The sequence below is a fragment of the Hemicordylus capensis genome, chromosome 1 (assembly GCF_027244095.1).
Source record: "Hemicordylus capensis ecotype Gifberg chromosome 1, rHemCap1.1.pri, whole genome shotgun sequence".
NCBI classification, from domain to species: Eukaryota; Metazoa; Chordata; class Lepidosauria; order Squamata; family Cordylidae; genus Hemicordylus; species Hemicordylus capensis.
The window spans coordinates 395,309,315-395,381,403 of record NC_069657.1 but is presented as its reverse complement, the minus strand read 5'-3'; the positions used below and the strand labels follow the sequence as shown (position 1 = coordinate 395,381,403).

Below are 72,089 nucleotides of genomic sequence, written 5' to 3'. Positions count from 1 at the left end.
GCAAAAACGAGCATGCCAGCAAGCAGAACTCATGGTAAAACTCTCTTGAAACACCTTGTAACAATGCACAGGCAGCTATGTTACACTGCTTGAGTCAACTCACACTGCTGTACTACCCAGGCTGTGGGAATTGACTCTCAGTTCCATATACATGCATGCATTTAAGATTGAGTGCCAAAGAATCTTTATGATTGTTTTTCTTTCTTTGGGGGCTGAGAGAGGAGCGTATAATGCAAACATTAACACTTGTTAGGCACCTGAAACCATAGTTGGGCAGCTAAATAAAAGCCTGATTCTTTAATATGTTTTTTCCCCCACATGTGGCTTCTGTAGTTTTTGCAACTCATTCAGTTTCTCACCCTGACACTTGGTCTGCTGCTTCCACCCGCCTGCCGCCGAATCCTTTCTTCCATGCGGGTGTCCGTGTGTGTCCTCGTCGTCCTGCCTGCACCTGCTGCAGTGCAGCCCCAGCCCCAGCAACCACGCTTTCCTCCGTGACAGCGACCGCGCCACCACGTGCAGGTGAACAGAGTAGGGTGGACGCACCGCACACATGCGCAGTGCGACACGGCACGCCAGCTGAGTCGCACATGCGTGCGTCACTGACTAGAGACCCTCTACCTGGCAAGCTACTAGAGGGCTTCTTTCTGGCTGTTCCAGACTAAGCGAGCGACGGAGCGAGCGAGCCTCAGCCAAGGGCAGGTGCAGTGAGCAGCATGAAAGGCGCCCGCCGCCGCCAAGCCAGGCCACTGACTGGCCGCCAGCAAAGCAATGGGGGGGGGCGCGGGTGGTGTGGAAGGGACCGCTTGTGGGGGAGGGGGCGCCGATGCGCTCCCTTTACTGCTGCAGCGCTGCTGCACTGAACAGGAGAAATTTGTATTAAATTTTTTAAAAAAAAAATTGGTCATGGCAGCGCCCCCCATGTGACCTGAAAATATGGTGCCCGGGGCACGTGCCCCCCCTGCCCCCCCCTATAGTTACACCTCTGAATAGTATGCACCTTCCCTTTGACCACACAGTAAAGCTTTGACCTGGCAATACTGTAGCTGAAGGGCAGAAAACGAGCTGCAGTTGCTTCAGTACCAGCATTGACTCTCTCACTCCCGTCTGGCCCCACCCTGGCTGTAGCTGAGCCGTGCAGGCTAGATATTCATTCAGTAGGGGAGGGAAATCCCCAACCAGGTGAATGACCAGGGCTGGGGATTTAGCTCCCTTATCAAGTGAATGACTGGTCCACATGACTCAGTTAGAGCTGGGAGGGAGGGAGAGGGTGGTTGCTGGTACCAAAACAGCTGCATTTCATTTTCCACCCTTCCAGGTTGTTAGCATGGAAAACTACTGTAGCTGAACTCCCCCCCAAAAAACCCCCTTTCTGATATGTATGGTTGCTATATCTTTTTTTCTTGCAGGGCTCAAAATAACCCTGCCCCTGGGAAGCTTTCAATCTCAAATTCAACACAGGCAATAGAGGAAAGTGAGTGAAATAAAGGAAGGGGTAAGTGAGGGGAACACATGCATTCCTTTCAGTAGCACATACTTAAAGGTAAAGTGTGTTGTCGAGTTGGTGTCAACTCCTGGTGACCACAAAGCCCTGTAGTTGTCTTTGGTAGAATACAGAAGGGGTTTACCATTGCCTCCTCCTGCACAGTATGAGATTATGCCTTTCAGCATCTTCCTATATCGTTCTACATTGCTGCTGCCCGATATAGTACAAGCGAGGATTCAATCTGGCAACGTTCTGCTTGTTAGTCAAGCAATTCCCCGCTGCGCCACTTAAGGTGACTTACACTTAGGGTTTTTGGTGCAGCCTTAGGCAAAGTTTGACTTTGGCATCCCCCCATCTGAGAAGTGCAGAGCCCTGTCTTTAACTTGAGTGATGCAGGCTGCTCATCTGCAAGGTTGAGTGACCAGCCCATGGATGACCAGAGAATGACTAGCCTGCACTGGTATGGTGATATAATGGGAAAGAGTTCCCAGGTCATTATGGAGGTAAAACTCTGACACTCCAGAGATGAAGAGATGTTGCTGTTAATTTGGAAATCCTGTCTGCGACATTTTCTTTTTGGAAAAGAGTACTGAGGCAGGCAACTCGCATTCAAGAGAGGGAGTGAAGCTTAGGAGACTAGCTATTTATTGGGGATTGAGATACAATGAGTTAAAAAGACTGTGTTTCTTTAGGTACAGGATGTACAGGCCCTTTGGGGTGTAGGGTACATTATTACATACTATATTACATTATTACACCCCTGGGAGAGCAATACAAGTGGGAGAGAAAGTAAAAATGGTAGTGCTAGATTCTGGCCCTGTTTATGCTTCATCACCCCAAGTATCCGTGCCCTAGGTGACCACCTAGGTCTGCCTAGTAGACAATTACAGGGAATAAAGAGGGGTGTTGGCCCCGTAATTGGGGGTGGGCAATGCATAGTCTGTGAGGAGGCATATAAGGAGCCGCCGGGGATGAGAGGCTGGCTGGTGGTGAGTGTCAGGGGCCCCCGTAGAGGGGCAGACACAAGGAACAAGCAGCCTGGGATGGAGGAGGCACAGGGTGACGCTCAACCCCCTCCCGCTCCCTGCTCTGAGGCTAGCCCCGGTAAGCCCAGCCAGGCTTGGTAAAGGGGCACGGACATGTAGCCAGACAGCCCTTAACACACAGTACAAGCATGTTTTAAAAGTTGCACTGTGGGGAGTGTTGAAAATGGCACTGGAGGATACTCTAGCATTTTTGTTGAGCAGTATGGTGAGACCCCACAGATAGAGTGGATAAAGTGAGAGGTGGATGTGTGACTACCATAACCTTTGGCGACCAGTGAGATAAAGAAGGTCCCTTTTATGCTGAGTCCCAGCAGCCTCAATGTGCAGTTTTCTAATAAATTTCATAAAGTGAAGCTCCACTCTCTGAACCAACCTGCCACATGCTGGTAGGGGGCTGCGGACAGGCAGGGGAAGCCTGAGTGGGCTTTTCCTGTACAAAATCTGCTGCTGCTGCTGCTCCCAGGGGTGATGGAGGCATATTATTAATTATTTATTATTATTTCTTGTATACACAGTCAGACAGGTGTTATTGACTGGTTTGTTTTATCCAGACATTGAGTCCTTCCCAAGGACCTGGGATGCCAGAATTTTATTGTCAGTTGTTATAGATATCGTCGCTGAATATAGGCTGTTCCCAGTAAAGATGCTATTGGTAATTGGCTGATGGTGATTTCTGTGGCCCCTATGGTGTTGAAGTGCTCTTCAAGGTCTTTTGGAACTGCACCCAGGGTGCCAATTACCTCTGGGATTATTTGGGTCTTTTTCTGCCACAGCCTGTCAATTTCAATTTGTAGATCTTTGTATTTGGTGATTTTCTCTATTTCTTTTTCTTCTGTTCTGCTATCCCCTGGTATTGCTATGTCGATTATTTTCACTTGTTTTTCTTTCTTCTCGACTACAGTTATATCTGGTGTATTGTGTGGCAGATGTTTGTCTGTTTGTAGTCGGAAGTCCCATAATATTTTTACATCTCCATTTTCTACAACTTTTTCAATTTTATGGTCCCACCAATGTTTGGCTACAGGTAGCTTGTATTTTTTGCAGATGTTCCAGTGTCTCATCCCTGCTACTTTGTCATGCCTTTGTTTGTAGTCAGTCTGTGCGATCTTTTGACAACAGCTGATTAGGTGGTCCACTGTTTCATCTGCTTCTTTACAAAGGCGGCACTTGCTGTTTGTGGTGGATTTTTCGACTTTTGCTCTTATTGCATTTGTTCTTAGTGCCTGTTCTTGTGCAGCCAGTATTAAATCCTCTGTTTCTTTCTTCAAGTAACCATTCTTAAGCCATTGCCAGGTCTTGGTGATGTTTGATTTTCCACTTACATTGTGCAAATATTGACCATGCAGGGGCTTATTTCTCCATTTTTCTGCTCGGTTCTTGACTTGTTCTTTCTTGTAGGCCTGCTTTGTTTCATTGGTGTTGAATAGTTTTGCGTTATTGACCATTTTAAGTGCATCTTCTTCACTGTCCTTGATATATTCTTCGAGGCTTCATTTCTCCTCCTCTTCTGTTTGATGGACTTGCAGCATTCCTCTTCCACCTGATTTGCAAGGGAGGTATAAGAATATACATAAACAATAAGAAAATGTCTACATCACTGCACATCTACATCACTGCGGGGGTGCAGAGCATGATTGACGGTCATGATTTTCCTGGTCTTATGATCCAGTGTCTCTAGCTCTGCCTGGGTCCAGTATATTATTCCTGCAGTGTATCTGATAACAGGTATAGCCCAGGTGTTTATGGCTTGTATGGTGTTCCCGCCATTGAGTTGGGACTTGAGGATTTTTCTCCTGATGTATTCACTTCCAATTTTTCTTTTAACTTCAGTGTGTGCGATGTTATCAGCCTGGAGAATGCCCAAGTATTTGTAATGTTCTTTCTCTTCCAGGTTCTTGATCTTGCTTCCATTGGGCAGTTCTATTCCTTCTGTTTTTGTTATTTTCCCTCTGTTCATTATTAATGCAGCACACTTGTCTAGTCCAAGCTCCATTGCTATATCGCTACTGAATATACGGACAGTGTTTAGCAGTGATTCAATTTCTGACTGGGACTTTCCATACAACTTCAAATTGTCCATGTACAGCAGATGGTTGATTTTACTGGATGTTTTAGATGTTTGGTATCCGAGGCCTGTTTTGTTTAGTATTTGTCAAAGTGGGGTCATGGCGATTACAAACAACAGAGGGGATAGTGAGTCCCCTTGGAAAATACCTCTTCTAATGCTAACCTGTCCAAGTGTCTCACTATTGATTGTTAACTGTGTACTCCACATGCTCATTGCTTTTTTAATAAATATCTGAATGTTTTTGATGACACCAGTTGTTTCTAAACATTTTAGTATCCATGTGTGAGGCAATGAATCAAAGGCTTTCTTGTAGTCAATCCATGCAACACTTAGATTGGTTTTTCTTCTCTTGCAGTTTTCTAAAATCATTTTGTCAATCAGCAGCTGGTCTTTTGTGCCTCTGGTGTTTGGGCAATTTCCTTTCTGTTCAACTGGAAGCTATTTGTTAGTTAATAAGTGTTGCATCACTTCATCTGCTATTATTCCAGTTAATAATTTGAACACGGTTGGCAGGCAGGTTATCAGTCTATAATTACTTGGAACTGCACCTTTTGCTGGGTCTTTCATGATGAGATGAGTTTTCCCAGTTGTTAGCCATTGTTCAATATCACCTCCTTGCAAAATGTGATTGAACTGTTTTGATAGTTGTTTATGAAGGCTTGTTAGGTGTTTAAGCCAAAAGCCATGCAGTCCATCGTCGCCTGGCTCAGTCCAATTTTTAATTTTCTTTGCTCTTTCACTTATTAATTCTGGTGTTATTATTAGATCTTGCATTTGTTGGTTACATTTTTCGACCTCTTTCATCCAGCCTGCTTTTTTATTATAATCTATTGGATTGTCCCATAATTTCCCCCAGAATTGCACTGTTTCTTCTTTATTTGGTGTTTCTAGCTTTCTTGCAGTTTCTCCTTCTATGCTTTGGTAGAAACGTCTCTGATTCGACTGGAATTGGAGATTCTGCCTATGTTGTGTAATTCTGGCTTCATAACTGCTAATCTTCTTTGACACTGCTGTTATTTGCTGCTTTATTTCCAGGACTTCTCTAATTTTCCTTGAATCTAGGTGGTATTTTTGGATCAGATACTGTTTGGTGTTTTCATTCTTCAGCTTCTTGTCTTTCATACCTTTCAATTTACTAGCATCTGATCTAAGCCTGGAGATTTTATTTTCTAATCTAATCTTCCATTTAGATGATGTACTGCTTTCTTTTTTTACAGGTCCACTGATCTTATATCCGAGCTCTTGTGTTGTTATTGTTGCTGCACTGTACATTAGTTGGTTTGTTTCTTGCAAATTATTGGTTGTTATTTCTGCAAGTGCAGCATTGACATCTTTTAATACCTGAGCAAGTTGTTTTTTGGCAACTGTTTTTAGAGCTGGAAGTCGAACCCTGGTGGTTGTTTGGTTCATGTGCTCAGTTATTTTTTGCTTTAGTTTTTGTTGCTTTTCTGTTAAATGGCATTTGGGGTTTTGAGGTGAAGGCAAAGGGGAGGTTGCCTGGTTTTGATTTTGAAATGATTCAGTAACAGTGGCATCCTCGATTTCCAACACCTCCTCCACCTGCGTCTGAGCAACTGCTTCAGTTGGTGGTAATTCTTCTTCCATATCTTGAGCCTGTGTTGCTCTTTGCAGTTCTTCCAGCTCAACTCCTGTGAATACTTTATTTCTTATTATGTATCTTCTCTGGTCTGCTAGCCTTTGTTCTGTTATTTCTGTATCTGGATGCTTCTCTTTCCAAATTTGGTACATTCTTTTTAAATAACCTCTTCTAGTTGGACTGGACTTGTAATAGCAGATCATTATTTCCTTGTTGGCATTTTTCGTATATTTTTTTCGGTTAAGCGACGTTTCTTCAAGTAACCTTGCAGTCTCCAGCCGTGGTTGCTCAACTGAAGATCCTGAGTCCTGTTGCCCACTTGCCACCAGATGTCCAGGGATTATAGCACCTGGCGCGGTCCTTGTTGACCCAGGCGACGATTATTTTACACAGTCAGAGAGGTGTTATTGACTGGTTTGTTTTATCCAGACATCGAGTCCTTCCCAAGGACCTGGGATGCCAGAATTTTATTGTCAATGTTGTTGCTGTTGTTATAGAAATCGTCACAGAATATAGGCTGTTCCCAGTAAAGCTGCTTTTTGTAATTGGCTGATGGTGATTTCTGTGGCCCCTATGGTGTTGAGGTGCTCTTCAAGGTCTTTTGGAACTGCACCCAGGGCGCCAATTACCACAGGGATTATTTTGGTCTTTTTCTGCCACATCCTTTCCATTTCAATTTGTAGATCTTTGTATTTGGTGATTTTCTCTATTTCTTTTTCTTCTATTCTGCTATCCCCTGGAATTGCTATGTTGATTATTTTCACTTGTTTTTCTTTCTTCTCGACTACAGTTATATCTGGTGTATTGTGTGGCAGATGTTTGTCTGTTTGTAGTCGGAAGTCCCATAATATTTTTACATCTTCATTTTCTTCAACTTTTTCAATTTTATGGTCCCACCAATGTTTGGCTACAGGTAGCTTGTATTTTTTGCGGATGTTCCAGTGTATCATCCCTGCTACTTTGTCATGCCTTTGTTTGTAGTCAGTCTGTGCGATCTTTTGACAACAGCTGATTAGGTGGTCCACGGTTTCATCTGCTTCTTTACAAAGGCGGCACTTGCTGTTTGTGGTGGATTTTTCTACTTTTGCTCTTATTGCATTTGTTCTTAGTGCCTGTTCTTGCGCAGCCAGTATTAAACCCTCTGTTTCTTTCTTCAAGTTGCCATTAATTATTGTTATTATTATTATTATTATTTATTAACTTTGTTATATCTGGCTCTTCCTCCAAGGAGCACAGAGCGGTGTACTACATACTTAAGTTTCTCCTCACAACAACCCTGTGAGGTAGGTTAGTCTGAGAGAGAAGTGACTGGCCCAGAGTCACCCAGCAAGTACCATGGCTGAATGGGGATTTGAACACGGGTCTCCCCGGTCCTAGTCTAGCACTAACCACTACACCACGCTGGCTAAATAAAATAAAATAATAATACTTGAAGGCTTTGCATATGCACATGGTTGCTCCTTGCCCACCTGGTGACAGGTGAATGCACCAATAGGAAGCAGGAGATGGGGCACCCCACCTCCTCTTCAACCGTAAAAAGCAGAAATGTGCACAGGTTTGCTCTTTTTGCACATAAGCACTTCAAGGCACTTTATATACTCTTATCCTAACTTGTCCTAACTTAAGCCAGTTCTTCTCCCACAGTAAAGCTGGCAGTCTGGGAAACCTCCAGGGTAAAGCTTTCCCCAGAAAGAGTTTCGCAAGATTTATGGCTGTCAAGGAAGTGTTGTTCAATGCCTATTCCATCCACTCACACTCCCCGCCAATGAAGGCTCCAGCACTATACCTAAAATTATCTGAGAAACTCTGAGGAAGGAGTGCAATGGCCACCAAACTGAGTGGTGAGGCTACAAGGTGGAGGTTACTCTCAAGCCAGCAAATGGGTTGTTGTCACTGACTACACAATGCCAGCCTGAAAGCTGAAGCGTTCCTGCCAACTGGCAGCTTCCAGGTCCCAGGGCAATTTAGTCAAATGACAGCCCTCTACATGAGACTGGGAAAGATTTTGTAATTGCACACGGTGGCACTCCCTATGCATGCTCCAGGCTGAAGAGATTGTTTTACAAGCAGTACCACACCCCTCTTCTGAGGCAAAGGTATCCAATACCTTCCCTGAGCTTCACAGGTCACCCCTTTCCTTCCACCCACCACAGCCTCTCTTTTCTGTGCTCATTTCTGCCACATATTTTACTCAGAACTGAATGGGCACCCATTCCCTTCACTCATCTCCAGACACCCCCAGGTGGGGCCTGCCATTCTCTCTAATACAGAAATGAGGGTGTAGCTTTCAACCATCAGGTTTATAAACATGACACATGTCATACCACCTTCCCATTCCTACCTCTAAGGCTGGAATCCTCCTAATACAAGTACACTGGAAGTCAGCCCTCCGGGAGGGGGTGTATGTTCTTCTAAGTAAAAAATGCCTAGGATCTGACTGCATGAGACACCAATGGGAGATTTTATTTAATTCATTTATTTATCATATTTCTATACCACCTGATATGTACATCTCTAGGCAGTGTACAAAATTTAAAATATTTAAAAGTTACAAATTAAAATGTGTAATAAAAACAATAGAATAAAATAGATATTGAAACAAGTATTAAAATTATTAAAATTAATTTAATTGAAAGCCTGAAAAAAGAGGAGAGTCTTGAGGTTCTTCCTGAAAACAAACAGAGAAGGAAATGATCTTATTTCAGTAGGGAACATATTCCAAAGACCTGGGGCAGCCACCGAGAAAGCCCCGTCATGGGTTACCACCAAATGAGCCGGTGGCATTGGTAACCAGACCTCTCCAGAGCCTCTCTATTTTGTAGAATAAATGCCCTAGTGGATCAAAACTATGGTGGGCATTAGGGTTAAAGCCCTCCATCTCTTCCCTTGCATTGGCTCATCAAGCTCAGTATTGTCTACTACACTGTCAGGCAGGGCTCTCTAAGGTTCCAGGCAGGGGTCTCTCCCAGTCTGAGCTGCCTCTCATGCTTTAAGAGGAATAACTGACAGCAGACAGTGGTCACATGTAATCAACCAACCAAATGCAAACCAAAGCATACTCTGCTTAGCAAAAGGGACAGGTCATGCTTGCTACTACAACCACAGTAGGAGAACCCCAGAACCCCAGAAACTGTGGATTTCTGCTGCTAAGGTTGCTCAGGGGCTGTAAATCCTGGGTTTGCCACAGTCCTTAGAAAGAGCCTTTCTATGAGGAGTCATTGTGGGTCATCTGCAGGCACTGTGTTTCCTCCTCCAGTTCATCCACAGTTCCTCACGCACACTGTGCATGTCCATCATGAAATATTGAAGGTGTTAGTACTCCAAGGTTTCCCTCCCCTGCAGCAACCTGCCTACTGTCTCCCTCCCCTTCCTGATATCCCACTCATTCTCCCTTTCAATTACCACTCACTGAAGCTATTCCCACAATTACTAGAAACCAGGCTAAGTGAATGCTCCATTAACCCCATTATTTTGATTGTGTGTCGACTGCGGCTGACACACTCGGGAGGGGAGGGGGACCCCAGGAAGGCACCATGCACTCATGTGATGCCTTCTTGGAGCTCCGGAGGCTGGAGCGCATCAGCGGTGCTCCCCTTCCCCCGACCCCCGGAGCTCTCCAGCAAGCAACCAAAACCGCTGCTCGTCTGGATGGCCGATCCGTCCACCCAGCAATGAAAAACTGCTTGTGTGTGAGGAGAGCAGGCTAAGCCCACTCTCCCCATCAGAACTCTTGAGGCTCTACACCTTGATCACGTGTACAGCCTCACTATCTCTGCTGATTTGTAACTGGCTTGGCAAAAAAAAAAAAAAAAGACAAAACTATAGACAAAACTAGTGGAAATAATGGAAATTGAAAGTTGTCAAACCAGCCATTCAAACACACAATTTGTTTGTTTGTTTGCTATTAATATTATTGTGGCAGCACTAGTACCCATCTAAGGACAGGAGAGGGCAAATTTTTCTCAGCTATGCCCCCCAAATCTTGCCTTTGTTTCACATTTTTATTGTAATGTTTATAGTTTTAAATTGTTTTATAAAACTCGGTGAGCTGCCTTGAGTGCCAATACTGGTAGAAAGGTGGGGTATAATTTTTGAATGAATGAATGAATGAATGTTTTAAAACAAAACATGGGGCTCTTAGGAGTTGCCCCTCTTGAGGTTCATGAAAACTGAAGCACTTGAAGAATTTCATTGGCTTCATCATTCATTTGTTGAGTGCATATTACCATGATGTTTTCCAAGACGAACAGCAACTGCAAGAGCTAGAAATGTGCTTTTAAAAAACAATTAAAAAGTGAAAGTGGTATCTGACAGTTTGTTTTAACTCTTACATTGTGGTTTCCATCTCTGTGTTGCAATGTATGCTGTGTAATGTTATGTAATAAATTAACAGAAAGTTCTTGGTCTGGCAGGCAGTATTACTAAATACGTGTTCAGTAAAAGTTTATAATAAATAAATTAGCCTTGAGACTGTCAGAAGGGATGAGAGATTTTTCTACTGAACATGCTTCAGCTGTTGGGAGGACACACACAGGAGGACTCTGGGCCTTAACTATTTGGTATTTCATAGATAATTTTGAGTTTACAGGTTTGAGGCTGCAATCTTATGCACACTTACTTGTGAGTAAGCGCTGTTAAACTCCATGGAATAAATAAATATGGATAGGATCAAGTTGCCAAGTGGTAAAAGTACACCAGAATTCCATGACTGGGTGCACAGGCTGGCATGGATGGCATAGACTAATCTATTAATCTGTTGACTAATCTCTTTTTGTCCAATAAATTAGATGAGATTAACTAGATTTAAGGATCCTTTAACATCTGCGTTTTGTATCTTTATCCCACCTTCTTCCCAGGAGCACAGGATGTCATACCTTATTCTCACCACCTGCCATCATATCTGCCTTACAACCCTGTGAGGTAGTTTAGGTAGAGAGATAAGCCCTGTGCAGCCATTGAGGTCATTCTCATGACCAGGTCTACCTTGGCTAGCACAACCCATCCCAGGTAGAGTGCTTGTGAGAACCACTGGGATCAGCCTCGATCCCTGCTCACCTAGATGTCCTGATCTATCCTACCCTCCCCACCACTGCCATCCCCAGCCCCAGTGGTTGTGTGAATGACCCATGTTGTATGTCCATTCAGGTGTTGTGTGAATGACTACATGTGTTCATTATAAAAGTGGAACTCAGTACAGGTGCCCTGAAATGCAGAATACAGATAGGAAGTGTACTGCTGTGCTGTACAGAGGTGTAACTATAATTGAATAAGGGGGCAGAGAGACAAATATCCCCGTGGGAGGGGTGGCATTGTCTGGGGGACAGTTCACTCCTCACTCTTGAAGTTGCATGAATAAATGAGATGATTGTAGTAGATGTATATGTTTTTTAAAAATCAACATATGACAGCCAGGGGAATACAGAAGAGTGAGGGGGGGGCGAGAGATTATTTGGATAGGAATGAGACAAAGGGTGTGCTTGCAATTCTGCAGCAAAGATCTGGAGAGGAGAAGAAAGCGGAGGGCCCAGGAACCCATCTTCGCTTCATGTTCCAGGGCCCACTCAACCTTGCTACGCCCCTACTGCTGCATGTGTGTTCAACATAACATGTGAATAACTGTATACGTATATAGATCTGTACATGCATGAACTGTAGAATGTCTGTGCATGCATGGAACATAACATATGAGCATAATGCAAAGTGACCAGCCCAAAGGCATCCAGAAGGTTTCAAAGCTGAGGGGGTGGGGTCTAAACCCAATGCCTAGTCTGATGCTCTGACCATTACATTGCACTGATCTTACATTCCAGCCATACCATTCTGGGGATTTAGCAGGTGGGGAGGGAAGGAAACCACACAGAATCACCAACAGTGTGAGGTGCAATAGAACAGGCCAGAGCAGCACAGCAAGATTTTAGTTCTGCATGACCTGGGGAAAGAGTGCTCCTTCCTGAGTCCTGCCCCAACAAGATTAGAAGCATGTCGGTCCCTCTGGCCACTGGAGCACAACTGGAAGGAAGTGCTAGAACACTAACAAGGACAAAGGATTGAAGAGAGAATGCAGATGAATATGGACACAAAATGCAGTGCACTCCTTTTACACTACACATGCTTAAAACAGTCTCCCTTCATTCTCCTGCACATTGCTCCATCCATCCCCTCTTCCCTCCACTTGGGTCAAACGAAATGCTGCTTTAAATGAGTTGCTTGAGCCTTCTGTGTTTGTTTATTTTCAAACAAAAATAGCACGCACAAGGGAACAATCTGGATCAGGACCACAGCACAGTCGGAAAGGATGCTGAGGAGCAACTCCCACTGTCCTGGCCCTGGGAAGAATTTCCGCCACTATGGCCTGCTCCTATGCACACAACAACAGCTTCCTATGCAGATATCTGCAGGTGAAGCTTTTCACAGCATAGAAATAACCATTATCACCTACTGATGCTTGCACATCAAACAGCTCTTAAAGGTGCTACAGTGACGGATTGAAGAGTTGGCAACTAAAGAGTGAACGAGGAGTACAGTTTTTATCAATGAGAAAATTCCTTATAAGGGATAAATGTTGAAGGACCTGAGGTGGAAGTGAGAAGTTCTCCGATAATGAGTTTGCAATTTCTGCAAAATATGATCAAGGCTGTTGCAATGTTTCTGTGGTTCCGGCCTAACCACAGTTAGAAAAGACTGTGGTCAAATGACAACACATTGTTACTACAACGGGTACTAAATGAAAATAGGTTTCCAAGAAGACCAATAAATATTATTAGGTAACTAGATCCAGGGGGGGGGAGGGGAGGAAAGATTGAAGTTATGTAGTAATTATAAATAGTATCTTAAAAAAAAAAAAGATGCTTAACAGTTACAAGTGGTCCGAGATGCCAATACCAGTAATGGAGGGTTCCTACATAAAATGAACAGTTCCTACAACAGGAATACACACACACAGTATATATACACTCTCTCTCTCTCTCTCTCTCTCTCTCTCTGTGTGTGTGTGTGTGTGTGTGTGTGTGTGTGTGTGCGCGTGTATACACACTTTATCTTTACTGTATGTATGTGTATATATATATGAGGAAGTACAGAAGGGGCAATGTGCATGTCTGGGGTGAATTTTGTCTCATGTGCTAGATTTCTGAAAGAGAAATAATGGTGTATTTCACATAATCACTCCCATTCTAAGCACATTTCCTCTGAAGTAATTCCTATTGATTTTGATAGAGTTGGAAACCTCTTCCCCATCTTGGTTCTGATAATGATGGATGGATGTGAGCCCACAGGGAACTGATCTTGACAAAAGAAAAGCACTGTTGTGGAGACTGTTTTTCCTTCAAGTAACCACAGGGATCCAGAAATGTGGGGGGACTCGTCCCTCTTTTGCACCACACAGGGGTGTAGCTATAATTGAGCAGATGGGTTCAAAGAACCCAGGGGGCCCCCAGCTCCTAAGGGGCCCCCAGCTCCACCCCTCCCTATTCTCTTCATTATCTCCCTCACTCCTAGAGTCTGCTGGGGAGAAGGGCAAACACGGGCCCCCTGTCCCCTAGCTACACCCCTGGCACCACATTTGCACAAATAGGGGCAATGTGATAATGGGACCATGAAAATCAGAAAGAAGAATTTTAAAAGAGCATTTTTCCCTAGTGAGGCACGTTGTGGGTGAGATCTCTTCCTTAGAAGTAGTCAGGAGGACCAAATTAGATGTGATAGTGAGGGATTCATTAGCAATGAAGCTCTAGGGGGATGTGATTTGGATAAGGGCTGCAGTGGTGCAAATGGAGGTCACACACACCTCCCTGCAGGCAGGAAGGGTCATTGCTAACACTGCAGAGGCATATCTAGGGAAAATAGCGCCTAGGGCAAGCACTGAAATTGCGCCCCTTGTCCAAACATCCAACACCCATCTTTCAGATAACTTTACCATAATATTAGCTTAAAAATACAACTCAAGCTCGTTAATCTTTTAATTTTTCAAAAACAATTTAGAAAACTACAAATTTCAGTATGCTGGGGCTCATGAAATACCCAAATACTATGTGGAGGTATACATGGAAAACTAATGTCTAATTCTCTACTATGCATTGTAGCATCACTATTACATAAGTTTTAAAAAGAAATGGAGAATTTGACTTTTCCCTATTTACTCTGAAAATAATTAAAAGATATGCAGAGTAAACTGTGTCACTGCTTGGAATATATTCTAGTATTTCAGAAAGACAGTTAAAATGAGAGAAAGAGAGCAAAAAACTCCCAGTGGGCCTTGATCCTAAGGCTAATTAATACTAATTTCACACTGATTGAAAGACAAACTCACCATTAATAGCCATATTACTAAGACATCACATTTAACTCACTTATAACAAGAAGCAAAGAGCAAATGAATACAATCCTAGCTCATAAACTTCAGCTCATTATTCACAAGCCCTGATTCTCTGTACATAGTGCCAAACTGAATATGTGTACAGTGACTTATATTATATTAATTTTTTTTAAAAAAAATACCTGTAGCCCCTAAAGGCTGTGGGGTGGGTCTGCAAAGGTTCCTGCTCCCCTCGCTGGACTCTAGGGCTTTGCAGGGACCATTTGAGCATGTGTGGTGGCTATATATATATATATATATATATATATATATATATATATATATGGCCACTGAAAACAAAATGGCTGCCACACATGCTCAAATGGCCTCTACGAGGCCTGGCATGGGGGCCTCACAGAGGCCATTTGAGCATGCACAGTGGCCGTTTTGTTTTCAGTGGCCATTTTTTTTAAATTTTTTTTTTAAATGGCGCCCCCCTTCAAGTGGCGCCCGGGGCACGTGCCCTGCCCCTAGATACGCCCCTGTAGCACTGGGCTACTTGGGCATGTGCTCCAGATCAATGGTTATGTGCTCCAGTTCTCCATACTGCCTGACATTGATGATCAATGGCTTCAAAAACTAGAAGAGAGAATTGGATTCCTTTAGAGAGCCTGAAAAGGTTTATTTTCACAGTTTCAAAATGGGGGTGCTGTGAAGACCACAGCTTTCTTTGGAGCGGGACCCCAGATCTGTAAGGACCTGGCAATGCCCCTTCAGGTTGCATTCATAAAGTGGTAGGGAAATGGGCAGAGCTCCTGTCTCTTTAGCATTTGGGCTGGTGCAAATATGCATGCAGAGGAAAGAAAAGTTGCACTATCTGAAATTTGGTTAGATTGGTTTAAGTAGGACAGTTGTGCCCTCTCCTCATCTTTCCCCTCCAGGAGAGTGAGGCATAAAGCCAGCCCTAGAAGCCCACCTCCTACCCTTATGCTGATGAATGGGAGCAACTCCCTTATCAAATCATAGAATTTGAGAGTTGGAAGGGATGTTGGCAATCTTCTAGTCCAACCGTCAGCTCCGGACAAGAATTCCTGTTCAGAATTCCAAGCAAGCAGAAGATAATTCCCATCAGGGATGTGCAGACAATGGAGCAGGATGAGACAAGCGTCCCTCAGCCGCCAGGGTCTGGGGGAACCACCAAGGCATCACCCTCTTCCAGGATACCCCTTGCTCCCAACCCTCCTGCGCCCAGCCAGAGAATCCACTGCCCCTCTCCTTCAACTGACTAAGGAGGGGAAACTTTACAATGGAACTGAAGAGCCCCATTCTGGCACAGATGACGCCCCCTGCATCTGATTTGGACACGGGGGTGTGGCTTCGGTGCACATGCACGCAGAAATCAATGAAGAAGGGAGCTGTCGGCAGAACCTTGTCCCACGGCCACCAGCAAGCTCCCTATGCCAGCGTGGTGCAGTGGTTAGAGTGCTGGACTAGGACCGGGGAGACCCGAATTCAAATCCCCATTCAGCCATGATACTAGCTGGGTGACTCTGGGCCAGTCACTTCTCTCTCAGCCTAACCTACTTCACAGGGTTGTTGTGAAAGAGAAACTCAAGTATGTAGTACACCGCTCTAGGCTCCTTGGAGGAAGAGCGGGATATAAATGTAATAATAATATAATATAATATAATAATAATATGCAACTGGTTCTCATCCTTGTGTCAGGGAGAACATATGGACTGCTTTCAAGTGATTTACTCAAGGCCATGACTGTAACCGAATTTGAACCAAAACCTCTTGTTTTAAAGTTTGCTCCATGGCTGGTGGACCACACACCATCTCTTCTGTACCTAAGGCTGTCCACAGATTATTATTTCAGGAGGACGGCAATGGGAACAACTTCCCTCCAAACATTAACTTGGCACTAGCCCCAGTCCAGCATTAGTAGTTTGGTAACTGCACACAAGTCATGGAGAAGGGGGAGAATCTTGCTGTTGGGTTGGAGGAAGCCTGCTCATCCATATACTAGGGGTGTCAACTGAACCAGCGGTGGCGGCTTGGTTCGAATTCGAACGGAACTGCCAGTCAGTGAATAGGTTTGGCGGTTTGGTTTGTGCTGTTGAACTGGGTTGAACTGGTTTGAGTGCCTTGCTTATAAAGGGTAAGGATTCCCCTTTAAAAGCAAAGGGGGATTCCCAACCTAAAAAGGGGTTGGGGGTGGCTGAGAGGGCACCTTACTGGCTGTGGCAGCTCCATGGTGGCAACCCCTCTCAGCCCCGCCAGCACTCTCCCCCGTGCCATGGGACACCTGCCAGCCGCCATGCAGGAGGGGAGTGCCAGCAGGGCCAAGAGGGGCCACCACCACAGAGGCACCACCACTGCTCCCACCACAGCTGCCAGTAAGGTGCCCTCTTGCCCGCCCCCAAAGCCCTTTTTAGGTAGGGAATCCCCCTTTACTTGTTAAAAGGAATCCTTACCAGATTCCCCTTTGCAAGCATGGCCGAACTGGTCAAACCAGGCTGAACCAATTTGATCCGAACTGGGCACAGTTTGCTTCAAATTCATACTGGCTCCCTTTTGTGGGGAGCCAGTCTGACTTGAGCCAGTTCTGCACACCCCTACGAATACGACAAATATTTATATACCACTTTTCAACAAAAGGTTTCCAAAGCGGTTTACATACTGTAGATATAAATAGATAAATAAAATGGCTCCCTGTCCCCAAAGGGCTCCCAATCTAAAATAGTACTAGTATCTATCTAAAATATATAAAGTATCTCACAATCTAAAATAGTACTATATACAGTACTATTTCCAAAAGATCTGGAAATGTTAATCTCCTTATGGATCAAGAACCAGAGTGCCTGCAGCTGAGGTACCAGCAGAGTCAAGATGACCCACAGATATATTGGTTTCAAAAAAACATGAATAAAAAACCAAGAAACCCCACAAACACACACACACAACCCCAATGGGATATTATTCAATAGGATAGAATAGGGATGTGCGAAACGTTTCGGATACAAAACGTTTTGTACCCAAAACAGCCTGTTTCGGGTGTTTTGTAGACAAAACAAAACACCCATTTTCCAGATCCAAATGTTTTGTATACAAAACAAAATGTCCCTGTTTCGGCTACAAAACGTTTTGTTGTTTCGGACCTCCATTTTGTGGTGATCTCTGAGCCAGTCTCCATTTTGTGTTTGACATCTCTTTGAATTTCCCACCCTTCCAGCCTTCTGGTCGGTGACCTAAATCATGGGCTGACCTGCTGACAATTCCCTCCTTGTTCCCCATTGGCTCTTTTGCATCTTGCCACTCTTTACTGACCCCACATTGGCCAGGGGAAGAATTGTTAACCCATGGGGTGCTGGGTTTTGTTGATTCTGTGGTGTTCTGAGTGTAGATTTTCTGGTAGCATATGAGAGTGGATCCTTGTTTTTCACTGAAAATCTCATATGCTACCAGAGAATCTACAATGAACACCTCAGAAACAACAAAACCCAGTACCCCACGGGCTTGTGGGTATGGGGTTGGTTGGCACCCTATGTGCACTACACAACCCCTCACTCTGGGCAACCCCAGTGCCCCCCAAGTGGAATTATGGGGCTGCTGAAACCTAAACCTCCATTATTCCCTATGGGAGAAATCTTAGACACATAAACTTCATCAAATCACAAAAGATCAGCCCTCTGCCCAATTTTTTTGAAATAATTCTGGAAGTTTCCTTGCCCCCATTGGGCACTACCACCCACCACACTCTGCTCTGGGTCATCCCTTTCCCCTTTATTTGAAGCGATACATTTGCTGGAATCTCCATTATTCCCTATGGGAAAATTCATAAAGATGTGTAAACTTTAAAAATTCACAAAAAAACCAGCCCTTTGACAAATTCCTTTGAAATTTGGCTCGTAGCTTCCACCCATTGGACACTACCACCACCACCCACTCTTTTTGCCCTGGGACCCTTTTTAAAAATCCAAATCGATTCGGATTCAGAAAATTCGGCTACAAAACAAAACAGGGCTGATTCGGATTCAGAAAATTTGGGCACGAAACAAAACAGGGGTGTTTAGATTCGGATACAAATCGAAACAAGAAAATTCCAAAATGCACACCCCTAGGATAGAATGTTTATGAGCTGACAGTTAAGAGAAGCAGGTGGGTGGAGCAAATGGAACTCAGTGGTGAGTGGGGGAAAGAGGGCTTCAGCATAAAGAGCGGGAAATTTCCCAGCTTGAACAACCCCTTCTGCTTCTAAGGAAGAAAGCTCCAGAGGAAAATAGTCTTCAGAGAAGAAAATGCTAAAACTCTGTGGCTCTGTCATTCGTCAGGTAACCCTGTTCTGTTTCTGAAGGGGGAGCAATTTGACACATTTAATCTATTGGTGTAATGAAGCACTGCCCTGCCAGGTGCTGGTGAGCAAATTTTGTGGGAATTTCCTCACAACTCCCCAGCTTTATGGTAATACTGGAGCTTTAGATAACCACAATAAGAATTAACAGAAGACATGTGCTTTAGCCCACTCTTAACAGTTACACAAAACTGAAGAGCCTTCTTAACATTCACACTTCAGGCTTTAGCACTGAATGAAAAGGAGCTAGAACTGAGCACCAGTGCCCACCCCACCCCCCCACCCCCAACCCAAAAAACGGGGGGGGGGGATAACATGAAGAAAGACCCAAGTTAAAGCAGGGGCTCCTGTCTTTGTTGATAACTGTTTTTTCTCTCAACATGCTCAGCCACAGGCTCAGGTAATAAATGTATGCCAGGGATGTAGTGCAACATGTTGTTGTGTGTCCATGTTTGTTCATATCCAATTTCCTAATGGCTGCCAGAAGCAGCTTGTGTTTTCATCAACATCACTCCAAAGGAAAACATTCAACAGGAAGATAATATTTTTGAATGGTGAACTATTGTTGAAATAGAGTGCTTTGCTCTGTTATTTTTTCTTCTGTTTGAAGCGTGCACATGTAGATAGATGTATGCATTAATAGCTTCTCATCCTTTGGGGGGGGGGGAGAGAGAGAGAGAGAGAGAGAGAGAGTGTGTGTGTGTGTGTGTAAAAAGGCAATTGACAAAATATTCTTTAACCCATTCTGAATAAAAGCAATCATGGGGGCAATAGAATCCATAGGCAAGACCAGAGGCAGCACTGGGGGCAGGGGAATATTATAAGGGAAAGCAAAGAAGCCACAAAGTGTATCTGTGCATATTTATCTGGGAAGAGCAGAAGGTTTCAAGTTCCCTCCCTGACTTCTCCAAGATAGGGCTGAGAGAGATTCCTGCCTGCAACCTTGGAGAAGCCGCTGCCAGTCTGTGAAGACAATACTGAGCTAGATAGACCAGTGGTCTGACTCAGTATATGGCAGTTTCCTATGTTTCCTATCCTATATGTTAGATTTCTGAAACCAAAATAATGGTATATTTCTCATTAATGCTCCCATCCTTAACATATTTTCACTTGAGTAAGTCCTATTGATTTTGATTGAGAACTTTCAAGTAAGCATGATTAGGACTGAAGCCTTGTTTTAATCCCCAGTTTTATGATTCAGCAATGGGGGAAGCTACTTATCAGGGGGCCTTCTCTCACCATCACCCCCTCTGATTCCACCTATCATCTACATCTGTAGGAAACTTGTGGGTTACAGTCCACATTATTAAAGTCTTTGTGTGGCGCCCCCTCAGAAATTAATGTTTTATTAATACAAATATCCTGCTTTTTCTCTAATAGTGATTCAAAGAGGCTTTAAAAAACCTTTATCTTATTTTATATTTTATTTATTTAACATATTTTATACCGCCCACAGCCTGCGTCGTTCGATGGCTTACAGTTGAAATTGTTTGAACATTAAATCAATTAAACAATTAAAAACATTTAAACATTAAAATCATTAAAATAAAAATATATCTAATTAGAAGCCTGGGTGAATAAATATGTCTTCAATACCTTTTAAAAAATTGCCAGAGATGGGGAGGCTCTTATTTCAACAGAGAGCGTATTCCAAAGTAGACAGGCAGCAACGGAGAAGGCCTGCTCTCAAGTAGCCGCCAAATGAGATGGTGGCAACCGCAGATGAACTTCTCCAGATGATCTCAACAGGCAGTGGGGCTCATGGTGAAGAAGATGTTCTCTTAAATACCCAGGGCCTAAGCTGCTTAAGGCTTTATTGGTAATAACCCACACCTTGTATTTTGCCAGAAAACATATCAGCAGCCAGTGTAGTTCTTTCAACACAGGAGTAATATGGTCTCTCCTAGATGACCCAGAGACCAACCTGGCCACAGCATTCTGGACCAACTGCAATTTCCAGACTACATACAAGGGCTGTCTCACATAGAGCACATTGCAGTAATCCAGCCTGGAGGTTAAGAAAATATGTACCACCATTTTGAGGCCGCCCACATGAAGGCCACCCACACGACTGCCAGCTCCGTCACAGAGCCGGTGGAGGCTGCATGGATTGAGGGCCACATGGCCCATGAAAGTTCCAGGATGCCCCATGCGAGTGCGCAGGGCATCCCGGAGAGACCCCCAGGACCAGAAGGCTTGTTTCAGAGCACTTGCTCCGCTAACCTGGGTTAAGTGGAGGACTTCTTTGGCAGGCTAGCTGCCAGAGAACCACTGGATTCGCCCATGAGCACAGTCATTCTCATGATGGGGGAAAACCAGGCTGGGCTCCTTTAGCCCAGTTTTCCCCCATTGTGAGAATAGCCTCAGAGTGTTGGTTTCCTTTTAGTTGGTTGTAGCTGTGTTCGTTTGTTGACTCTGAGTGTATTTTTAATTAAATCTTATTATTGTTTTATTAGTTTGTTGTTTTTAAATTGTTGCTCACCACCCTGGGGTCCCAGGACAAAAGGTGGTATATAAATATAATCACAGTGCGACCACAGAAAAAGTCCCTCCCTCCATTCACCACCTGTCTGACCTTCAAAGGTGTGTGAATTTGGAATTGGGCCTCAATTTTATTTTATTTTATTTATTAGAAGATTTAATATACAGTACCACCCAATCCATAGACTCAGGGCAGTATACAAACAAGAACAGCAGCTGAGATTTCAAAAAAATAAATAAATAAATAAATAAAGGGCAAACCCCTGGCAGAAAAGAAATGTCTTCAATAAGGTTTTAAAGGCTGAAAAGGAGGAAGCAGATTGAATCTGGGTGGTGGGGGCAGGGGCGTATCTAGGGTGGGGCAGACAGGGCATGTGCCCCGGGCGCCACTTGAAGGGGGGCGCCATTCTTAAAAATAAAAAATAAAAAAATAAATGGCTGCTGAAAACAAAATGGCCACCATGCATGCTCAAATGGGCGCTGTGAGGCCTTAGGCCAGGCCAGGCCTTGCAGAGGCCATTTGAGCATGCACAGTGGCCGTTTTTTTCCCCAGTGGCCATTTTAAAAAAATTTTAAATTTTTTTTAAAAAATGGCCACTGCACATAATCAAATGGTCCCTGCGAGTCCCTAGAGGCCAGCAGGGGGAGGGGGGACGTTTGCAGACCCCCTACACATGGCCTTTAGGAAGACCCCCTGAAAGGGCTACAGGTAATTTCTTTAAAATATATATAATATGTCACTGTACACATATTTAGTTTGGCACTAGGTACAGAGAATCAGGGCTTGTGAATACTGAGCTGAAGCTTATGAGCTAGGATTGTATTCATTTGCTCTTACTTTGCTTCTTGTGATAAATGAGTTAAATGTGATGTCTTAATAATATGGCTATTAATGGTGAGTTTGTCTTTGAATCAGTGTGAAATCCTTAGTATTAAGGCCCACTGGGAGTTTCTTGCTCTCTTTCTCTCATTTTAACTGTCTTTCTGAAATACTAGAATATATTCCAAGCAGTGACATAGTTTAATTATTTTCAGAGTATCTGGGAAAAGTCAAATTCTCCATTTATTTTTAAAACTTATATAATAGTGATGCTACAATGCATAGCAGAGAATTAGACAGGCACTTCTGTTTAGTTTTCCAAGTACACCTCCACAGAGTTTTTGGGTATTTCATGAGCCACAGCATACTGAAATTTGTAGTTTCCCAGCATTTTTTGGTCTGGCTACATCCACTGCTAAATAGTTTTTGAAATATTAAAAGATTAACAAGCTTGACTTGTATTTTTCAGCTGATATTATGGTAAAGTTATCTGAAAGATGGGTGTCAGATATTTGGACAGGGGGCGCAATTTCAGTGCTTGCCCTAGGTGCTATTTCCCCTAGATACACCTCTAGGTGGGGGGAGAATTCCAAAGTGAAGGGGCAGCAAGAGAGAAAGCCTTTCCAAGGGCCCTAGTACTATGAACCTCTCTGAGACTAGGGACCGAAAGATGGGCAACCTGAGAAAATCTCACAGGACGGGACAGGACTGGCTGAGAGAGGCGGTCCTGAAAGTAAGCAGGTGCTAGCCCTGAAGGGTTTTAAAGGTGAGAAACAGCACTTTGAATTAGACCCAGAAGCAAACAGGTAACCAGTGCAGTGACCGCAAGAGAGGTGTCACACTATCATATCTCCTAGTGCCCATAAGCAGGTGGGCCACAGCATTCTGGACTAACTGAAGCTTCCAGGTCATCATCAAAGGCAACCCCAGGTAGAGTGTATTACAGTAATCTAGATGAGGCACTCCACAAAGGAGTGGCCACAGGGCAGAGCAGACACCACCAATGCACACCGACTGAAAGCGCCCACTAAGGAAGGAATGGAACCACTGCAAAACAGTGCCCCCAGTACCCAATACCGTGCAGGTGCTCCAGAAGGATACCATGGTCGGTGGTATGGAAAGCTGCTGAGAGATCTAAAAGGACCAAGAAAGGGGTGCTACCCTCATCAAGGTCACAATACAAGTCATCAACCAGAGTGACCAGTGATTATATCAGGGAATGGGCAGAATAATAGGAAAGAATAATAGGGAAAGGTGATATCAATAGCCTGGTTCACACAGTCATTTAAAACTAGATTGAATATGAGTTACCAACATTAGCATTTAACTTTGGGCCTGTTTGGACATAACACCAAACCAGAGGTAAACATGCCAGAGGTTGGAATTTGTGATCATCCAAAACCATGAAGCCGCTGTTTCATTACCCAACTCCAGCTCCATTTTTTAATCTGAACTGCAGTGTGTAGTGAGTTTCACCACTGAAACCTGAGGTTGGAAGGCAGCATTTTGTCATCCGAATTCTACCACTGCTATAACCTGGGTTTTGTGTGCAAGCTCCTCCTACCACCATAGAGAGATGGGCTCAGAGCAATCCAGTAATGCATCAGTTCTAGAGTGGCCGCATTTCTCACTGGCCACAACTTGGAACTTATGCCCCGCCCTCTGCCATCTCCTTGCTCCATCTGCTGCTGCTTCGTAACAGGGATGCCATGCCTGTGGTTCCTGTATTTAATAGGATGGAACAGCATTGGAGAAAACACACTTTAAATTTGAGAGAACGTCTTCTTCATTATGAGCCCCACAGTCCATTGCAGTAATCTCTGGAGGTCTGTCTCCACTTGCCGCCAGTTTGTCTGGTGGCCACACGGAGATGGGCCTTCTCGGTTGCTGCCCCAGGACTATGGAATGCGCTCCCTATTGAGATACAATCCTCCCCATCTCTGACAATTTTAAAAAATATATTTTAAAACCCATCTTTTTACTCAGGCTTTTTCAGCTTCTTAATAATGTATAGGTTTTTAATTTTGTGATTGGTTTTTGTGAATTGTTAGTTTTAATTGTTTTATCATTGTGAACCGCCCATAGACATGAGTGTGAGGTGGTATAAAAGTTCAAACAAACAAACAAACAAACAAACAAACAAGAATAGACATGCATGCAAGGAGCCCTTTCATTGACCTAATAACCAATCTAGCCCCATTCCTGGGGCTCTCGGATGCTATCAATGGAGTGTAATTTCTTTGGTCTTAATGTACACAAAGGTATGGGTGGAGGGCACCACACCAAGGGACATGCCTGAGAATCCTGGGGGAAGACAGCAGTTGCCAGACCAGGGAATGGCTGGGGCTAGTTGACTGGTACTCCAGGAACAAATCTCATTGACTTCCAGAAAGGGATATGTGTGTTAAGGCAGGCAAAGGATCCTAGAGCTTGGTTCGCTGTAACCAAGGGTGGTGTCACCAGGCTAGCATGCACAGGCAAAATTGTGAGAGTGATCCAACACACTCTCATCCTCGTGCTGGCTTGCCAGCTGGGGCTAGAGGAGGTTAGCCTTCACATGCCAGTCTACTGGATAAAACAGTTCTTTGCTTGACTGCACTCCTATTTATTTATTTTTATGCCACCCAAAACTCACATCTCTGGGAGGTTTACAACAAAGCAAACAAAAACAAAAAAGTTAACACATTAGTTAAAACAAATGACAACATTAGTTAAAACAAAATAAATGATACAGGAGAAGTTAAAACATTACAACTCAAATTCTAAAACAACATTTTAAAACTATGTTAAAACTATTAAAACAATATTTAATTAAAAGGTGAATAGATGCGTCTTTAAAGACTTTTAAAAAGTTGTCAGAGATGGGGAGGCTCTTATTTCAGCAGGGAGCATGTTCCAAAGCTTTGAGGAGGCAGTGGAGAAGGCCCGTCCCTGGGTAGTCACCAGATAAGCTGGTGGCAAATGCAGACGGACCTCTCCTGATGATCTCAATGGGCGGTGGGGTTCATGACGAAGAAGATGTTCTCTTAAATACCCAGGGCCCAAGCCATTTAGGGCTTTATAGGTTATAACCAACACCTTGTATTTTGCCCGGAAACTTATCGGCAGCCAGTATAGATCTTTCAACATAGGAGTAAAGTATTCTCTCCGACATGACCCAGAGACCAACCTAGCTGTAGTCCAATTCTGTACCAATTGTAGTTTCAGGACTACACACGAGGGCAGCCCAACATAGAGTGCACTGCAGTAATCCAGTCTGGAGGTTACCAGCATATGTACCACTGTTTTGAGGTTGTTTATCTCAAGAAACAGACGCAGCTGCTGTATCAGCCGAAGTGGATAGAAGGCACTGCTGGCCACTGCCTCAACCTGGGACACCAGGGACTGTGTACCTGTTCCTTCCGGGGGAGTGTGACCCCATCCAGAACAGGCAGATCAAACTCATCTCCCGAGTTTCAACCCCACACAATGAGTACCTCCGTCTTATTTGGATTCAGTCTCAGTTTGTCATCCCTCATCTAGCCCATTACTGCCTCCAGGCAGGCATTTAGGGAGGTTATGCCCTCTCCCGATGGTGCTGACATGGAAAAATAGATTTGGGTGTCATCAGCATACTGATAGCACCCTGCACCAAATCTCCTGATGATTTCTCCCAGTAGTTTCATGTAGATGATAAACAATATTAGAGGTAACACGGAGTCCTGAGGAACACCATACAAAAGTTCAGATTTTGAAAAACAACAGTCTCCAAGGGACACCATCTGGAACCTGCCCGAGAGGTAGGAGCAGAACCACCACAAAGTACTGCTTCCCACTCCCAACCCCCTCAGACACACCAGAAGGATACTATGGTCGATAGTATCAAAAGCCACCAAGAGGTCCAAAAGGACCAACAGAGTCACACTTCCTCTGTCAATTCCCAATTAGAGATCATCCATCAGGCCAACCAAGGCAGTCTCCACCCCATAGCCCACCTGGAGCTGGGAGGCCACCACCTTCTCAATCACCTTGCCCAGGCATGGAAGGTTGGAGACAGGCCTGTATTTGCTCAACTCTGAGGGATCCAAGGTAGGCTTCTTCAGAAGCAGTCTAATAATTGCCTCCTTAAGACAAGCCTTCCCTCAGAGGAGCATTTATAATCTATATCAGGCCTTCTACAACAACCCTGCTGCCAGAAAGTATAAGCCGTGTCTGGCAAGGGTCAAGAGAACAGGTGGTGGGCCACACCATTCCAATCAGCTCGTCCACATCCTCAGGAGTCACAAACTGGAACTGATCCAACTTAACCACACAAGAGAGTCGCTGGACACCCCCACATTAGACACTGAAGGAGTTGTGGAGACAGAGTCTAAGTCAGCCTGAATACAAGAGATTTCTCTCACAAAGAATTCATTAAACATGTCACAGCGGGTAATCAGTGGTTCCAGATTCTGATTCAAGGGAGGAGGGACACATACCAGCCCTCTCACAACCCTGAACAACTCCTCCAGATGTGAACTTGCGGATACAATATGGGCAAAAAAGAATCACTTCTTTGCCGCACATAGTGCCTGAGCATAGATCTTCAAATGAGCTCTATGTTGCAATCTGTTAGATTCGAGTCGAGTCTTCCTCCACTTGTGTTCCAGTTGTCTACCTCGCCGCATCAGCCCCCGTAGTTCTTCCCTATACCAAGGGGCCAGTTTTGAAGTGGGTCAGAGAGGACACTTAGGAGCGATCATGTCTACTGCCCCAGTGGGTTTGCTGTTCCAGTTCTCCACCAAGGCATCAACAGGATCACCGGCAGAGCCAACGCTAAATCCCTCCAAGGCTTCTTGAAATCCTATTGGATCCAATAACCTTCTCAGACGGACCATCCTAATAGGCCCCTCGCCCCTGCGAAGGCGGGAAGTGATTGTGAGTCCAACCTTAACCAGATGGTGGACCGTCCATGACAATGGGGAAATCACAGGTGTCCCCACCCACGAAACACCACCCTGATCAGAGTAAAAGATCAAATCAAGCATGCGACCAGCAATGTGCATCGGTCCCAAGACCACTTAGGATGGGCCCATAGTTGTCATGGCCACTATGAACTCCTGAGCCGCCCTGGACAAATTGGTCCTGAAATGAACATTGAAGTCCCCCAGCACCACAAGCCTGGGGGACTCCAACACCAAGCCTGAGACCAAGTCTGCCAGCTCAATTAGGGACTCTGTTGAGCAGCAGGGCAATTGGTACACCAACAGAAGTCCCAGTCTATCCGTGGTCCCCAAACTTAAGTACACACATTCAATATGGTCTGACACTTCAACAGGGATCCTGGTAAGGGAGATGTTGTTCTTACAGACCACAGCCACTCCACATCCCCACCCACAGTCCCTCACCTGCACCTCAGCGCAGTACCTTGGAGGGAGAAGCTGGGACCAAACTTGGCCACCAGCCTCCCCCAGCCATGACTCTGTAATACATACCAGGTCAGCGCCTTCATCCAGAATCAGATCATGGATGATTTCTAATTTGTTCTGGACTGACCTGGCATTACAAAGCAACAAGGTGAGGTTCCAAGAGTGGTCGGCACTGCTCCCCAAGGTCAAAGAGCTGGTAGGATAGCCAGAAGGAGCTATTAGATTTCGAATTCCCCTTCCCCTGTAACAGCCCGCTGACCTGCCAACATTACTTCTTCTGATCACCACCACCACCAGATTGCTGCCCCATAATCAGTGGCTATGCCCTCTGTCTCCCCATCTCCAGGTAAACCCAGGTATGAGGTAAAACTCCCAACTAGAGGGGGCCCTGCAGTTGTGGGGCTCCCAGCACCACTGCATAACAATAGAACTCAAACTCCACACCTTTCTCCTCCTACCTAACCCTTCCAGATGTCAAAGTAGTCCGGGCCGCTTCTCGAGCAGTTTCAGGTTGGGTGGGCAACAAGGAGACCAGGGATGAATCCTATGTCCCGGGCTAATCAGTACCAGCTGGGCCCAATGCTGTGGCAAACCAGCCACTGTGGGGCACTTTGTAATGGGACATCTGTGCATTAGAACCTACCCAGGTGACCATGAGAAGCTAAACCAAGCATGGAGATGTGTTGCAAGGAGACCAGACTCTTTTAAGGGGTGCTTATATTCTTGATTCCCTGCAGTTGCCAGGACTGGGAGGGATGTTGTCGAGGGACCCTTCCTGGGGTTTTGGTAGAACTGTTAACCGGTTCAAGTGGTAAAAGCCCTCCAGCATGTCTCTATGGCCAGGCACACAAAAGAGAGGGGGGGGGGTTAGGTCGGCTCCAAAGCAGGATCCAGCTTCACCACACTGGGAGCCATCTCTCGTGTGGTCAAATCCTTCTCTAGATGGACAGTTCTGCCCATAAGATTTGGCTGCTTTCACCATGGGGAAGGGTCTGGAACCCTCTTCCCCTGACACAAAAATAGATCCAAATCACCATAAGCCAAAAAGGCAAATCATAAACCATTTTAGCCTATTCCTAGCCATCTAATCCTAAACATTCATACATCACCACTCATGCACGGAATAGGGAAGAGGGTCTTGGTGGAAGAAAATAATAGAAATCCCCAGAGACATAGGGGTGGGGGATATGTCTCATGGCATATCTGCTGGAGAATGGGCTGGGGGGTAATTAGGGAAGTGTGAACTGGCTTGAGCCAGTTTGACATCAAACCTGGACAGCTTGATTTTTTTGGCCTGTTCTGGGCTGCTTTGTGCTTGTGGTGGCCATTTTGGAGACCACCACACATGTGCACTGGGCATCTGCATGACCAGGCATAGTGAACTGAACCAGGCATACCGGTTTCATGCCCACGCCTACCGGTAACAAACTCATTCTGCAAACATCCAAACCTCTCCCTCATGTCCCAGGTTGAGGCAGTGGCCAGGGGTACTTTCTATCAGCTTCGGCCCGATATGCCAGCTACATCCATTGCCTGAGATAAATGACCTCAGAACAGTGGTACATATGCTGGTAACCTCCAGACTACTGCAATGTGCTCTATGTGGGGCTGCTTTTGTACATAGTCCGGAAACTGCAGTTGGTACAGAATGTGGCAGGCAGGTCGGTCTCTGGGTCATCTTGGGGATACCATATTACTCCTATACTGAAGAGTTACACTGGCTACCGAGAACTTTCTGGGCAAAATACAAGGTGCTGGTTATAACCTACAAAGCCCTAAACAGCTTAGGCCCTGGATATTTAAGAGAACGTCTTCGCCACAGCCCATTGAGATCATCTGGAGATGTTTGCCTGCAGCTGCCACCGGCCCTTCTGGTGGCTACTCAGGGATGGGCCTCCTCTGTTGCTGCTCCAAGGCTTTTGGAATGTGCCCCCTCCTTTGATAAGAGCCTCTCCATCTCATATCACTTTTAAGAAGGCAGTTAAGACACATTTGTTCACCCAGGCTTTTTAATTAGACTTATAGTTTGTAATATTGTATTAAATTTTAAATTATTTTAATGTTTTGACATTTTAAATTTGTTAAAATTTGAAGTGCTTTCTTGTTAACTGCCCAGAGACATAAGTTTTGGGCAGTACATAATTATGTTAAATAAATAAAAACTAAATATGAGAAAAAGGATAGGGAACGCTTGTGCAGTCTATATTTAACCAGTAGAAGTGGGACGAGAGGTGCTCAATCCTCTCTTCACAGGGTAGGGAAGGGGGCCACAAGACATTTTCTCCCCAATTATGAAAGACAGTTGTGTGAGCATTGTGAGGAAAGGATGGAAATGTCTTTGCCCTGCTGAGGGCTGGCAAACACTGCTGAAAAGGCACGATCATGCTGAGCATGCCCCCTCTAGCATCATGGCCAATGGTTGCAACTTCACTAGTGTGCTGCTGACACCTTGCCCAAAGTCTACTGATGCAAGCAGAATGGAGCTTGCTGGGATGCAGCCGGGGCAGACTAAAAAGAGGGAGGGATTCCTCTGCCCACAAGCCAGAGGTTGCCAAACCGAAGTTAGACAATTGCCTAATTATTCTTGGCTTCACAAATTAACCACAGCTTCATCTAACCGAGGTTTCATGCTATGTCCGAATGGGGCCTAAGATTGCAGTGATCATGAGAACTTGGTCTATGTTTATAACTCTTTTGGTTCAATCACGGTAAAACACTGAAGTGGGTTTTGGTCTTCATCTAAGAAAAAAGAAATGCAGATCTATGTTGATAACCATATGAGCAAAGGTTGCGTTATAGATGAAAGAAGGGTAGATGAATGAAATGAAAATGCATGAATGTTTATGGATGAAATAAAAGGCTGGAAAGTAGGTGAAGCATTGCAAGTTTAAAAAGACATAATCTATATATTTGTATAGTCCACAATACATTTAGAAAGCAACATCCTACTCATTCCATTGCTGAATACAGTCTAAATCATAGTATCTAAGGGGTTCCAAAAATGGATGGAATGTCTAGGAATCAAGGAAGGCGACTCTGGACTGATTCAGACAATTAATTCATATTTCGACAATTGATACAATCAATTCATATTTGCAACCAAAATACCAGCAAGCTTGCATGCTCCCGCCCCACCCCCTCTGCTCACAGTAAAGAATCCCAATTTCTTTAAACCACTTGGCTGTGGTTTAAAGAAATGCAGGAACTGCATTTTAATTCTATCTTACAAAACTGGATATTAAACCAGAGTTTAAAGTTGGTTTTAACATCCTGACTTGTAAACCAGAGTTTAAACTATAGTTCCCATTTTTCCACAACCTGAAGTTATGGTTTAAATGAACCAGAATACTGATGGAGCTGGAAGTTAAGCAGGGAAAGCAGAGAACTTAAGAGGAGCTCTAGTGAATGAGACCAAAGGCCATCTAGTCAAGCATCCTGTTTCTACAGTGTCCAGTCTGGGATTACCATATGCCTCTGTTAAATCCTGAAGCGAGACATGTAGGCAAGTAGTCCTCTCCTGCTGTTGCTTTCCAATGACTGGTAGATCAGAGAGATACTGCTTCCAAACATGGAGATAGCATATAGCCACCATGACTAGTAGTAGACTGAAATTTCCATTAAAATCCATATGCTCCAAGAATTGGACTCAGGTTCTATCCACAGTCCTAATTATCTATGTTTAGCTAATAGTCTGGAAAGGAAAGGAAAGATTGTGCTGTTGAGTCATTGTCAACTCCTGGCAACCACAGAGCCATGTGGTTTTCTGGGTAGAATACAGGAGGGGTTTACCATTGCATCCACCCACAGTATGAGATGATGCCTTTCATCACCTTCCTATATCACTATTGCCCAATATAGGTGTTTCCCATAGTCTGGCAAACATACGAGCGGGGGATTCGCTCTTGCTCCCTAGGCAAGTTGCTTCTCCACTGTGCCATTAATCTGGGCTGGGTAGGTCTAAAGCCCATTTCTCCCAAAGAGACACAATCACTATCCTAAGGGAGAGTGAAATCAGAGGACTCCGGAGCTACAAACAAGATTATAGAGGGGAAACAATATGATCCTGGGCAATGTATGCAGCAGACCAGGTCAAATTTGATTTCCTCTTAAGATGAAGAGACAGCACAATGAAAGTGTAAGCCTTCAGTAGCAGAGATCCAGATAAAATAGCTTTCAAGACTTGTGGTATTTCACCTATAAGTGTGTGTTTACTGTATCAATCTGCAAAAGTCATACTGAATATAGTTTAGGATTTACTTGATAACTATGTCTGTCACCTGCTTAAAGAAACCTTCGTTGATTGACTAATCAATTTAGTTTAAATTGATGGATCATTTAAATTTGCATATTACCAAGACAGTGTTGGAGGAGACATATTTTGTCTTTAGTCAATGCATGTGTGTGTCACTGAAGACACCATCTTAGAGAAGGTATTCCCCCCTCTGAAAGAGAAAAGACAATGGGCCAATTGGGTCGATACTTTGTCCAGCAGTTGCCCCTATGCAATACGGATATGTGCACATGCCATGAGCACACATGATTTTCTCCCCCAGAGGCATATGGGTGCCTTTCCTCAGGGGGAGTGGTCTGTCTCAGCCACTGCTCTACACACACTAAACATATTCATATTTGGGCTGTATGTAGAGGAGCAGTTTGGGCAAACCAGCTCTTCCCCACACACATGACTAAGGAAAGGTGCCCCTGTGAGCCCGTAGCAGGGAAGGACTTGCACACTCACTTCCTGTGTGTTCTCATTCAGGTCAGAAAAGTATAATCTGAACCAGCCCACTGCCTCTTCTACAGCAGCAGCTGCCATCCATATTTTTTTAGTCTCCCAATTAACTGACTAAGGCTGCAATCTTATATACACTTACCAGGCAACAAGCCTCATCCAACACTTTTTGATATGCATGGAATTGTATTCTTAATGTTAAAATTCATTATGTAGCCTGGATTCTAAAATGAAAGGAAGATAGTAGCCACGTTCAGGCTTTATGCAAACTCATGCACCGTGTCCCTAAGAATGCACTTGAAATCCCTGTCCTCTACCATATGCTGTACAAAAATGCTGCCCTCTACTCTCCATGGTTACAGCATTTGTCTGCAGAGACAAATGCTGTATTTGCAGAGAGATCCTCACCATGATGCATCACACTGGGGAGCTCCAGCATACCGCTCACAGGAAGCATCACTCCACAAGTACCAAGTTTGTCTCTGCAGACAAATGTAACTGTGAAGAGCAAAGGTCAAGGTTTCTGCAAGCATCGCAGCAGGGCACCAGGGCTTTCAAGGGGATGCAGTACATGTGTATGGCATTCACGGTTTGCATAACATCTGAACAGGGCTAGTGTGTCCACTGTCTCACAAATTCCTAGAGCTGCTTCTGGACATAACATTCTGATGACTAGTTTGTACATGCTTTTTCTCCCCCACCCCCAGCTGATTAGCAAAACCAGTTCAAACACCAACAGAAAAATAAGATGCAAAGGGAAAGGGAAAAAAGCAAAAAAGGAAAAGGGAAAAAAAAGAAAACTAATATCAGAATTAAATTCTTTAATACAAAAAAGGTTTGCCGATCATAGATGGTGTTTTTTTTTAAGATATATATATTTTTGTTTAAAAATAAATATTTACTACGGAATATCTTGAAAAAATCCACTAGACAAGTGTTAATATCTTTTTCCCCTCAATTATTACAGATAAACAGTAGCACCAATAAATAAAATGATAATATTAAAATTTTAAAAAAGATTCAGGGGGTAAAGTTTTCTATATTCCTTGTGGGGTCTTTTTTACATATATAAAAAAATCGTAGTGTCTATTTAATCCGAATCACACATATACATAAACATATATATATACATACATATAACCAAATATATATATAGTATGTAAATGTATAACTCTTGTCTTGAAAGGAATGTGTAGGGGTGGGTGTTAGAGATATTAATTAAATAACTGATCATAACATGCTACTGACTGCCAACTGGTAAGAGATGGGATGGAACAAAAGAGTTAAAAATGTATACATAAAACAGTACAAAAAAAAAGAGGTACGGCTTATAAATAGTGAAATTAAATATTAACAAAAATACTGAAAAATCCCTACTTTTAATTAAATTATCTTTTTAATTTCTAAGTTTTTTTAAAAAGGGATATTAAACAAGTATATAGAACAATTTGTCATCTCTCACAGCATGACTATATACACATTTCAATTCTACACATGCACACATATGCAAGCGCGCGCACGCACGCGCGCACACACACACACACACACACACACACACACTCACTCCACAATGCACACCACATTTGCCACTGGCTGGAAGGGGACTTCATAGTGGTTAATAGTTACAGTTGTCACAAACTTAGTTTAGGCCAGTTTGGGTTGTCAGTAAACAGGAGTTTGGCAGAATTCTGACACAGACGAAGTATCTCATGATATAAGTTTCTGGAACTCAGAACCAATCATGTAACCCTATCCAGTCAGGGCAACTGGCACGTGAACACAGACTTCCACACACAGAAAAGGGTGCTGTGCACATAGTTCCCAGCACTGGATCTCTTTATTCAGAACTAAGAGCTGTATGCACAGTACCAGGCACTGGACTGTGGAGTGGGCTTGCAAAACCAAATAGATTGTCAGAAGTCAGTTTTGACTGTGCCGATCACCTTTTTTAGGAGAATGGGTGGAGGGGCAAACCCCAGAACTTTCCACTGGAGGGAAAGTTTGGATTCAGCCTCTTTCCCCCATTCCATGCACAGGTGATCAGCATGATCAAAGCCGATATAAGTGACCATCTTTTGAGCAGCCAGATATGTACAAGCGCAGGCTACTGCTGAGCGTGGGTTTTTTTTTTCCTTTGGGGCCTTTATAAAGCCACATAAAAATACAAGCACAATGGTGTGTATACATACACACTGGATACCAGTATACTGAGCATAATGGTTTGAATAGATTTTCAAGGGCAACCATGCCACTTCTGCTCTTAAATGTCCACACACGGCACATAGCTACATGTAAGAAGGTCAAGCTGCCTGCAGTGTCACAGATGATGGATACAATCCTACAAGAAATAGAAACTCTGCTTTTGCAGGATCAAAGTGCATTGAGGATTGTGCAGGAACAACTACCCTCACTGCATTTCAGCTATAACGACAGAAAAACTACCAGCGGACTGTATCCATGGTTTGTAATGTTGTGCTCACCAAGCAATCAGTATGGCCTCGTTAGATTCACTCATTCACTAGAAAAGCAAGATCAGGCCACTGAGTCCTTGAAAAGTCAACACATTTCAGGCACTTAAAGGACACTGTTGCCTTTAAATTTCTACTCTACCATTTCCTTTCCAGATCAGAATTTTTATGAATGAATTGCCTAGTGGTGTGGGGTGCTGTAGTGTTTAAAGTGCTTTATCTCGCAAGGCACTGAGCCTGATCTCACAAGAGCACTGAAGCAGATTCAGAATAATGGTCACGTACCAAGATGGCTAGCCACATACTTTAAAGAGTTCCCCACACAAATGTTAAAATGGAGCTCTTGCTAAGTTGCGTGTTCCAAGGCTCTTTCTGAAGACCCAAGGATACCTACCGATTTGCTAGAGACACTTATGAAAAACCTGCATGAAAAACCTGCATGCTTGGGATGGCAGGCAATAGATAGCCAACAATCGTGTTGCTCTTTTATGGTGTCTGGGCCCGATGTTACAAAACAAAAAAACCTTGAATTCAGGTTTGTACTGAATTGATCTAAAAGGAGTTGGGGTGATATCATCAAGCCCTAGGCAGCCCAGAAATGCTAGCCACTCTGGGTCCTACTATTTTTAATCAGGTTCTGCATATGTATTACTTAACCTTTTAGTGCAGAAGCAGTTGTATCAAGATCAATGTTAGTCACGTTAAGGCTACATTTACAACATCTGGCCAGTTCAGACAAGTATCCTCAGAACATTACAGCACTGAGCATTCAACAACCCAACAGGAGACCCTGAACCAAACTAGACTTCCCCATGGCACATGTTCAATGTTATGCAAAATTAGGCTTCCTTGAAAACATCTTAATACAGGCATCCCCAAAACAGAAGTCTTGTCCAGATGAGAGTTTACTTCACAGGTTATTGCCTCTCTTCCTGAGATCTCTCTTTCATAGGGTCTTGTTAATTAAGGTTGCAGCTGAACACTTCTTCAGAGACAAGCTGGTATACTGGTGAGAGAGGCAGCACTATCCCATGATTGTAGCAGTAGGATAGTCTACAGAAGTTATGGAAATTAAGGTTATATTACTCCAAGAGAGCACATAATATTTCAACACATTCATGTCACAAAATGGAAAAGATTAACACATTTACAGTACCAGAAGTAAACTCTCATTTGAAAATGGTCAGAGGGCTCTAAATGGTGCTACCTAACATATTAAGACACAAAAATGCCTTGACAGTTGTCTGTATATATCCAACAACCAGACACTCACTCACTCACTCTCTCTGACAGACACACACACACACACACACACACACACACACACACACACACTTTAGATTAATATCCCTTTCCAGAGATGTTCCAGAAGCATCTTCAGTGGCAGCTGTGTGCATAATGACTACAGACAGTGCTGCGTCTGGCTATGCACCAATCCCCATTCTTGCTTCCATGTACTGCCAGCTATATATTTAAGTAGCCAACAGGGGTGGAAGATTGCAGATTCCAGTGACATTTCCTCAAGCTGAAAAGTCCTTGCAACAACCACTTCCCATCTTTAAGGCCAGACTTTATATCCATGGCAGAGTTTCTGCAGCAAGTCAATACAAAAATGTACACCAATGTCCCATGTCCCAGCAAAGCAGGCAGACTGTGAGACAGGTCGGGGCAAAGAACTGAGTGGAAGAGGGGGAGGGAAGTGGACAGAATCCTCAGTCCCAGCATACTGAGTCCTTGACCTTTTGACCCATAATATTCCAAGGCGCCATCTTTGGAATCCCCTGCCCCTTCCTCTCTCCATCTAAGATTTGGGGGAACTGAAGTTGGTGGAGTAACATGCTCCACAGAGTCAGCAAGAATACACTGAGCACTTTGGCTGAAGTCCAGTCGTGGTTTCTTTCATATGCCCCAAGTAGCCCACATATGTCCACAGCAGTTGAGTATATCCAGTGAAGACACCAATAATGTTAGCAATGTTTTAAAGTCAGAATATATAGGTATATCTATATATACAAAGATATGTATATATTATTCATGTAAATATGGGAGCTTCTCCCAAAACATACGCCACTCTACTCTCCCTGGCTCTATTATTTAGCAGCATGAGAAGGAAAGTCTCTATATAAGAACAATTCAAAACCAAAAAGGTGAATCCTGTGCGGGTCTCGGGGAATGTTCCTTCCGGAGTCCATCGTCCGTACTCAAAGTGCTGTGCTCTACTGATCCTTCATTTTAGTGTTCATTGGGATTAGTGTTTTTTGACCAGGCGAGAAATCAGGCTCCAGAACCAAGGCTGTTCCCCTACCCCTTTTCTTTTCTGCTGCTCACCTTCTCGGTGCATAACATCTGTTAGAGAGATGAAAAAAGAGAAGGGAGAGGTTAATGTTTTTCTGGGGTGGGGGAGGGAGTAGATGTGAGATCCTCTGAGGTTGTGAAGCGAGTGGTAGAAGAGAGGAGACCTAAAGAGAGATAAGACTAGCCACCCTGATTAAAGCACTGGGGCATTTTTCACACAATCTATTCAAACTAGATGAAGTAGGAGGACACAAGAGTAGTTTTAGGGCATAAAGGAAAAAACACAACACATATTTACTTCATACCATGACAGCAAACCACCTTCCCTTCAAAGTTGTCCTTTCATATTCTTGCACACACTTCCTTTCATAGGCATGCATACACATACTTGACACATGCACAGAAACAATGCCTCCTCCCAATTCTCAATCTAGCCTTGGCTTTTTGTTATTGACAAGATGCAGCCAGACAAAGCTGTGAGTGTCTCATGCAGGCAAAGGGGCAGGGACGGTGAGGAAGGACAGTGTCTCATTCCACTGGTTGCCAAGAGGCAAGGGTTAGTGCCTGAATGCAGCAGCAGCAGCAACAGTTTGTGGCAGCAGGAGAAATAAGAACGGGCTCTGCCCCTTTAAGGTGCAGATTTCATAACTCTGTAGGAGTGACAGGGAGAAATTTCATCTGAAACAGCTTTCAACACTGAAGGAGCTACGAGGTTGCCAACCCCGATGAGTCCAACCTGTCCTCCCACCCACAGCACTGAGTCAAGAAGCCAAAGTTATTGGCACTGGTCTTGTCTAGAGGAGAAACCAATAATGGAGATGAAGAATTTCTCAATTCAAGAGGCTTTCCCCCCTCACTTGGGAAGGTTTTTGAGCCTTAAGCTTTCTGCAAGACTGATTTCAAGCTGCTCTTTAGATAGTCTGAGGAGAAACATCAAGGTCAAGGGCAAGGAGCTGTCTGATTTCTCTCCAGGAACTACTTCTGCAGGGTGAATTGTAACTCAAGAAGAGCTGGCTCTCTACTTTCTGCAGCACCAGGCATCCATACTCGGGTTACAACCTCTCACAAGATTCCACTACACACAGAACAGTTTCCAAAGCTCTTCCAGTGGCAGAGAATTGGGCTTCCTGGGCACCGATAGCTAAAAAAAAAACCCCACCCAATGCCATCAAACTGAATCTGTGTGAGCCTGCTTTCCACTGTACTGAGATACCACAAGCACTATTCTCAGTGTTGTGGATGGATTCTAGCCTTGGTCACAAGGTAACCCCTTTTCATAGGCATAAGTATTTTGTCTTCCAAATATAAATAGTATGCATGAAACCTCCCAGCGGCAGCAGGCTCTGGAATCTTTGTGAATGGCAGGCTGAGATTTGTGGTCGCAAGGCAGATATAGAGATTACACTACGACATACACACACAGAGCGCCAGTCCCATAGATGGTGTAAATCAGGGACATTCCATTGCCTTTTAGCTTTAGCCAATTTAGACCACTTGTGATCTTGCCAACATGCTTATCCCTTGCACTTCATTCTTCCAATTACACTCACACAACATGGAGGGAAGGAAAAGGAAACTGACCACACAGTCTCCCAAGAAATGCACTATGGCAAAGGAGAGAGAGCAAGAGAGCGTGCACGCCTAGATCTCATGGCTTGGTCCAAGGTAGACCCACTCTACTAAGAAAAATACAGATGTCAAGGAGCTGGGAGCATTGTCAAGTACTCTTGGGTTCTTCTTGCATTGTGGGAGCAAGAGAAGGGATTCTGATCTCGGTATCTATGGCAAAAAGGAGATGCCATATCACTTTATCGCTTTTTGAGCACAAGGACTTGCATAAAAGGCCTTGAGAGCTTTTCCCTAGTCTCAGCATGGAACTAGCTATCTTGTTCCCCAAGAAGTATATTCTATGCTAATTACCTGCAGTCATCCCAGCCCAACCTACAAGAACACAGAAAATATTCATAGTGACACAGGAAACTCATAACTTTAGACACATAGCACCAAGCTTCAGCGCCCTCCACCCACCACCCCGTCCTTGGCAAGCAAAGGAAAGGAGAGACCACAGAACATTGGCGCCGCCAGAAGCCAGCAAGAAGCAAACTTTCTCTCTTGCTCTCTCTCAGTGTGTGAATGTAAGTGTGCATGTGCATGTGCGTGTATTTCTCTTCCATTCTCCAGGACACAAACCTGCAAGTGCGCTCGTTTAACTCAAGCTGCCTCAACTTGCAACGTGCGTCTGTGTATTTGCAGGAACATTTACAGGTCTGGGGATCTTGTACAAACAAGTGCTTTCTCCTTTCTGAGCAAGGCTCACAGTGACTGCAAAAAGGCAAAAGGAAAGAGGTCTAAGCTACAGCGCTTTAGCGGGAGGAAATTTAAACATGCAACACCCTAAACATTGAAGCAACCCCTGCCCCCACCCACCCAGCATTGCCCATTCAGAACATTCAGAACACTGCTGGTTGGTGGACACTCCCAAAGGCATTCCAACATTTGCTTTGGGGCGGGGGGAGGGATAAAGACAAAAGACAGGCTCTCTGCAACTGCATAATCCACAAATCCTGCATTAGTCCAACTGGCAGAGATCGAAGTTGCAAGATCCACATTATATTAATAGAGGACCTCAGCCTACAGCAAATAAATAAATAAATAAACACAACCAATAAATGCCCAGGGTCGTCATCTCCTCCTACAGAGAAACTCCTACTAATGTCAATTGGAGTGCCAGCAGTACAACAGAGAACAAGACAAACTCCTGGACCCAGCTGCTCCTGCTCAGTTTTATTTTATTTTATTTCTTAATGATTGAATCAGAACAGCTGCTCTTCAAAACGCCATCCTTCTACAGATCTGCCACTTGTAAGATTCTTGGCAATGCAGGACTATGTGAATTGAAGTGGGAGAAGCAGAAAACAAGAGAAAAGCCACTAAAATCCAGCAGAGAGTGTGCTCCTCACATGTTTCCCGGAGTCCTCTAGCTTCTCACTGGTTAGTGTTATCAGATACACACACACACGCATGCATGAATGAGAAGTACCAAGCCCTCTTTGCCAGCCTCCAAAACAATCAAAGGCTTAAAATGAAAGCAACAGAAAAACAAAGGGAAGAGAGGAGAGGGGAAAATCATACAGGTGCATTGCAGGATGCAGCAACAGTGCAACAAATAAGCCTGTCTGTTGTTGTACCTTCAGAAGAGAAAGCATCATACCAAGCCAAAATAAGAATAAAAATCACTGCTCCTTTATGGCACTGTTCCACATGTGCCAAAGCTACACCACCACCAGTGATATCATTCCAGCTAATCCAATGAGTGATTTAAAGAAGTGGTGGATTTTTAAAATTGAGTGTGTTGCAAGCAGGTGTTTGATTTGGAGGAGGGGGTGATGGGAGGAAACGGGGAAAGGGCAGAGTCTATAAGCACATGATGCAAACGTACAAGGTTTGTGGTTTATACCGGCCTCTCTTGCGCTTTCTCTTTTGACCCTTCCCCTTTCCTCGCTTTGATTTTCTGGAAAAAAACAAAACAAAAAAGCAGAAAGAAAGAAAGAACGAAAGAAAGAGAGAGAGAAATTGGGAGGAAATGAAAAGGAAAAAAAGGTGTGCTCTTGGGAAAAGGGAAACCTCTAAAGAATGGAAGACTTGTAAGTTTTTGGCTCAAAGTATTTGTTGCCACGCCTGGCACATTAGCCTCACACAGTTTGCACAACATGCTTCACATTTGCTGCAAAGCCAAAACACAATTTCCTAGTGCAACTTCCCCTCCACTTAAAGGGAGTGCCAAATATGTCTCAGCATACAATCCTGCCACTTTTCCAGAAGTCACGAGCTTCTTCTCCCCACACAGAAGAAGGGCTTGTCGACAAGAGGCCCAGAAACTGTCCAGTGCAATGTGTCACCTATCATCAGCTGGTATGAGACAAGGCAGGTGAGCAGACACCATTGCCTTTGATAAGGCATTTATGCCTTGCCCAGTATACCCTGCATCTTGACACACAGGACTTCTGAATTCAGAAATTCACTTCTGAGAATTTATCATGGCAGCTCAAAAGAAGATGCAGCCAGGCAGTGAAAGTCAGTCAGGATGCTTTGCAAGTTTATGAAGAACAGATCTATCAGTGTCATGGCAGCTATATGGTACGTCCCTGTTCAGAGACAGTCAACCACTGAATAAGAGTTGTGGGGTGATAACAGTGGGAGAGGCAATTGTCTTCATGGCCTACTTGTGGATTTCCCATTGGGATCTCGTTGGCCACTGTGGGAAGTAGGATTCTGAACTAGAGGAACTTTTAGTCTGATCCAAACAGGCTCTTCTCATGTCCTCACATTCTATGCAGAAGAGTGGTGACTTAAATATCAATCTCAGCTGTTGGGGCCTCACTCTGGAGACAACACTGTTATGGCCCATCTTAACCCAGCTCATACTTTTCCACTGCTGTGAATGTTGATTGCAAAATACCAAGAACCAAGCAGCCAGCAACCCCGTTGGTACAGGGTTATAAATGCAGATTGAAGTAGTAATACAAAGAGGCAGGTAAACCATTGAGCAAAAAGAGGGTTAATCCAAATAACTTACTGCTTGATCTCTCTTGCCTCTCAAGCACTTGCTAGGAACAGAGACCTGCCAAATGGCAAATTTCTCCTTGGTAAGGATACAGAGGAGGAGAGGAGGCCATGCCTAGTTACCACTTCCTTGAAACAACCTCTTTGTCAGTGAAATTTTGAACCACTTCTCCACTCAAAGACAAGACACAGCCACAGCATGCTTTTTTTTTTTTTAAAGTCATTCCCTGGAAAAAATCCATATGTCATTTTGGACATGATCTAGAGCAGCAGGAACCAACTGCTACTCTAGCCAAGTGGCTGTTGGGAAAAACCCAGGGCCCAGACTAATAGGGGATTGAGGGAGAAATCTACACAGAAAGAAGCAAGCCAAAGCTCAAGCTCATGAGCTCTTGTAGCAAGAACTCCTTGAAAGGGTTTCTCTCTCTTTCTCTGTTCTGCCTCCTTCCTTCCCAGAAATAGTCCACCTTGATTGGATGGGAAGGGGAGACCATAATAAGGAGGAGGCCCGAGGGAAACTAACAGGATGTTTCCTGGGCCTTGTTCAAGCCTGTTTGTTGGCACCAGTTTCTCTCTCCTATCTGTAAGCAGAAGAAGAATACAGAACACAGCTAGGACTACAAACAGAGCAGTGGGGCAGAGGCAGTGATTTAATTCAGGGAACCTTTCCACAGCTTTAAACTTCCAGTAAGGATACACACGCATGTCCAGAGGCAGGCACGAAAGGCATCAAGCACAAGGAGGATTTTAGTGCAACCCAAAACAGAATGCCACATGTGCTAGAAGATTGACACACAGCAATGCAAGCCACCTGAAGTTCAGCCAAAGGTGAGCAGCAAAGATTACAGTAAAAGAAGAGGGGGCTTTGGCCACACCCCATCACTACCAGCGCTTACTCAGATGCAGCACACTCTCACACCTTTGGTCATTTTGCCACTCCGTCAAACAATGAGAGTACCACATATTCAGAATGGAACACACCAAGCTGGGACTGCTTCTCTGGACTATCCCCAGGAGAGCTCCACAAAATAAATTCGGGGGGGGGGGGGGAGATTGGAACATGGTAACAGCAGCATCACTAGCCGGTAGGATTTTCTCTCCGTCTCTCTCCCCCACCCACACTAGTTTCCATACCAAATCATAGAACTGACCTACTCATGCCTTCATGGGGTATGTGTGGATGTATGTGGAGAATTTTTGTTTTAAGCCAGGAATCAAGGGTCCTTAATTTGTCCATGTTTGCTAGAGGAAAGATTCTATTTTTTCCTTCAAGTCGGCTGAAAGCATATTTCCGTTTCTCATGATGGCGTTGGCCAGATTCATTCTCATGAGATATGAACCCACCTACTATCCAGAAGATTAACATGATTCACTTTACTTGACTCCACCCGATGATCAATATGCAAAGTTCATTCACATATAGATCACCATCCTTGGTCTACACAGGCTTCTGCTTTCAGCTTTTTCCAGTGGCTGACAGAACAAACTTTGCTTTGAGAGTGGTAGCAAAGCTCGCATGCATAGTTCTGAGGTTAGGAATCTCTGCAAGCTGCTGCAAATAAGTCAGCAAATTTTCACCCAAGCAGCAAGAAACAGAAAGGCAATGATTTCCAGTGTTCATGGCAACGATTCCAATTGGAAGGAAACTTTCACCTAGAATCCATTCCGAATCAGGGGTGGGGGAAAATATTGTATTACTTCTTTGCTGTTCTTTACACATCTCTATAAGCAAGCAGTTTCAACATGGTGTCAAACAGGAAAGAAGCAATAACCATCAAAGGTGTGTGCGCGTGGATGTTTGTTTCCCCGTCCGTCCACAAGGAATGGATTCAAGGTACAGTCCTTTAGATGACTACTTTATTCTTTTTTAAAGATTTCCAATGATAAAAAAGGGGGGAAGAATGAAAGGGGAGTCACCAACACCAAGAGAGAGAGAGAAATATGCCAACTCACTTACTCTTCTTGTTTAGCTTTCTTTGGTCTACAAGAGAAAAGAAAAAGAGTAAACTCAGGAGAGAATCAGCACACACAAACACACAGAATCATATCCACCATCATATCAACATCATAATCTCCACACTAACTAGAAGCCAGTAAAGGTGCTCTTCCTATTTTCTGACACTTTGACTGTCATGTCAGCCAAGGGCAAAATAATTGCAGGCATTCTTTCCTTCCTGGCCCCTCCAAAGTGTGCTTCAGCACTATTATGGATTCTCATTCTGCACCATTAGATTGAGTAAACATAACAGCCATTGAACATCCTATAAGCAAAGGACTTAATGGCATAAATAAAAAAAGTCTTCTTTCATCAGGCCTGCAACCATCAAGCACAGTCCCTATACACAAAGGCTAGCCGGTTTTATTTTATTTTAATGCCCATGGATATAGCAAGACAAGTTTCTGGGGAAGTTCTCCATGCTCACCTGCATTCACATTTATGGTGCTCTTGGAAGCTCATCTGGCTCATGTGCTGGCCCTGAAAGTGTTTAATTCTCATGATCTAAGTATGAAAGAAAAAAAGGAAAGGAAGAGGGTGAGTCACATTCACACAGCAGTAAAATTCGATAGCCATCTTTCAAACACACACACATCATTCAGTTAAGTGCGAAATTTACAATTAGGATACTTAAGCGGGATGGAACCACAAAACTGATCAGGTCCCATGCTAGATGGCTAGCACAAGAAGCCGTAACTCTGCAGAGAAACATTAAGTACTCATTAAATGAACATCACACATACAATACATTTGTTTAAAAATATACTCTCACCTTCCTCTCCAAATGATAATTGTTTGGATTTTAACTACTAAACCACCTCTCTATCCCCACTCCTCAAAGTGGCTTATGCCTTATCTAGAAGCCAACATGAAGTGATACAACATGAGAAGCAAATAGAAACTCAGACAGATATGGGGCAGGGACCCTGCTTTCCAATGCACCTCTCAGGGGCAACTCAAGGTCTTGTGGCACCAGAGGCAAGGTGCAAATGCTGCCTTGCCCCACACCCCTGGTGGAGGCCAGCCCACTTTCAAATCTAACCCTTGCCAAGCTTTAAACGTGGCATGGGAGACAGGAAGGTGGGAAGGTTGCCAGCAGCCTCTTCTCAGCTCTTGCTTCTTGCAAACTTTGCAAGGAGTGTGAGGAGAGGTGTTCTTTCCACAGCTAGCAAGGGTCACATCGGTCTGAAAAGGCTGCTCTAATGGGGGTAGGGGGCATCTTGCTGCCCTGCTGGAACCCCAATAATCTGCCAGCTGAGGTGACTGCCTCACCATGCCCCATGAAAAAAACCACCCTGGGGTGGCACACAATATGAGGGAACCTGAAATGCAAGTTGTTACTGAACAATATATAGATATTCAGTTATATCAATAATTGTATGGGCTGCAGAAATAATGAAAGCACAACCTATACACTAGGAGTATAAGCCAGGTTAGGCCTATTAAGACAGTAAGAGTAAGCTAGTTTCAGAGCACTGTTCCCTCTAAGGTGCGCATGTGCACCAACCCTCAGGCCCCTGCTCAGCAGTTTCTAGCAGGCACACAGTCTCTGCTGCACCTGCCACCACCGCCCAACTGTCTGGCACCCCATTCTGCCCCCGGTCAGGAAGCATTGTCCTGTTACCCCCCTCCCTGGCCAGGTCGCCACGCTGCCGCTGTCTCCTTCACTCCCCCACTGGCCGGGCCTCCTCCTCCTCCAGCTGCAGATCTCGTGAGACTTCTGCTGAGATCTGCAGATGGAGGAGGATGGAGGGAGGAGGATGGGAGGAGGTGGCTCCCCCCGACCCGGCAGCCAAGAGAGACCAGAGCTGGGGACCTGGAGGTGGGGGGGGGGGATGATGGGAGGTTGCGAGACCAGAGAAGGGGGGTGGGGGGCTCCCCACAATAGGAATTTTAAGAAGGTTAAAAAAAACCAATGCATTGGGGGGGGGGGTGTAGACACAAGCTCACACTGTCTTGATACTGCCGCCCAGGACAAAACTCTTTCCATTCACCAGTTCTAAAAACTAAAGGGAACACTGTTTCAGAGCTGGATGTTTGGTGGAGAGCATCTTTGGATTGCACACCTTTTTGTTTAGGGTCCTGTTTCCTTGCTCTGTAAAACACCGCAAAAGATGACACTGTAGAAATGATAGCTAAGGGAAATGCAAATTTAACCTATGACTACAGGCTCTGCCAAGGTCATTAGTAGAATTGGTTTCCTTGGAATCAACATAGCCACTTGTGGTCTTGGGTCTGTACCACAAAACCACCACGTATTTACACTCTCTGTTTTGAGAGGCCCAGACCTGGAAGGCAAGGCAACATCTGTAAATCATGACTGAGGAGGCACCGGCAGAGTTATTCCAGGCCTGCAAGAGGGGACTTGGTGTGGATCAGAAACTTTTCCAGTGCTACGCACAGTAGACAGGAAGTGAGTAGTGGAGGTGTTTGGCAGTGATGTGTGGAAAGCATGCAGCCTCACAGTATGCCTGGCCCTAGCTATTATTTCTACCCACTTCCTTTCTAGATGACTAAATTCAAAATAAAGAGAGAGGAAGCTCTACCATTTGTCCCTTCATCAATGCTCTTCCTACCCCTGCAGTGCCACTGCAACTAACAAGTCAAAACTCTGGCTTGGCCAGTGAAGGCTGACCTGCCCAGCTCTTAAGGTGATGACAGTTCACAGAGGGTTTCCTTTTCTATGCCACAGTCTGCTGCATCAGGAGACTAAATTGCAAGATGCAGAGACCAAAGTAAAAGTTAAGGAGGAACCAGAGTCCTTGAGAGGTTTTCTGATAATACCCTCCAACTAGAGAGAAATTCTACTTTTGTAGAGAAAACAGCCACTAGAGAGAAATTCTAGTTTTGTAACACAGCTTTTCAGTTTGTAAAATACATACAGGTTCATGTATCTAAACACAGGAACTGGGTTTTCCTAATGGGAGCAAATCACATTAAATTCTTCCAGATGCAGGGATAGTGTGTCTCTTCACACTGTCATTCAATAAAGGAGGAGGGATGGCATCTGCCTTCAGTCTGGGGGGTTAGACTGCCCCCCAGGCAAGCTGCTCAGAGGCAGGGACCACCTCCAGTGCCATTCTGTGAGGAGAGGAGTGCCATTGGTCGACTGAGAACTAGCACTTCACATGCTGCCTCTAGATGCATTTTCTGGATCCCTGAGCACAGGGCAACAGCATTATAGCTACTCTAGAACCACTGCCTCTTACAGCCACCAGATACCCATATTTCTGAAGAATGGGAGACCAAAGCAATTCTCCAAGTTCCAGTGGAGGGGCTCTTCTGCACCTCTATTGGCCTCAACATCACTGGAATTTCTCAGGCAGCAGCAAGGGACTCATCCTCTGTTTTTTTTGTGGAGGATGGGGCAGGATGAACCACAAGGACCACCAGCACCCCACACACAGTCCGAGACTCCTGCCTTCCCAGAAGAAAAGCCCTTGTTTTTGAGGAAGCCAGATGTTTTAGAAGAAGCAAGCTCTCTATTCCCTCACCATAGACTCACCTGCATGGTGATGTTGCCCATCTCTGTGGGAACGCACTCCAGCGCCTCATCATTACAGCACCCTGCACACTTCATCAGGGGCACACATGATGGCTTGAAGATGTACTCCACCTGATCGGGATATTCTTGGAGAATATCCACCATGGTCTCAATTGCCCTGCAGGCACTGCGGTTGAAGACCTCCAGAAATGGGATAACTATTTAAAAAAAAAAAAAGGAGGTAGGGGTTTCACATTAATAATTTCTGTGTTTTCTTCAGTGAATTCTAACTGCATCATCATTAAAATGCTTAACATGGACATATGAAGCTGCCTAATATCAAGTTAAAACATGGGTCCAGATAGCTCAGCGATGTTTATGATTACTGGCAGTGGCTTCCCAGGGTTTCAGTGATAGGTCTTCCCAGCCTTACCTGGAGATACCAGGGATTGAACCTGGGACTTCTTGCATGCAAAGCTGCGGCTCTGCTATGGAATTATGCCTCTATTTCTTCCAAGAGCATAGCAATTGGGCCCTAGGCATGTGAACTAGTGGCTGCAATCAGTGCTCTTTATACTTGGATACTCCTGCATAATCTCATGGGCTTACTCAAACTGTCAATAAATGCATTTGCTCAGTTTTAAAAAAAAGTACTTAGAACCCAAGAAGATAGCATATAGGGATCGGGGGTGGGGCAGGGAAGCAAAATAGGACTGAATAGCTGACAGGTTTAGCATTTGCCCGGACTGAATTTTAACCACCTAGATTCTGTGTGCATTTGCAGGTCAGGAATTAAAGTGAATAGCAAGCCCCAGAAATCAGAGCAGAAGTCACAGAATACCATAACAGATCTTATAAAAGAAGCAGTATCTTGCAGTCAAAAGGAAGCATTTCAAAACCCCTGTTCAGGAACCACTGTATCAAACCCAGCACATACAATCCAATATCCCACCTTGCCATTTTTTTAAAAAAATACAATTCCCAATAATCAAGTGTTCAAGGAACTTTCTGGATTATTGTTTCTTCACATAATAAATACACAGTGATTGGGAGGAACTGGCCAATGTCTCACAAGGAAAAGCTTTTGCAGAGGGTATATCACATTTCCCCAGCACAATGTTTTTCACTGGGATGGGGAAATACGCTTCTTCCCTCAGTTAGTGAGCCTCTTATGGTGGTCAACTTATGACCCAAGGAAGTGCTACTTGCCCCTGAAATACAATTCTAATTTGCTCCTCTTCCTTCCTATTGCCTTTGACTCATATTCTCATATTTTGTATGCTTGCATGCAAAATATAGGGCCCCATATTTTGCTCTTATTGTACAGCATCTTGCTGCCTATATTATACGACTACAACAGCAAGAATAATGATAATCTAGAAGGTCTTTGTCATTACACTTCTATAGTAGACCATCCCCAATCTGGGATCCAACTAAGAAATTATATATTATATTCCACCAACACTGAAGATGTTAACAGAGCCATAAATATCTAGCTGGTAAAACAGATGTACTCCAGACACTACCACCTTCCTGCCACCTCAATTCTAGATTCTTCCCTCTTTTTGTGCCAGCAGAATAAACCTCAAATGCTACAGTTTTAACTGATTTCCACCCCACGTTCTCAGTGCTCCTAACCTAGTGCTAAAGGTTCATCACAACGCTCAGCCACAGGGCAGATTGCAAAACTGGAAAAGACAGCTGAATGCAAGTGCACAATGGTCTCTTTCCAAGACTGCACTGCATACTTTCAATACACTCTTAAGTTGGGGTCCTTCCGGCCTGTCCTCCAGCCTGCACTGTACAAGGAAGCTTCTTATGGGACTCAGCTCATATACGCAGGAGATAGTGCCTGGCCTGAGCTTTGTTGCCTTCAGATCATATGCTTATACCATATGCAGAGCTCTACAGTACCAGGGGTTGATAACCCCGTGTGATAAGCACAAACTGCTTGCATCATGGAAAAAACAATAACCACTAAGCTTTTCTGAAGAGGACTGAACCTGTGACAAACTGGCATAAAGGTTGCTTCACAGAGGGGGGAAAAACATGTACAAAAGCTGCAGGGCTTTGAGCTCAGGGCTCGCAATTAATTGTTGAAAGTTAATTCTTGGTCATGTGGAGCTGACAGTGCCATAGGGCTGCTGGCAGTGGGTCCAACTGAGGAGGAGCCTCTGTCTGGAATTTCTATAGACAGAGTAAGTGCCTATTTAAAAAGACAATTGCTCAGGAAGGGGAAATGTGGCATGAGAGGCAAGGACTAGTGACTGGCACCCCTCATGGAAGGAGGAAAGTTCCCATCACCTCCCCACAACCTCTTGTCCAATCCAAAGTCTGATATGAGCCTCTCATATCCTTTCTTGTCTGGTCTGTGCCACCTCCTCAATTCCCCTTCAGGGTGACCTTAACCTTAAAATACAGCTATCTGTACACTGGAGAATTAAACAATTTAGCGCCTGGGAAATTTGCAGGCACGTAGCCAGACACGTAACCACATTGCTGATAACTCACACCTTTGCTTGCATTAAGAATCAAGGAACTTGCCATGGTAAAAATAATGTTTAGCTCAAGACATTATCATCCTGACCATTCCAGTTGCTCAGCATGTGTCTCTCTGTGTTTTAAGATACTGGAGCCAAGCAAGTAGAGGCACAGGCATACAGCAATTCAAGATCCCAGCCCTCCAACTGCAAACAAAAGCCAGCAGGTTTTCCCTTGCACTGAAAAAAAATTAGGATATTGCTACCTTCAAATGTGGAGGGTGCAGAGGGAATAAGGGCGCCTCCAAAAATCTTGATACAGAAGCTTTAAGTTATGACTGAGAACTGGAAAAATGAATAAAGGTGTCTTCTTGCTTTAAGGTATTTAATGCTTTACTATTCCATTTTCAAAACAAAATGTAGCATTTCCTGCTCTACAGGGAATTGACTTGTTTAAAAGAAACAGAGGTGGTTCTAACATGCACCCTAACCCAGGCTAGGGAAGCCCAGTCTGGGTTGGACTGTGCATGAGAACTGCCAGGATTGGGCCTGATCCCGATGGGGCAGCACAGCACTGGCCCAGCTTTTCAACCCGGCTCTTAGCGTTCAGCCCCAGCAGACACAGAGACAAGTACCTAGAGCACCCATCTCCTTGAGGAATCCCCCAATGCACCATGCAGGTGAGTTGAACCAGCCTTCCCCCCACCTGCACAGTCGTGTGGATTGCCCCACATACTTGTTTAAAAATTAAAACCGGGATTCTCAAAATCTTCCAAGTGTATGTGGCCAAATTAAAATGCCTCAAGAGTAAAGTGTGACCCAATGGGGCATACTGTGTTCAGGAGTACACACTGCACATTAAGATAACTTCTCTGCTGGTAAGTAGTAGTATTACTTGTTTATCTCATTTCAAAAATATCCAGTGGGTAAGCATAAGGGTAGGCGATACTATATGAGCAAACTCAAGGCGGCACAAAAGCAGAAACATGAACAGATTAGAAGCTAAAAAGAAACTGGTTTGCCAATTTCCATTGCCCAAAATAAATTAAATTCAGGCAAAAAAAAAAAATCAAAAGAAAAACGATGTGGAAATTTGAGAAACTGTGCTTTTAAATTTGAAGACACCATCAATTCTAGAAAGGAAATTCAGAGGGCTTTCTGAAGAGATTGACGGACAACAGAAAGGAGTTAGAAGAGTCTCTCATTTAAAGCTGATGACAATCCTTTATAGATACTGCATAATGATCACACCAATGATAATCCTTTATAAACCATGCATAATAATAATCTGCATTCATTATTAGTACAGCAAGCTACTTTGGTGGTCCTGAAGGAAACCTATAAATGAGCTGGGATTGAAACACACCTGTCTCAAATCTAGTTCAGCAAATTTTTCAAACCAAATTTAATCACCAGTCAAGCCCTATTCAGACATTACATTGCACAGGTATAAGTACACATGTCCATGCTTTTATGTGAATGACTGCAGATATGTTCATTTTAAAAGTGACTGTGGGTACAAGTCCCCTCAAACGCATGGTACAGATATGAAGCATGATACTATATATATTTAGTATAATGTATGAATAACTACATCATACAGATCTGTATGTGTGTACACTGTACATGGATTGTACATGTGTTAAATGCAGTGTGTGAACAGAGCTTCAGACTCTTCCTATTCAGCTTTACTAGTCATGAAAACACTCAGGAATAAAGGATGTTATCACAAGAGATCTCCAATATAAACTACTGCTATGGCTCGAGCACCTACACAGGAAAGACATTGCTTGCAAATTTCTGTGCTCTTTAATCAAAATCCAAAATGTAATTTGGATCGCCTGAAAAACTGAGCACATTTGTTGTGCCATTAATGCTGATTTTGCTGGGCAATTCTAGTCAATAGCATTCAGTATAGTTGGCATGCATTATGCAGCAGAAAGATGAGAGGAAACTGCTTTGTGATACAAAACATGAAAATGAACAGGTGCTTGAAACTTTGTATTCATCCGTTAATTTGTAGCTCTATACAGTCAAACAGTTTAAGAGCTATCACAACAATCAGTGGCTTTCCTCATATGTGCTGGGTTGGGGAAGCATTTCTTCATTAAGCAAACAATGTCTTTTTGATCAAGGCCTAATTGAAGGGGGTTGGGCCAATAAAAAGTACAGAAGAACAAAGTGACCTTCTATCCCAAAACCACCAACTCTTGATTATTAGTGAGTAGAAGCTATGAATATGCATCTAATCATGTTCCAGAACTGGGAATAGAGTCTTGATCCTTAACGCTACTCTTTGCTCCGATTATGAACCATTCATAAAAAGAAAGAAAAAGCAGTGCTTTAAAAAAACCTGAAAGAACAACAAATGTGTCACAATCCCATCCTGAACAGGCAACAATATAAAATAGGTGCGTTGTTACAAACTTGCTCGCCTCTGCCAACGCTCCTCTAGTTTGCCAAGCCAAACCTTGTTGCAATTGAAACCTACCAGCATTCAGTTCCTAGCTGCACTTCTACAGCCCCCTGGTGCCCTGCATCAAGAACAGCAGCAGTGCCACTCCCTGTGTGTCCCAAAGTAAGCAGGTGACAACAAGAGACATTACCACTATGACAGGGATTTTCAGATCGTAAAGTTGGAAAACAAGTAGTAACCTGGAGATTGCAAGATGTGGGTGCTGAATGCACAGCCTTAAGGTCAAAGTTTTGCCAGGGTTGATTCCAATTTGAATCAAAGTATTTCCACATCGTGATGTATCATGAAACTGAGATCCTGACTACTGAGGTTCAGCCACACATCAAAGAAAACTGAGTGGGCTTGGCCTCCGAATCCCTTTCCACCTCTTGCTCATCCCACCTCTGTCGTCCGCATCTCTCATCCTTTCCTTCATTTAGCATGTTTTTGCACCATACAAGATATTCAGGACATTTTTTTTTTTTAAGAGTGGGGAGGTATGCCTGGTCTATTTAGATGTCAAAACAAACTGAATGCTGTCATGACAAGAATGAGCCATGAGCTTACATGCTCCTGCCTCCATCCTCCTTCATGCACACAGGGAGGAGATCGGAAGCTTCCAAGTGTTGTTAGTAACAATCTACAGTTTCCAATTACATCCAAATAAAGGAAACTGTGGTTTGCACAAACCACAATTTGTTAACAAGCCAGGATTGTTAACAAGCCAGTGATGGCTGAACTGGGCTACTGTCTCTTCTCTTGGAGGCTCATTATATATTTAAAAAAATAAAAAACAAAACTGAGCTCCCCTACACAGAATCAGTAATCAGGCCTAACAGTCTGAACTTCTTGAAAGTCTAATAAAAATGCATTCAGACCCACCACCCCCTCTAGCCAAATAAGAACGTTCACAACATCCTGGCCTGAGAGGCAATGGAATTACCTGCAATGATTATAGCAACAGGAGCACCAAGGTGCTTTAGTTTATCTTTGCTCCCTATTCCCAGCTGTGCTAGACTCAGATCTTTAGCAATGCATTGGATAAGATCGGTCACAATGTCCTCCCTTGTTCTAAACTGCCAGTCTCAAATGAAGCATTTGCAATTTCCCTCCACAAGGACACTAACAAAAGATGGAACCACCTTCTGACAGTTTTGTTCCTGTGGGGGAAAGTAAGGTGGGTGCCTGAAAAATATATTCCTCCCCCTTTCTCTTTGTTCATAATTTACAGTGGCATGATCTTTCAAATGCTGAAAAGCCCTTGCTTTTCTGAGTAGTACAGCCTCGGTCAAAGGTCTGCCAACAGAAAAGAGGAGAGAGGCAGACAGTAAAAGATGCCAAACCTTCCTCTGAAATCATAGCGAACTCCTCCAGCAGTTATTGACTAAGTTGGAACTATTCTTTAGTTCATTCCAAAATAAAACAACAATATGAAAGTGAAAAGTAGACTTTATACACTATATTTGAAGTGGGTTGGTAAAACTTGGGTTTTATCCCTCCTCCAGAACAAAATAGTATTTGGTGAATTGGGGTTGTTACTTAATGAAACACTAAACTGTTTCATATCCTGAAGTCATATCCTGAATATCCTAAAGTCAAGATGGGGTTAAATCTGGCAGCTAACAATTCCAGTCTCTTCTCCCCTTGCTTCCATAAAGGCTGGGTTCACACAATCGCAAGAATCCTGATTAAACAGTTAATCAGGTAAACTAGTAATCTATCCTGGTTAAGTTTGATCAGGATTGCCCTAAAATTCTGGGTTCTCAAAACCAGCTCCACAGGGCTCACTAATCCCGATTAACCTTTTAACCAGGATCCAGGGGACTGTGTGAACCCAGCCATAATATGCATGTGCATACAGTCCCATACAGTTTACACCTACTTTCCAAACAGTGGCAGTATTAATAAGGCTCCTCCCCAGCAGCCCTACTAGGGTCAAACTGGAGGTGACATGAATCACATCATTGGCTCTTGCAGCTTCATTTTTGAAACTGTCAACAGCAGTTGTGGCGAGTATCAGGCTTGGGAACATGGTCCATAAGAAGGGCATATTCAACTCTTGCCTTCACATTATGGTCTTGATGAAAATCCCACCCACCCGCCAACTCAAATGGCTGCTATTTGCCTCAGGAGAAGCTGCCACTGGCACAAATAACATCTCCTCTCCCAATGTAAATAGCAGCCACAGGGGGGTGGGCATTTTCCTCAGGACCACAGTGCAGCGGCATACGGTTAAAAACCCTCCCTCTCCTGCAGCCTTGACCTCACATGTACCCTCCAGTGGTTTCTATTTGCAGTTTCAAAAATGATCACACAACGGCCAGTAATGTGATGAGTGTGGTGTCCAGTTTGGCCCCAACAGGACCCCATGCCAGGCATCCTCTCTGACAAGCTACTACTCACCTCCCCCCCCCCCCCCACACACACAATGTCTTTTCACTGTGCCTATCAGGAGGACAGAAGGAAAACAAGCCACTTACCGTCATTGTGGTGCTTCGCATCTTTCTGGGTAGGAGCAGCTTGGGATAACTGTGAATACAACAGGGAAAACAATCAAAACACAGTCATCACCCTGTTCCCAGAAGCAGAGCTGCCAGTTGGGGATCTGAGTAGCCTTCCAATAGGCCGAAAAAGCAAGAAACTGTCACCATGTGGAGCACTGTTTTAACAACGTTGCATGCTACCAGTTACATTCCCCAGCCGGCTTCTCTCACTACTGAGAAATGAAACACCTGTAAAAGGAACCTGTCTGAACTCTTAACTGAAAGACTTGGGCAAGGGTCATGGCGGAAGTTGGCGGAAGCTTTTGCATCTGTCCAGTGTATTTCTCTGCTTGCAACAGAGAAACAGGCAATGAGCGATTTTTGTTGTCTTCTTCCGAAAAGTGACGGGGTGAAGGTTGGGGGAGAGAGCAAAAAGATCACTCACAAGCACAGAAAGAAAGCAGAGGCAATTTTGCTCTATGCCATGCATGGGGAAGGGGGAACTTGGGAAGAGGGCTCCCAGAAAGCTGTTAGCACTATCACTTTAATAGAGAACAGAACCAAAACTAACCACTCAAAGGCATTTCAAATTATTAAGGTCAAAACACAGAGAGCGGATCTGAACTGAGGAGGGGAGTGGGAGTGGAGAAAACAACACTGGTGTCCTTCTAGCACTGACATGACAAATACGACACGAGATTTGTACATATCCCTGTTCCAGGGAAAGTTAGGCAAGTTTTGAGAAGGGGCCTGCCTCTTACAAAGCACTCCAGCAGAGTGCAAAGGGAGCTGGTAAAGCAATTAAAGTGACCGCCATCCAATTTTGCTCTCTAGCTTCCTAAGGGATTGCAAAGGCAAATTCATTCATGTGAGCATATTATGAGGCAATGGTGGGAGGAGTGGGGGGAGATGAGGAGCAGGAATGCCCCCAACTTGGATCTGTCTGCAATGATTCCTAATCTTCAGTACTTGATATTTGATTCCTATTTGATTCCTATTTGATTCCTATACCACCCTTCCAAAAATGGCTCAGGGCGGTTTACACAGAGAAATAATAAATAAATGAGATGAATCCCTGTCCCCAAAGAGCTCACAATCTAAAAAGAAACATAAGAGACACCAGCAACAGTCACTGGAGGTACTGTGCTGGGGGTGGATAGGGCCAGTTACTCTCCCCCTGCTAAATAAAGAGAATCACCACGTTAAAAGATGCCTCTTTGCCAAGTTAGCAGGGGTAGTGGTGTTACTCCTCAACATCCATGCAAGAACTTCCTGTCATTTCTCTCAGTTGTTCCTCCCTTGCAAATAAACCTTTCCAGCAGTTTAGATGCTATGTGGGCACTAACCTAACCAAGAAATGTTCTAAATCTAGTTATCAGATAATGGTTTTGATGAGATTCTTCAAACCTAGGTCTTTTGCGAGATTCTTGAACACACAAACTTTAGAAAGATCAGCCTCAACTTCTTTGCTTTTTCCTGCTATGGACCCTCTGTCAGTGTCTATATGCACAGAGCTAAAGCACAAAGGTAAAGTGCAGCAAGAAATTTACAGATAGACAGATAGATAGACGCAAGCAATACAGCATTTGCTAATTGCAATTTCAGTTTTCAAATTGTCTAACTATATAAACAGGACCCTTGCCAAAACAATAGAAGACACAAAGTGGACAATGGGTACCACTTTTATACTTTCTACACGTATACCTGCCACTCCCCTTCACCATTATCAAATGGTAAACTACAATTCAGTGAACTGGCAAACTCCTTTAAAAAGATAGAAAAAAGTAGACATAGAACTGGGGAGGCAGGCAGAATCTCCACATAGATTTTTTTCCCCCTTGGTCTTGATTCGGATCCCTGTCTTTGACATGCTAGTACTGATATGCCTCCTGGTCTCCCAGATTCCACCCTGAACTCCTATATTCCCAGAATCTTAGTTGTAGATCTCCTGTTTCAGATCTCTGAGTTATCCAGCCAAAGCAAATAATCTAGCTTTATTGGAGATTTAAAAAAAACCAACAGGCCATTCTGCTAATGTCACAACCCTGACTTGCAAATGTTTGGTCAGAACCCGCCAGTGGGTTACATGAGCTTGTAGGCGATTCACCAAGCAAGGTATGGCAAAGCAGCCCAGGACTGCAATCCTGTGCATCGTTATGCTGCTTAACTCCCATTGACTCCTTTGGAATGCAAGTCTCCTAATAGTGTGTTAAGAACATCTTCAGTTCCAGACCAAGTGGGTAAAACTGCCGGGGAACAGAAGGAAAACTGAAACTGGTTGGCTCCCTTACTAAAGAGTTTGACAACCACTGTGCAACAGTGTAATTTTTAAAGCCCAGAACAGGGTCCCTTCCCCCCACCAACCCCCACTTCTAGCATGAAGGTCTTGGCAACAGCACAAACAAGATGGGGGAGGCAGAGGCCATACCTGATCTCTAAAACCACCAAGGCCAAGGCCCAGAAGACAGCTGCAATATGCATAGAGAAAACCCTAGTTGTGTCTGACGCCTCCATCACGCAGCTCTCCAGGGAGCTGGCAAGGTGCCAAAGCTGCCTGTCAGGCAGGTGTCCACCCACCTTGCCAGCATCGCGTAATGCACGTAGCTTGTATGAGCAAGCATCAAGTAGCAAGCTGTCCTGGAACTTGGTCCAGTTTAAGAGTTATGACAACTACCACACCTGTAGCAAATGTGATCACACACAGCTCTCTCAAATGAGCAACTGGCAATAGAATACAGCCACAATATATTTAGGGCCCTAATGAAAGAGATCTCTCTGATCCTGCCAGCCTTATTTCCTTTCATATTCTGAAGTACACTTTGGGTAATTTTTAATCAGCCACAACATCAGCTCACTCCTTTTTCTTCAGCTTGTCACTGAGGTGCTTTTATAGGGGTTTTCAAGCCCTACTAGCCTTCTCTGAAAAAAGTTACTCTTTCACGCACTCTCCCCTCAGATTTTTAAAAGTGCGGGAAAGACCTTCAGTTACACACAACAGCTTTATTATGTTAGACAATCTCTAGTTTCACAGTCATCTGAAAAACCACTAGAAAGAATTCCAGACATGGGGATTAACTATAGTATTATTTTTTTTAAGTGTGGGTCAAGGCTAAGCTGAAGATTGCCAACTAGCAAAAAGAGTGCAGAGATGTTACTTCCAGGTATTCTCCTATACAAGATTGCTACATCTGCCCGTCTCTACGTGACAAGCTACCATTAGCCAGCACATGAAATATTTTCATGTTTATTGCTTGTACCATTTGCCTTTGGATCTAGAAAGTCTCCTGGAGCTATTTATATAGCAATGTCACCTTGAGTCCATCCTAGGAAAATAAAGGTGCTTCTCCTGCCTAAGCTTTTAAAATATGCGTGGCTGGTGCTGACAGCCCTCAGCTAACCAAGGCAATGGTGCTTAAATGGAGGGCAATTTCTCCCAACTTTCACTGGGTTTTTCTCCATTACAAGAAGATCAGGCTAGAAGCACAAAAGTCTTTCAAGGGGACAAAAAGGCCCAGTGCCCTTCTGAAGGTCATGCTACCTCTATTCGTCTTCTGTGCTGGCTCTGGGATTCACTCATGGTTTCTACATTATGATGGCTTTCCATCTCATTTCATATTTTCCTATAACATCTGACTCGGGGGGGGGGGAGAAAAGCAAACTCAGTTCTAGGATAGTGGAAAGCTTCCTTTAGGCCCCAAGATATCTGCAGACGGCCAGAAAGAGGGTTAAGCTCAGATTGTACAGTATCTCCTGTTGGTTATAAGGTGCCCAAATTCCAGTTTGGAGCAAGGAAAAGAAAAGGTTAATCCAATAATTCAAACACACACACCCTACTCTTTCACAGTCACCCTTTCTCTCTCTCCCCCTCCCCCTAATCTCTGCAGCCTCATTAAAAGAGCTTTGTAACTGTTTAGGACTGGAACAAACAATCCAGCCACTTTGGGAGGGCCCCTGGGACAGGAGTTAAAACCCTTTCCATCTTAGACACTAAAAAAGTCTTCTCAGAGGTTTCTACTTAAGGGGCTTTGCTGCAGTCTTTTCCCATTTTAAATTCAAGGGAGAGAGGTCAGTAATCCAGCGTCAACCAGAGGGATCTTTGACATGGAACAGAATAGGTAAGAGGAGCCTGGAATGTTCAGAAATGAGAGGGATATATCCGAGGAGCACTATGAAAGCTACCTTCTTGCTGGGAAAAGAGTTTTCTCCTCCCCTGTTGTGAGCCCATGAGTTGGAAAAAGGAAGCTCTGGTGGAAGGTGTCCCACTGTGTTCCATCAACTTAGCCTAAGGAGCATTCCCAGTGTGGCCTGATCAACAGTAGGAAGCTAATGACTGCAAGATCATTAACAGTCTAGTCACACGGTCTTGTTCCCTCCCTCCCTCCCCCTTCTTCAGTGTTTGATCTTTGCCTGATCCCACTGGGGCTACAACTTTGGAAGGAGCCCCAAGAAGACTTGCTGCTCACTACATCTAACTAACTAACATCAAACCCCTTAAGCAAGAGAATAATAGAAGGGAACTTCTGACTACCAGTTTAGTAAAATCAAGAGCAGAATAGACCTGTCCAAGGTCTTGGATCATGGATCCAAATCCTGCTAACAGCCTTTGGGCCAAGGCAAGAAAAATTACAGAAACTCGGAAGTGTCCAGACAAGTTTGAAGCAAATCATCCAGCCCTCTTCCCACCAGTCGGACTTGCTTAACTAAAGGGTAATACTTTCAGAAGTGACTAGTCACTGGGGGAAGTTGGGGTGGGTGGGAGGGAGGGAATAAATGGACTACGAGTGCACCATTGTAACAGCCAGCCATATGCTCTGTGAGTGGAAACCAACACCTGTGCTTTCTGTGCCAGGTCACTGACTGACAATTTCCCACTGCCCCAGCCTCACTTCAGAACACTAATAGCCTCCATGATTAGTTAATTGTATCTTTGCCGTCACCAAAAGAACCTGGCCTTAGTACCGCACCTCCCCACTGTATTTAGTTAAGAGAAACACAATGCATTTACCTGCGTGACTCCGTGGTTTTCCTCCCAAGCTCAACTTCTCTCTCTCAACACAAATACCTACAGATAGGCATGTTTATCTAGAGCTACCAAGTATAATAATCAATATCCCTCTCTCAACAGAGAATCACACCTAATGCCCGGATCACAGGTAGCACCACTAATGTTAGCTTTGGCTAGCATTCCAAATGCTCCAATTACCATGGCACCTTAACAATCCACTCTATGTATGGTCTTAATGGCTGAGCATCCCCTCACAATCTCCTTGGAAGAAGAGAGTTTCCCTACATCTCTTTTTCTTCCATAATTATCCCTATCCTTTCACTCTGCCCCCCCCCGCCGCCGCCACCTTCTTTTAGCTCAGAGGAATGGCTTTTTACACCCGTCTCCCTTATCTGCAGCACTTAATATTTAAGCTGTGCCGTTTTAAGAGCAGTTTAAAATACGCACATGACCGTGATATCACATTGACCTAGCACCAGCCTCCCCAAAGGAATGAGAGCCACATTTCCCATCCAGCACAGCCCACAGGGTTGCTGTCACTTGAGCAGAAGTGGCAGCCTAACAGGTTAGCAAGGAAGCTTGTGACACCTGACTACATCTACATCTGAAATGGCCCCTAATAAAGGTCTTCCCTTTGGTGCTAGGGAAAGCAATGCCAGTAACAGGCTAGTTTGTACAGGGCATGTATTTTCATACTTCTTGTGGAGATGGGCTAGCCCATGTTGATCTCTCCCCTGAATTCCTTAAGAAAACTAACCTGTTCTACCCTCTTGAATTATGAGATATATCTACCTTGCAGTGAATATGGGCCACCTCAGGTGGCCCATGTCCAAACACCCAGTCCAAATGCCCAAAACACCCAGTCCAGACTCTTAGACACAACTCTCCACTCCTCAGGCATTTGAATTCCATGGGGGTGGGGGACAGGACAGAGGAGCAGGACAAAACCCGGAGATCTATTTTACAGGGATTGGAATGGACTTCTACAATTAGGAATACTACCAGGAAAGTGACAGAGGAAAAGCAATTGGGGAGTAGAGAGTACAGAAGAAGAAACTCCTATTTATGGAAACTCAGTGGCGTCACTTATTTTGAAAATCAATCTGGAAGACATGCAGAATCCATTTTGTTGTCTTTGATCTCTATTTGCTTTTGCAAACTAGGATTTTGAACTCCGGTCAGTAAACCTGCCTCTGACTAAAGCAAATAGGCCGAAACACCCTTTTGCAATGTCAGGGGAAAGAGAGAGAGAGCGAGAGTGTGTGTGTGTGTGTGTGTGTGAGAGAGAGAGGCTGATGCAAGAAGCCAGTGAGCTGCCTACATGCCCTGGGATCAATGACGATGCAAAGACGGTGTCTGCGTGCGGCGTTCAAACCAGGTTTCCAACTCCTGTTCAACTCCCCAGACAGATGGGAGGGAACCCAGCAAGACGGGGCTGAGCGTGCGAGGAAGCCAGACCTTCCTTTGCGGGCTTGCTCGGCTATGCTTTTGCTGCCTGCCTCGTGCCTCTCGCCACAGTTGCAAGCCCCAGCCAGCCCCATATGGACTCTGGCGTAAACGCAGAATAACCTGGCTGCATACCTCAACTCTGCTGCCTTGCTCTCAAGGCGTGAAGCGTCTGGAGAGGCTTTTGTTGGGAGCCCCCAAACGGCACCGCCTGTCCACATCTCAAGGGCAGCGTAGGCGCCCAAGTTCTCTGTACCTGGATCTGCCGCCCTGCACTGCGCGCAAGGGCAGCTTACGACGCGTGTGGGCTTCCTCTTGGCCCGACTATCACCTCGCCCCCAGCATGCATGTTCACTGTAGCGTGCAGTGAGCAGGCCATGCGGGGGCAGGAGGGAAGGCTTCCCCGCCGCCCCAGATCCTCCCGCCCGCCCCCTTTACCTTGGCGTTGTGAAAATAGAGCAGCGCCGCCAACCCCCAATGGATCCAAGTGAGCAGAAAGTTCATGATTCCTGGAGCAAGCTGAGGCTGGAATAGGTGGTTAGGTCCTCTCTGGCTCGCTATTCCGCGTCTTCCTTTTTCCTGGGGCCGCTTCTCCTGGGCGATCAGGGAAAGCTTAGAGGTTGGTGGTGCTGGCGGCGGGGAGAGAGAGATTTCTGTCTCTAGTTTCACCCGTCCATAAGCCCGGCTCCCTCGGCGCCAAAGATCGCGGATCTGCTCCACACCTCTCTGTTTCTCCTCTACTTGTACAGATTTCAAGGTCCTCGGCTCAGCTCGGTTCCGATCCGACGCCCCCACGGAACAATCCTCGCAACACCCCAGACGACTCCGAATTGTAACAGATTTCCTTCCCACCTCTCAATGGCAAGACACAGCACGCGCGCGCGCACCACAGAAGCACAAAAAAAGGGGGGGGGGAGAAAAGTTTGCCAAAAGTTTCAATGCATTTCCCCCCGCACACAAGGTCTCTCGCCTGGACTTGGATCCCGAGGCGGCTGTGACTCGCTGCTTTCAAGCTGGCGTTGAGTGGCTAGGTTTGTTTTGCTTAAAAATATTTAAAAAAAAAAAAAACCCAACACCTTCAAGAGGAGTCCCGATTCACTCAGACTGGGGCCCCTTCTCTTAAGAGTTAAGGCGAGGAGAGGGAATGGTTCCCCCACCCCCCCACTCTTTCTTTTTTCACTTAAAAAAAAAATCCAATCCGCTTAGCGAAGGAAGGGAAAGCTCTCAGCAGATCGGTGGGGTGGGAGAATAAATTATTGGGCGAATAAAAGAATGAATAGCAGATCCTGATGCGCTGGGAAGTAGGAGGAACTGCTCCTCCCCGGACTGAATCTTCTCTTCCCCGTACTAATCTATTCTGCGCCTCGGTTGTCTCTCGTTCCTTCTTTTTCTCTGCGGAGAGCCTGCACTTCGCTGTCTGTGTTGCGTGCGTGACTGTCGGTCGGTCGGTCTCCCGAGCGTTCTCTTTCTCGTTCCTATGTCAAGCACCGCACCAGAAGCACAGCCCAAAGCTCCGGCTCTCTCTAACTGAGTCTCGAAAAGAGACGCTTTTTCAGGCTGCCTCCTCGTAGTCCCCTCCCCCCAAATCGGCTCTTTACTCCTCCCTCTCTCCTCCTCCTCCCGATCTCAGACGTTGTATTCCCCATCCCCTCTCCTGAAAAGACGCGAAGCACAATTCAGGAGAAAGTTGTCTTCCGTAAACCCCCATTGAAAGGAAAGGAAGCTACACAGGAGGCATAGATACCCCATTCATTTCCGTGGGCGTGCGCAGGAGAGTTTCCTGTCGGACTGTGCTCATTGTTATTACCGACCCCATGTAATTACAGTGGCACCTGCTCCGTGGTTGCTCCAAATGGCTGAAGCTATTGTAAGGAAGGAGAGAAAGAGGTTGAGGCGAATTCCCTTGTCTGCTTCTCTACTCCCTCACTTTTACTGGTCGAAAGGTTTCGGTTTAGGGTTTCTAAAGCCCTCTCTCGCAACTGCTTTTGCTTTGGTCAGCAAAAAAGGCATGTGCGGACACATGTGCTGTGCCCTCAAGAGAGAGGAGTGATCACCTTCTTCTGTGCAGATTAAAAACTCATATCCTACTTTATGGAGAGAGTGTGTTGGAAATATATTGGCATATTTGCATTTTTATTTTTTTAAGCAATAGCTTATTGGGGAAATGACACATAACATTCACTACCTAGAGAATGGACTACTCTCAGCTTAGCAAGGCCCCCTATATTATTTAAGTCAGTTTTCCTCTCTGCCAGCCAGTTGTTGAATCAAAAGCTGTCCATATTCCTCATAAGCTCACAATGACTGGCACAGAACTTCCAGTCCTTGGAAATTGCTGTGATTTGGCACAGCTGAAGAAAGAGGGAATGCTCTGTGTGCGTGTGTGTGAGTGTGTGTGTGTGTGTGTGAGAGAGAGAGAGAGAGAGATGGGGAGGGGCAGGAGAAACAAGAAGGCAGGTCTTCAGGGTCAAACTAGCCATGATGTGGGAGTTCCATGAATGGAATTCCCAATGCACCCCCCCCTCCAAAAGCAGCTATGGGGGTGCAATCTGGATTGGGGCCATGACACAGTGGGAGGGGGATTAACCCCTTTTCCTGGTACTTATTCCCTGACTTAAAGTGCCCACCACCACCACTCGCAACCACTGTTATTTAGTCACAGAGAAAACTTATAGGCTCCAAAAGCCCTGAATGAAGCATGCAGAGCTATCTGGAGTCACCTAGTGGTAGAAATTTGAAGATGGAACCATTTAGAATTTTGAAATATTCTTTTCACTTTATAATGTTATTATAACATCATAACATTAGTTATAACAACATTATAAAGTTATAATGAAACTGAATGAAAAGCTTGTCCAGGTTGGAAAAATGTGAAACTATTTGTAGTTTGTGCCATTGCGATGTTCATGCATGTGTGTGATATGCATCGATCTGCATATTAAATTGCACTGTAATAACTTAAATGCAAGTTCTATGCCTTTTTTTAATATATTGACATATAATCCTGTGCACACTTACTTGGGAGCAGTGATGTGACTACCTTCCCAGGCAAGATCAAAACCCTGAACTAGTTTCCTCAAAACATAGCTTGGTTTATTTCTATTGGGAGAACAAAAGAGTCTAATCTCTTTCCTTCCCTAAACTGCCCCCAATGAGCCTCCAACTACTACGGCTACAACAAATATTTATATACCGCTTTTCAACAAAGTTCCCAAAGCAGTTTACATAGAGAAATAAAAATAAAGATGGCTCCCTATCCCCAAAGGGCTCACAATCTAAAAAGAAACGTAAGAGACACCAGCAACAGCCACTGGAGAAATGCTGTGCTGGGGTTGGATAGGGCCAGTTGCTCTCCCTCTGCTCCATAAAGAAAATTGCCACTTTTAAAAGGTGCCTCTTTGCTCAGTTAGCAGGGGAAACTCTCCAATCACTCTGTGTCCCGCTCACCATCCCATTTACCTGGCTTGCTTCTCTGGTAATGGTAAGGTGGGGGAAGGTTTCCCCCACACACACCCATGTATTTGACATGCTACTATGGCTGTGAGCCAGATACCAGGAGTTCTAGGAAGTGTAGTTTTCCAGTACTCAGCTCTTTAAATAAAACAAGATCCGGAAGAGGAGCGAGGGGAGGAGTAAAGAGCTGAGTTTCATTTGTCAGTTCCCATCTGACCAGGAAAAATTACATTCTCCAGCACTCCTGGCACCTGTTTCACAGCCAGGTGGAAGACCATATTTTTTTTCTTCAGATTAAAATCTGAGAACTTTGGGGGCTGCAATACTTGTCTCATACTCTGACTAACTGTGGAGGAAAGCACTTTATACATCTATGTATACTTATACTCAGTGGGGTAGAGGAGCAGTTCCCTCCAATGGCTTGTTGCCGGTCTCTCTCTTGTGTGTTTGTTTTTAAGACTGTGAAGCCTTTGGGGGCAGGGAACCATTTTTCGCTATGTAAATCACTTTGAGAACTTTTTTGTATAAAAATTGTGTGCACGCATGTGCATTATACATGTTTATTGATAATATAAAAATTAATACTGTAATAATAATAATAATAATAATGCACATTTGAAGTGAAAGATACAAGTTGTCAGCATTCCTATTCCTGAGGTGGAAAATACTCATTACAGTGACACTGCTAAGACTACAATCTTCTGTGAAGGCTCTCCATTATGTCCCACCAACATCTGATCTATGTTTGGTTGGGATTCAGAAGAGGCTCTCCTCTGTGGCCATTGTCACATTCAACATGGTTGTAACAGGTAGGTAGTTATGGTATTGATTAAAGCCACTGTGATTACATTGGTTTTCTGTATGGAGTGGTCCCAGTATGGGTGGGGTGTTTTTGTTGCCAATTCCCTCATTAGCAAGGTGATTGTCTCAGTTTCCACTTAAAGATCACTTTAAGAAACAGCAGGGCAGTTCACATGATCATAATTAGGGTAGGAGAGGTCTCCTACCCTAATTCAGGAGCTGTGCATACTCCTATTTGCTGATTGTCAGTCAGTGAAAACCAAGGTGGGAGGTGCCCTCTATACTTCCCTCCTACTCTGCAGCTGTGCTCAGCTGCTGAATGAGGTAGGAAGGCAAATCTTCTGACCCAGCTGCTCCTTAGCACACGAGCAAAGAGGGCGCCTCCCACCTTGGTTTTCACTGACTGATGACTGGGAAACACAAGCGCACGCAGCTCCCAAATTAGGATATGAGGCTTCTCTTACACACTAATTATGATCATGTGAACTGCCCTTATAGCTTTCTGATCTGCAATGCAAATCACCTATAGCCCTCTTTGGGCATCGTCCAAAAGTCACCCACTATGACGGGTACTTTTGATCATGGAAGTGCCCGCCATCATGGACGGAGCGTTCACCTCTTCAGACAAACGCTGCTCTAACTGTGAGCGGCACACTAAAAGGCATGACTGATACAGCTGGAGTGGAACTTCCAGCCCCATTTTAGACACTCTACTCATGTAGAGTAGCTTTTAGATAACGCCCAAAGAGGGCTTACATCTACGGCTTATGGAATCCTGAACCCATGGATTTGTGGAATCTTGATTCTGACAGCAATACCACTGCTAAGATGAAGTCAGATTATGAGAGGACTGCAGACTCTTACAATGGTCCTTAAAATGTCATTATCTGTTGCATAAAACTAATGAAGCTGAAGCCAGCAAGCAGAGCTTAAATGCCTTACTTGGTCTTGGGAGCTAGAAAGCTCCTTTTCTACTACAAAAGCCAAGGAACTCAGAACCAGTCTTTTCAAGGCTCTTGGGCATTGTGGTTTTAAAAACACCCTTGTTATGAGACTCAGAATAAAAATGAAAGCGCTGGCAATCAGCAACATGCAATGAACCAAGAATTAGACCTAGAGGTTACTGAGCAAATAATTTCAAACAAATTCTCAGTAAACCACAAATTGTCTCTGAGCAAATAAGAAATTGAATAGTGGGCCAGATTTTTCAAATAAATTCCTTATGTCAAACTGTCCATGAAGGTGGATACAAAAGTCAGAGAAACCAACATGGTGGTGGTACACGGTCCTTGTTTGGGTCTACACACAACAGGAGGGAAATTCAAGTCAAAGTAATCCATTAAAATAGTTTTCTGTCCACCAAGAGATGGTCTCTGTGTGAAGCTTTTACTGCAATGTGCAACAGCCTCTCTTCTAAAATTACCACCACAGTTTTGCTTGGCTGGTTTTGTATTTCATTTGGATCTGGTAGTCCTGACACTCGCCACAACATCCTGTTACCAGAAAAGTGGTCGATTTTACATTTGTTTGCATATTTGTATGAATCTAAACAAAAGCAATGAAAAGTCCAATTCTTCCACATAACTCCAGTTCCAAATAAAACTCTAACGTTGGAGACAGATACACAGTTTTCTAAGATCTTAAAATGCTGACATTGCACATTTGAAAGGAACTGAATTGTGCTTATCTCTTATATAGTGTGCATTATTTACTACACCAGTTCTCATAATTTCTCAGTTAAGAGAGCTTGTATAGCGTTTTGGTGTGCAGTCCTTTCTTATTCATGCTTCATCAGAAGTAAGTTTTGCTGATTTCAATTGACTTACTTCCAAATCTGCACAGGAGCCAAACAGTATGAGCTGGGGAAGTGAAATCATTCACGTGGCCATAGGTTAGCGACTGCTCTCTCAGCCTTACCCTACAACAGCAATAAAAGAATAATAATGGTGCCCTACTGTACTAGTCTGTTAAAAATACTGGGATAATGTATCTAAAGCACTTTGAACACCCTGAAACTCTGTGTGTGTGTGTGTGTGTGTGTGTGTGTGTGTGTGTGTGTGTGTGTGGACAGAGATAGAGATAAAGTTCTTGAGTTCTGGAACGCTAAAGCTGTAATTCTCTATTCAGATTTATTTTACAAACATGTATATTGCTTTTCTCCTCCTAGCTACTTTGAACACCTCAAATATAGTGGCGTAAAAGTCAGCGAACAAAAACAATAGTAAAACAATATTACAAAAACATAAAATAAATTATTGCTCTATTTGGCATATTTATATGCTGCCTCTATATGCTCAATACAGTTACAAATTAAAAATGGAAGTTAAAATACAAAATGCGCAAAATTTAAAAACAGAAGAATAAAAACATTTTTAAACTAGTTTTTAAAAAATAAACAAATGAATAAAAAGCTTGGTTAAACAAGTAAGTAAAATGACAGAACAACAACAATTAGGAAGAGTAGCGGACAACCCCATAAAACCAGAGCACCCCAAAAACTTGCCAGAACAAAAATGTTTTCATATGATGGAACACCCTCAGTGCAGCAGCCAGTTGAACCCCTCGCAGCAAGGAGATCCATATGCCGGATGCTACCACAGAACCAGGGCCCTCCCCATGCAATTAGGTGTGCTGGCGGGAGATGTGGACAATTATGGCAAGCTCACTTCTTAATCAAATGACAGATGGGCAAGGTGGAAAGCATTGTCCAGACCAGATCATAGTCATTTTAGGAATATGGAAACAGGACCTTGGAGATCTTCTCACCCAGATTTCTGCTCAGTACAGAATTGTTGCAGCATCCTGACAGAACCTCCAGTGAAGGAGAGCCTACCACAGCAAAAGGCAGATGGTTCTTTTAAAACAGTTTACTCTGAACTCTAAAGAATAATGTGAACATTTTAAAGGGAGCTTTAAGCAAAAGTTCAAACATGGACAGTTATTTAAGACATGCAGGCTTTAGAGACACTGAACAAAATGCAGGCCTTTTCTAGAATTTCATCTTGTGAGTGTATCTGGGTTTTGGAAACTGATTTGGGAGAGACATAGTGACAGTAGAGTTGCCTACATTCTGTTGCCCGAATCAGGGTCACAACTGGGCGGGGGGAGGGGGCACGGCTAGAATACAAGGGTAATCGGGAGCCTGAGTAGCAATGTCAGGGAGCTTCAGAAAAAAATTAAACACAAGCCCCCTAGTTTGTCTCTTGCACACAAACAGCTTGTTGATCACAAATGAACCAACTTAAACATGGAACATTTGTAAGGGGAAAATAATATAAGTCTCCTGGATTCTTACACACACCTTCTTGATCACAAACCAACTTAAACATGAAGTACTTGTAAGGCAGGGTGGGGGGAACCAAGCTTTGTGGGTCTTGGATCACAAACTCAAGCTCTATGGATTGCAAACCAACTGAAACATAGAGCTTTAATAAAGAAAAAGAAAAAAGCAAGCCCCATGGTGGTTCCACAAACAGACTCTGGATCATTCACAAACCAATTGGTCTGAAAGTTGGAACACAGAGCATTTGTTAAAAAGAAAAACAACCACCCAAGCCCCATGGTTTCAACCACAGCCCCTGAATCATTCACAATTTACTAACTGGAACATTTGTGCTGGTGTAAAAAAAGATATGCAAGCCCTATAGTTTCCTGACCTGGAGACTGGAGAGCAGCAGCAGACACAGAACTGTCCCTTGAAGAGGGCAAAGAGGCTAAGACATCATCAAGACAGCAAGTGCAGCACACAGCAACAATATCACTGGCAGTAGGCAGGCACACATGGCAGAGTGCTCCGCTTCTTTGTAAGCTGAGCCTGATGGGTAGGATGGAACCACCTGGCTGCCCACATGTGATGTGAGAACTTCTGTATGGCTGGCACTGGGAACAAATGAGGCATAGGAGATCACTAAGTTGGCACCAGAGCCAGCAGGGAATAGGAGAGACCAACAAGTTGTTCTAGTTAGAATTAATCAGCCTACTTTCCTTCTCTGTCTCTACAACTGAACTAAATTTGGTTCAAATTCAGGTCCATAAGCTAGATCTCTTGCACCTGAAATGTTCATGCGTCCGCCATCTTGGATCGGGGTGGACGACATCATTACAAACCACACCATTGAGGTGTCCTTGTGTGTCACTCACTACAACTGCACCTAATTTTATTCAAATTGGTTAGCTAGTCCACAAGTTAGCCCACTTGCATCTCAAACATTCATGCATCCGCCATCTTGGTTTGGTGTAAATGAAATTATCACAAACTATGCCATTGAGGTTTCCCCATGTGCCCCTACAGCTGTAGCAAATTTGGTTCAAATCGGTCAGGTGGTTCACAAGTTAGCCCATTTGTGCCTCAAAAGTTTACGTGTCCACCATCTTCAATCAGGGTGGATGACATCATCACAGGCTATGCCATTGAGATGTCCCTGTGCATCACTCACTGCAACTGTACCAAATTTGGTTCAAATTGGTTAGACAGTCCACAAATTAGCCCACTTGCACCTCAGATGTTTACATGGCCACCATCTTGAATTGGAGTGGATGACATCATCACACACAATGCCATTAGGGCATCCCTATGTGTCCCTAAGCTGTAGCAAATTTGGTTCAAATTGGTTAGGCAGTTCCAAGTTAGCCCACTTGTGCCTCAAACATTCATGCATCCACCATCTTGGATCAGGGTGGAGGACGTCATCACAAACTACACTGTTGAGGTATCCCTACAACTGTACCTGATTTGGTTCATATTGGTCCAGGTGTTGCAAAGTTGATGGGGGGGGCAGGGGACACAGACATACACACACGGACACACACACGGACACACACAGAATGCCGGGTGATCTCATAATCCTACTGGAAAGTAGGCTAAAAATATAGGGAAAATGGCACCCTGAAATACGGGGTGCCCTGATTGTTCCAGGACAGTTGGCAACCCTAGACCTCGTTAGAGAAACAGAAGAGTAATTGGAAGCATTTTAGTGCCCATGCTGCTGTTTCTTAACTCACAAATCACCCTTTGATTACGTACAAAACCTTTTCACCCTTAACCCCAAAGCACAGCACTAGAAAAAGGAACATTCCCCATCTCATTCCTTGTCTGTTGAACTTGCAGGAGCAGCACCTTCAGATATAGCAGAGGATTCTCTCTACACTGCTTTGCCAATACTCCCTCTGGTGTGATATAAGTAGAATACACCCAGAAGTTGCATACTTATTTAAGGATGCAGTCCTGCTCACAAATCCTTAGGAGTCCACTAAACACAGTGGGTTTGCTTCATGGATCAGACTGCACAATGTGCATTTTAGAGCTTATAACATACAAGCCTTTTGAGTCTTCTAGAGCATTTTCACATGCAATGATAAGATCACCTTTTAGTCCAGAATTTGTCGGTGTATGCTGTTCACAGAATTTTTTAAAAAAACAAAAACCAGAAGAGGGTCATTTGTCATTCATGGCTATGTTCTCAGAATCACGGCGATCCTGGTTAGAGAGTTAACCAGGACTTTTGAGCCCTATCAAGCTGGTTGTGAGAATGCAGATTTCCTGGGCAATCCTGGCTAAACTGCTGTGGTTAAAACTGCATTTAATCAGGATAGATAATGAAATAGTTGTCTATCCTGCTGTGGTTAAACCACACTCAACCAGGATAGATAACCAAATGGTAATCTACCTTGATTAAATGCAGTTTAATCACAGTGGTTTGACCAGGATTGCTCAGGAAATCTGCATTCTCAAAACTAGCTCTGTGGGAATCAGCCATCCTAGTTAACTCTTTAACCAGGATCACCATGATTATGAGAACACAGGCCGAATATATATTTCACTCGACAAAGCTTTATCATTTGGTTTACATATGTGCAGAATTCAAAACATGATTTAAGCATTACCTGTACTTATGAAAATGACCTTTGGAGCCTCCATAAAATGGTTATTAACTGAGGAGCTTGAAGTCCTCTTCATTACCCTCTGTTTCTTCCTGAACTTTACTTTGTTCCTCTTTCAAGCTTTTCATTTCTACCTACACAAGTACAAGGTTACAAAAAAAAAATAAAAAAAGATTGGGTAGTAAATGCCCACTTTCTGAACTGGTTGTCTTGGACAGGACTAATTAAATTTAGGTTTAAGCACTCCCCCAGATTAGCAGGCTGGTGGCCAATGACTGACTGATTGATTCTCTTCACACATATGTGATGACTCAGAGCCAAACTATGCAGTTATTCACAGGTGCAACCAAAACCGAGCTAAGGAAGTCCAGCCCAGTTTGGGTTGCACATGTGTACTGCCAGAAGCCGCATGGCTCCCGGTGGTAGTGTGGCGGCAAATCAGCTTAGGGAGCCCACCGTGTAGCCTGGGTTTGTGGTGCAAGGGCTCCCAGAAAGGAGGCTAAATGATTGTGTGTCATGCCACGCAGCATCGGGGGGCACCTACATACAAGTAGCCTCCTCGGTCTGCATCAGGAGGCTCCTCATAACACACCACCTGGCCCCAGGAACTCCCTGCTGCCTGCAGGAGCTGGGAATCATCTGGGCAAGTGATCTGCTCACTCACTGAGGGTGAGATGATTGTCTGCAGGGGAGTAAGCGTTCCGTGGCTTCCTCCCCTTGCCCCCTTAGAGTCCTTTCTCTGATTGTGAGAAAGGGACTCCATATGTTATTTTAAAATTTATTATTATTATATTATTATTATTATTATTTGATTTCTATACCGCCCTTCCAAAAATGGCTCAGGGCAGTTTACAAAGAGAAATAACAAACAAATAAGATGGCTCCCTGTCCCCAAAGGGCTCACATTCTAAAAGGAAACATAAGACACACACCAGCAACAGTCACTGGAGGTACTGTGCTGTGGGTGGATAGGGCCAGTTACTCTCCCCCTGCTAAATAAAGAGAATCACCACAGT

General features: G+C 44.2%; 1 protein-coding gene across 8 annotated transcripts; it reads right to left on the bottom strand.

Annotated features, from left to right (window-relative positions):
- Positions 1-30,404: 30,404 nt before the first annotated feature.
- On the bottom strand, positions 30,405-62,515 carry VEGFA (vascular endothelial growth factor A). Of its 8 annotated transcripts, none has more exons than XM_053304198.1 (8): positions 61,378-62,515; positions 54,486-54,534; positions 47,092-47,288; positions 44,014-44,090; positions 43,548-43,571; positions 40,467-40,538; positions 39,218-39,349; positions 30,405-37,078 (listed from the first exon to the last, which is right to left on the bottom strand). In XM_053304198.1, the coding sequence occupies exons 1-8, from the start codon at positions 61,441-61,443 to the stop codon at positions 37,057-37,059; spliced, it is 639 nt and encodes a 212-aa protein (XP_053160173.1). In that variant the 5' UTR covers positions 61,444-62,515; the 3' UTR covers positions 30,405-37,056. The 8 variants fall into 8 exon arrangements, with proteins under 8 accessions (XP_053160173.1, XP_053160174.1, XP_053160176.1 ...); XM_053304199.1 differs by having other exon boundaries at positions 40,485-40,538; XM_053304201.1 differs by having other exon boundaries at positions 40,489-40,538.
- Positions 62,516-72,089: the final 9,574 nt, after the last annotated feature.

Bases quoted from the DNA above. Each gene is read 5' to 3' on its own strand.
- VEGFA (XM_053304198.1), bottom strand. From the start codon at position 61,443: ATGAACTTTCTGCTCACTTGGATCCATTGGGGGTTGGCGGCGCTGCTC. The intron at 39,350-40,466 runs GTACGTTTGCAT...GCCTTTTTGCAG, and splicing joins CGGTATAAACCACAAACCTT to TCACTGTGAGCCTTGCTCAG. The intron at 37,079-39,217 runs GTTTGTGTCCTG...TCTCTCTAACAG, and splicing joins TTAAACGAGCGCACTTGCAG to ATGTTATGCACCGAGAAGGT.